We start from the raw sequence: 72,089 nt of genomic DNA, 5'->3' as shown, positions 1-72,089 counted from the left end.
TGTTATTCTGCAGGGGATGCTCATATATTAATTCATTAGATAAGTCTGAAAGATTGTTATGAATGTTTTGTTTTATAGGAGATTCTAGGACTAATTTAAATTTAATTTAATTTATATTCGAGCATAATATCATCTGAATTTTTATATCTACTAATATTATTGCAGAATTTTAGATTAATTTTGGATATCTGTGTCATAACATATTGTAAATTATAGTGACATGGGGCCTCTGATAATTTTCTATAGTTTTTTGGTTGTGTGTAATTAACAATAATAAAGATATAAATATACACATACATATGGTTTGTGTGAATTTATGAGTATGCATAAATTATATTACATATCTCAATTCATAAAAAGATCTACTCAATTACAAGTATTTAACTCTTCTAACATCCATGCTTCAGTGTTATCATTTTTAGTAACATTATTTTCTATTCAATTAAGTGCATAGGTAACCCAATGGCTATGGGAGAGGCAAATCACCAGATCTTATTCTATAGAATGGGGAATTCATGGACAAGCTGTTGCTACCCATGTTTTCTGGCCAACAGGCAAATCTAAGGACAGATCTTCCTCTCAGTCTTTGGGAAGGTGAAGTTAGAGATCATTGCTTTTTTGTCTGAAATGATGTTGATGACGAATTTAACCATGACACCAAGCAATCTCATGCTACTTCATCCTAGCAGAGCATTTCTTGGACGCTGAGCTTAATGTGTCCTGGGTGATTCCACATTCCAATTCCATGAGCACTCTCTGACCTTGACACAAAGGAGAACAAACAATTGTTTGAGTGTCCAAAGTTCACATTTGCCTTGCCATCAGGTATTAGAGACCTCCGGAGGCAAGAATCACTTACTGAGAAGAATGTTGGTTTTTGTTTTTCCTGTACTCACTCTGAGATGGGGGTTGGATGCCTGGAATGGGAGGAAGTGGAGCAAGAACACATGCATACATACAGTTATACACACACACACACACACACACACGCGCGTGCACGCATGCATGTACGAACACACACACACACTCACTCACACAGGTGCACATACACACAATCTGAGTGGCAAGAACCTTGCCAAGAACCATGCCAAGAGTAAATAATGGCTGCTAGAAAGGAGGTTAGAAGAGCCAAGTGGAAAAGTACCAGATATCTGTATCAGAAAATACAAGGCTAAATCAGGAGTCTGGAGAAAGAATAAGACTCAAACGTTAAAAGGAAACTATGTGTCTCAGGACTCCATTAAAGCCCAAGTACTGGGCAAATATCTGCAACTGTGTCCCAACTCTGCTCAACTGTAAGAGCCTGCCTGAAGCCTGGCACATAGAAGGTTCAATGTGGAATCTCAAATCCCAGTAGAGCGCGGACTTTCTGAAAAGTCTTGTTAAAAACCAAAACCTGATATGCTGGTTAAGAGCAAGAATTAGCAAATGTGCTGCAGTGTGAGACAATAGAAAATATATTATGGGCATGTGTATCATATGATGTCTGTCACAACTTCTTGTTTCTGTTTTACTAGCCCAAGACAAGCTATCCACAACATGTAAATAAGTGAATTTGGCCTTGTCCCAGTGGCAAATATTCATCGGATAGCTGTATTAATATTTGGCCTGAGGACAAGGCTTTATGATTTGGGGTTTAGATAAGTCATTGTCATCCTTTTCCCCAAAATGGCAGCCTAATCCATATTGAAAGTGAGAAAGGCATACTTCAAGGTAGAATATGTATGTTTTAGTCACCTACAGTTCCACTGATACTGTTATGATTAGTCTACAGTATCTTTGTTGAGAACAGTTATTGAGAATGGGTTCAGGAAGTCATAGTAGAAACTGCTTCGAAATGATCCTGTTTTTCCAGGGATCTTGCAAACATGTGTGCCCTCCCCTTAGAAATTTCACCTGTACAAGGTCATTTTCACCCATAACAAAAATATGTTTCTTCATACTAAATTCAAACAGATAACCTTCCTTTACAGATTAAGGCACACATGTTCTAGCAAACTTTAAATACTCCAGAGAATTTAATTTAAGCCTTCCTTGAGAATACAAATGGCAGAAGAAGAAGAAGAAGAAGAAGAAGAGGAGGAGGAGGAGGAGGAGGAGGAGGAGGAGGAGGAAGAAACAATAGGTAGATAATTCTAAATCAATATCTATGAATAACATCTAAGAATGATTGCAAAGTTCTTTACAGTGAAACACAAGGTTTTCTGGACTGTGAGGTGGAAGGAACAACATGTGTTTCATATAGTTCATGTTTACTCCGTGTAGGGGCTCTTTATAGTCTCAATTTATCCTCAATGGAATGATATGCCTTTCATGGGACTTGAGACTTGAGAACAGCTATTTGGTTAAACCAGTTGCATGGAGAACCCTTTCAGGTTATTTGCATTTTTCCATCATGATATTTGCTTTTTATTGAGGGTTTTATACCTTTTCCTCATAAGAATTGTCTAATTGAAAATTTAATTAGGAGATGATCTTACGCATTTGGAAATGGTGGGGAACAAAATGCTGTTGTTAACTAAAAGCCAGGAGACCTGGGCTTTGGTTCTGTCTCACATTTCTGACTTAGCTATAAAATATATTCCCATTATGATCTCAGCTTTCTCCTTCTATGAAATTATAGTTTGGAATTACATGATTACTACTTTACAATTCAAGATAAGCTAATTTACACCAAAGTATTAATAACTGACAGTTGCTTAATTTGTTAGTTATTCAAGTATAGTAGAAATTTGAAAGCCCTTACACTCCAAAGGTTTTTCAATATTTCACTGAGGTAATACTGAGAAATTCAGAAAGCTTACAGAATTTCCTTTAAATTACATCCTAGAGATTTCAGATCCAACTGAAATTGCCAAAAATACTGGCCAAAAAGTTTCTTTGATAATATATAGATAATTATAGATAATGCTTGCAGTAATATCACTGGAGAATTTTTGGGCAAAGAGGAAGTCTTTACATCCTGAGATGTGAAAGGAGGGTGGCATTTTTGGAGTATAAGCAGGCAAGTTTTTCCATTTTGAAAACACAAACTGAGTATTAGAGAAATTCTTTAGTCCCCTTTTTCCACAAACCCAATCCTCACCTCTAACTTAATGGCTTTTCTTCTTGGATAATCACACTTACCTGTAGTGTCTGATACTGAGAGAACACTGTGCAATTCCATCTTCAGTTTCTCTTTTCTGTAGTGTGCATCCCATTATGTTTCTCCTCTTTCCTTTGGTATAATTTGAGACTGAAAATATGTGCCTCATAAAGCGATGATCAAATAACTATAGTTTTTCTTAGTTTCTTTCTCAATGTGTTAATTTGGTAATCTTGCTACTTTCTTGACATTTTTTTTATCACCTACAGAAACTTTCTTGTAGAGTGTAAGGGCCGTTTATGTGTACAATCATATCTATCTATATATATGGGAATAGGGATAGTTTGATATCCCTCCCCCATTTAGTGTGATACTCTCTGTGGACTTATATTTCCACTTTTATTTTGGGATACTATCCTGGAGTCCCTTAGATTCTCCAGGATATCTGGAGCCAAATTTATTCTAATATCCTAACATATTTGCTTTTGATCTTGCCCTCAGTGTTGATTGCCTATACTCCTAAACTCTTACACTCATACTCACTCTTATTTTCCCTATTTCTCTTTGGGAAAGGGTCTCATGTAGCCCTGAACTCAAGCTCGATATGTGGCCAAAGGTGAGCTTGAATTTCTGATTCTCCTGCTGCCTCAGGTGTGGGGCAGCAAGCATACTTTATACCAAGATGGGGGTTGAAATCACAGCTTCATTCATGCTAGACAGGCACTCTACCAGCTCTTGTGCATTTCTTTCATATATCATTTTGGTCATTACCTGACTACTGAGTTTGCACCATGTGCAAATGAGGTTGAGATCTTTCTTGTAATGACCCTGAAATGTAAACATTTAGAAGCTCATTTTGCAAATGAAAACCTTGAAGCCTCAAGAGGCTGGTGATTTGTTCAGGGTCACCAGACAAATCAAGCCAGGGTGAAGCCTGTATTTACTTTTGTTTTGTCTAGATGTTAAGCTTGGACTTGGAAGTGGTCTGGGTGACTGATAGAAACTCAGGGAGCTAAACTGAGCGTTACACAAAGACGACAAAAGAAAGGAGGAAAAGTCAAGGGCAATTCATGTGTTGTGTTGGTTGGTAGCAAAGCTATTTTTCTTTCTGGAAGAAAGAGATGAAAGTTCTGATATTCAAATGCTCACCCACCAGGCACCCTTCAGAATTCCCATCCATCAGCTGGCAAATGGACACATTTTAACGAGCACAATCGCAACCAAGCAAGTTCTGGCAACAAAATATGCCTCCACTAATGATATTCAATTGTTCTAAGAAGACAAAATGGTCTGAAGTGTAATGAGATGCCAAATACACAGGCGCACAAAACAGGCTGCTCATATTTAAGTCCTTATGTTTCTTGAAGTGAAAACTCATTTTAAGAAGATTATGGTGCATATATTATAAAATGGGATGATATTCCACATTCATGCCCCACTGGGGCTTGACTGTATTGAAAAAAATGAAAACAAAACCAACAACAACATTTTGTTCCCACACAAGTACTTTGCTAATAGGACATGTGATGTGGTAGTCATTTGTTTGGGTTATTTTTATGGCAGGCTTTCTGGATGCGTTCACTCTTTTGATACACAGTATGTTAAGGGAATTTTTCAGTTGGGCTTTTAAGAGGTGTGAATATTCAGGAAACAAGGGGTAGACAGCCAGGGCCAGGGAATCAAGCCCCAGTTGATTAGGAGGGATTGGAATCAGGAAAAGAGGGAAATTTGGGTTCTGATGATATGTTTTCTCTACCTTTTGGTTAGAACAAAGGGATGTCTACTAAGACAAGAGACTGATTTTATTCTTTATAAAATCCTATTAAACATATTTACCAGTGTCAAAGATCCATGATTTTAAACATTTTCGTTATAACCAAAAGTCTTTGTTCTGATGAAATCCCTCTGAGAAATGCAAGCAAAACATACAGAGACGAAATGCATTTGAAGTAAGCAGAGTTATTCTTAAAACAACTCTGTTGCCTTTTCATCTCTTCCTTCCTTCTCTTAGCAGAGGTTTCAGGTAACTGTCAAGGCCCTGAGGACCTGTGTGAATACTGTTGATTCAGGCACTCAAATGTCTAGGAAAGACAGAATGAGTCAAGAAAAGATTTTACCAGCAGGTGAAGAAAACATTCTTCTTGACTGAAAAAGAAAGTGATGGTGAAGTGGGAAGCAAGTAATAACTTTCTCCATGGAAGGTCAAGCTGCTGGAAGGGAAAGGAGGATGGGCAAAATGTGCTGGGCAAAGGCCATATATGCAGAGCTGAAACAGCTCTGTCAAAACTTCCTCAGTTGCCACAGGAGATGGATGGAAAACAAAGAAATTCCTCTTTTCTTTGCTTCCACCCTTGACATCACCAGTCCCTCCTCCTCATTAGTACTACCAGGAAGCTAGATGGGAAGACCCATAATATCTCTGTCCTGAATGAGCTGAGTTGAGAAGGACAGGTGTGAAACTCGGAGGCAGAGGTCAATAATTGGTCCAGCCTGTTTATTCATGCTCACATATCCTGAACCAAAGCATGCAAATTCCATGCTTCTGCTTAATAAAATCCACTTTCCCTTGACACTCTTTGGATACAATCTCTTTTTACCTCAGCCATCTGGGTATTCTATAATTAAAACCCTATATTAGTTATCTTTTTCTCATCCCTGTGATAAAATACCTGGCAAAACAAAAAAGCAGTTTAATAAGAGCTTACTTTGGCTCATGGTTTAAAAGTGTAGGCCATCACGGTGGGAATGTAGGACAGGGAGAAGGCAAGCAGCTTGGCTACATTATGTCTGCAACTGGAGATGGAAGCTGTGCTCAGCTTACTTTCCGGTCTCCAGTTCAGGACTCTATTCGAAGAGGTAGGGCCACCCGCATTCAGAGTGGGTCTTGCATACTCAGTTCTTTGAATGTACCCAAAGATACACTGAGAAGTGTGGCTTCTAGTGACCCCAAATTAAATGAAACTTCCCCACCATTAAAAAAAGCAAAACAAAACAACAACAAAAAACAAAATTGCGGTAAAACTGTTCTATTAAAGTATAACATGCACATTTTATATAACATGATAGGTAGAAAGAAGAGGAAAATGTGTGTGCATTCCTCATGTTTGCGTATCTGTGTGTCTGTGTGTGAACAGAAGGGAGGAGGATGTCCCTGAGCCTTCTGTAGCTGTTAATGTTTTGTCTTACCACAAAGGTATTAGTAGTGCTTTGAACTTCTTTCTTCTGTACCAGATTTTCTTTACCTTCACCTACAATCTTCATTCATGGAAGCACTTTAACTTTTAAGGTAACGCAAATGTTTGCTCCTGAAGGGCATCCTCAGTGCTCAGTGCCACAGCTATATTGGAGTGCTATGGCCTTCAATGACACTTTTATTTGATTTTGAGCTTCTTGGAGGTACCAAGGGATTCCCCTGGGCTACAGGCACAGTATTTCCTGACTTCATCATGTAATGACCTTGTTTCACTTTGATAGTCTAATTGGACAGTCAGTAACCTCTTCTATGTCTCTTGAATTAATGACATGAGAAGCCCCATATGAACAAGTAGTGAGTTCACCTTCTAGCTCCAAGCAACTATTCTGGTGTTAGTAATTAAGAGTATTTTTCTATATACTAAGAATCTTAGATAACTACAGACCAAGTTTGTGGGATGAAAAGAGCAATCCTCTGGACAGTGTTTATCATGTTAGGTGTGGACTAGGGAGAAGCCATTCCATTTTTTGCCACTTCATTTCTAAACTCATGAATTTCAGCTATGAAATAAATAGTACCATATTGATTCTTCATTCAGAGTACATATTGCCTTCTGATGGCATTTTTATTGGTCATTTAATTATTTATATTATCCAAGTATATCTAGGATATCTATATCTATCTATATCTATAAACAAAATAATGTTATGGAATTAGTTCATCATCACTGTCACATTACAAAAGTCACTTTACTGGAACATTTGTTGTTCCTTTTTTATTAAATTTTTATTTTTATATTGATTATACTTTATTCACTTAGTATCCCAGCTGTAGCCCCTTCCCTCTTCCCGTCCAAATCCCACTCTCCCTTCCTCATTTCCTCCTATGCCCCTCTCCAAGTCCATGGATAGGAGAGGTCCTCCTCCCTTCCATCTGAACCTAGCTAATCCAGTCTCATCAGAACTGGCTGCATTGTCCTCCTCTATGGCCTGGCAAGGCTGCTTCTCCATCAGGGGGAGGTGGTCAAAGAGCTAGTCACTGAATTCATGTCAGAGTACCCATTGGATAATGAGCTGCCATGGGCTACATCTGAATAGAGGTTCTAGGTTATATCCATGAATGGTTCTTAGTTGGAGTATCTGATATTTTGGTTCTGTTGCTCTCCTTGTGGAGCTCCTGTCCTCCCCAGGTCTTACTGTTCTCCCCTTCTTTCATAAGATTCCCTGCACTGTGCCCAAAGTTTGGTTATGAGTCTCAGCATCTGCTTTCATACACTGCTGGGTAGAGTCTTTCAGAGGCCCTCTGTGGTAGGCTCCTGTTCTGTTTCCTGTTTTCTCCTTCTTCCAATTTCCATCCCTTTTGCCTTTCTGAGTGAGGATTGATCATCTTACCCAGGGTCCTCCTTGTACCTCAGCTTCTTTAGGTATACAGATTTTGGTAAGTTTTTCCTGTATTATATGTCTAGTATCTACGTATAAGTGAGTATATACCATGTGTGTCTTTTTGTTTCTGGAATGCCTCACTCAAGATCATCTTTTCTAGATCCCACCATTTGCCTGCAAATTTCATGATTTCCTTGCTTTTAATTGCAGAGTAGTATTCCATTGTGTACATGTACCACAATTTCTGTATCCATTCCTTCATTGAAGGACATCTGGGTTGTTTCCAGGTTGTGGCTATTATGAATAAAGCTGCTATGAATATGGTTGAACAATTGTCCTTGTTGTGTACTTGAGCATATTTTGGATATATACCTAGGATAGCTGGATCTTGAGGAAGCGCTATTCTTAATTGTTGAGAAAGTGCCAGACTGATTTCCAAAGTGGTTGTACAAGTTTACATTCCCACCAGCAATGGAGGATGGTTCTCCCTTCTCCATATCCTCTCCAGCATGTATTGTCATTTGAGTTTCTGATCTTAGCCATTCTGATGGGTATAAGATGAAATCTCAGGGTCATTTTGATTTGTATCTCCCTGATGACTAAGAACATTGAACATTTCTTTGTTTTCCTGCCATTCTATATTCCTCTACAGAGATTTCTGTTTAGTCCTGTACCCCACTTTTAATTAGATTATTTGATTTGTTGCTTTTTAAATTATTTAGTTCTTTACATATTCTGGATATTAGCCCTCTGACAAATGAAAAAGGGGACATAACAACTGACATTGAGGAAATCCAAACAATCACTAGGTCTTACTACAAAAGCCTATATGCCACAAAATTTGAAAATCTAAAAGAAACGGACAATTTTCTTGATAAATTTCATTTACCAAAAAGGAAATCAAGATGAGGTAAATAGACTACGTAGTTTTATGACCCCCAAGGAAATAGAAGCAGTCACTAAAAGTCTCCCTTCCAAAAAAAAAAAAAACCCAGGGCCAGATGATTTTAGCATAGAATTCTACAAGACCTTCAAAGAAGTGTTAACTCCAATTCTCTTCAAACTATTCCACAAAATAGAAACAGAAAGAATATTACCAAACTCATTCTATGAAGCCACAGTCACTTTGATACCTACACCAAACAAAGACCCAACCAAAAAAAAGAGAACTTCAGACCTATCTCTCTTATGAACATTAATGCAAAAATACTCAATAAAATACTGGCAAACCGAATCAAAGAACATATAGAAAGTATCATCCAACATGACCAAGCAGGCTTCATCCCAGGCATGCAGTGGTCGTTTAATATATAAAATCCCATCAATGTAATCCACCATATAAACAAACTGAAGGAGAAAAACCACATGATCATCTCTTTAGATGCTGAAAAAGCATTTGACAAATTCCAACACCCATTCATGTTCAAAGTCTTGGAGAGATCAGGGATACAAGGAATATAGGTAAACATAGTAATCCCACTGAAATCAGGAACAAGGCAAGGCTGCCCATTCTCTCCATATCTCTAACATAATACTTGAAGTCCTAGGTAGAGCAATAAGACATCTAAAAGAGATCAAGGGGATACAAATCAGAAAGGAAAAAGTCAAAGTTTCACTATTTGAAGATGATATGATAGTCTACATGAGCTACTCCAAAAATTAATCCATAGAACTCCTTCAGCTGATAAACACCTTCAACAAAGTGGCTGGCTACAAAATTAACTCAAAAAAAAAATCAGAAATCCTCCTGTATACCAAAGATAAAAGGGCCAAGAAAGAAATAAGGGAAACAACACCCTTCACGATAGCCACCAATAACATAAAGTACCTTTATGTGACTCTAACCAAGAAAGTAAAAGACCTGTTTGGAAACAAAACAAAACAAACAAAAAAAAACAAAATAAAACAAACTTTAAGTCTCTCAAGAAAGAAATTGAAGAAGATATCAGAAGATGGAAAGATCTCCCATGCTCATAGGATTAACATAGTGAAAATAGCCATCCTAGCAAAAACAATCTACAGATTCAATGCAATTTCCATCAAATTACCAACACAGTTTTTTACAGAATTTGAAAGAAAAATCCTCAATTTCAAACAGAAAAAACCAAAAAACCCAAAATTGCCAAAAAGATCCTGTACAACAACAGATCGTCTGAAGGTATCCCTGATCTCAAGCTGTATTACAGAGCAATAGTAATAAAAACTGCATGGTACTGGCATAAAAACATAATGGTGGCTCAAAATGGAATTGAATTGAAGACCCAGGAAGAAATTCACACAGCTATAGATACTTAATTTTGACAAAGAAGCCAAATCCATACAGTGGAAAAAGACAGCATCTTAAACAAATGGTGCTGGTCTAACTTGATGTATACATATAGAAAAAGGCAAATAGATCCATATTTATCTCCCTAAAGTCCAAGTGGATCAAAGAGCTCAATATAAAACCAGACAAACTAAATCATCTAGAAAAAAAAAAAAAGTGGGGAAGAGTCTAGAACTCATCGGTAGAGGAGACAACTTCCTGAATAGAATACCAACAGCACAGGCTCTAAGCTCTACAATTTTATGGACCTCATAAAACTGAAAAGCTTCTGTAAAGCAAAGGACACTGTCATCAGAACAGAACAACAGCCTACAGACTGGGAAAGTATCTTCACCAACCTTATATCTGACTAAGGGCTAATATCCATTTGTTGTTTCTAAGTCGTGGTGTGAAGACATTCATTAATATATATGTATACACACACATACACACACACATATATAAAGAAGCTTATTACTGTTCCAAACACTGTAGGAAAGTTACCGGGATGTTTCCCTTGAAAACCAATTAATGCTCCCTAAGGCTTAGGTGCTCAGTATTAAGAGATTCAGGTACTTGGTGAGGTAAGAGAGTATTATTTTTTTTCTCAAATCTATCTATCTATCTATCTATCTATCTATCTATCTATCTATCTATCTATCTATCTATCTATCTATCTATCTTTCTTTCTTTTTCTTTTTTTACAACTTATTCATTATATATTTCAGTTGCAGCTCCCTCGTTCAACTCCTCCCACTCCCATCCTCCCTCTCTCTTCCCCCCATCCCCTTCCCCTAGTCTACTGAAAGTGTGGGGGGGTTCTCCTTCTGCCATCTGCCCCAAACTTATCAGGTCTCATCAGGACTGCCTGGATCCTCTTTCTCTGCGGCCTGCCAAGGCCTCATTGCCAGGGGGAAGTGACCATAGAACAGGTGATAGAGTTCAAGACAGAGGCAGCCTCTGTTCCCCTTACTCAGGAAACAAATGGAGACTGAGCTGCCAATAGGCTACATCTGAATAGAGGGTCTAGGTCCTTCCCATGCATAGTCCCTGATTGGTGCATCAGTCTCTGCAGGCCCCTCTGGGCTCAGGGTTTTTAGCTTTGTTGGTTTGTTTTTGGAGCCCCTTTTCCCTTAAGTGTCCTTCTATCCACTCCCTTCTTCCCTAAGACTTCCTGCGCTCTGCCCAATATTTAGCTATGAGTCTCAGCATCTGCTTCAATCCCCTGTTGGGTGGAACCTTTCAGAGGATGCTCTATAGTAGGCTCCCATCCCATTTCTTCTCTTCCACTGCTTCTAGTGTCTTTCTTATTCGCCATTCTAAATGAGATTTAAGCACCCTTCCTATCATCCTCCTTGTTGTTTAGTTTCGTTACGTCTGCAGCTTTAAAGAGGATATTCTTGATTTATATATAATTTTCTTTCCTTCAGCTGTGTGTGCCTGCATTGGGTTCATTGAAAAAAGAGTAAGTGGGAGGGCAAAGGGGCTGGATTGCATTCACAGGAAGAGCCAGCCTGTCTACCCAACATATGGGAATACCTGAATCCCCCAATGGCAATCAACAACAGAATAAATATCTATTATGTTATAACCCTCCAACTGTGAGCAGAGTAACTTTCTTTCTGAACTCAATACAATTAATCCTTTAATTATTTTACTTCATATGTGTTGGAGTACCAAATCAAATACTTGTGAAAAATTTTTGAATGGGTATATATTTCTATCTCTGGTCATATTTCCATCCATGCAAACTGAGCCTTCATGAAAGACAGAAAGATTTCCCTTCACCACTGTCTTTCCTATAGAATTCTTTCTGTACGAAGTCTCAGTTTTGTTTTGTTTCATTGCAAGCCTGTCACTGAGACTGCTTTGCAGAGCCAAAGAAAGCAATTAAAAGGAGGCAAGAACCTGAAAAGTACCAGGATACCCGAGTATCTGCTCCTGCAATCCTTTTGAACTTGTAAAATCTCTTTTGGTATGTGGCTTCCATTTGATGATGGAGTGATATTGCATATCTTTAAATTATTGTTTAATAGATAAGAAAGCATCCATTTCAGGATGGAATTTAGTATCTCTAATCAAATATTAAGTCTCCCTCAGAACCCATTTATTAAGCTAAGATAGTTTTGGTACAAATGACATTCCCAGAAGGCTACATTCTCTTTTCCCATGGTCCTGATGTGTTGCACTGGGTGATGTGTCTACTGACTCCATACAGCATTTCTTCTTTCATATTTGCTTCATTTAAACATTTTTCATATGATTTATTTTAATAATGTTTTTCCTTTGCCAACTCTTTGTAGCTCCTTCTAGATCATTCCCACCTCCTTATCTACTCAACTTCAAGACAACCCTCCCCTCTTTTCTCTTTATCCCTGGACTCTAACTAGATACTCAAGAACATGTAGCATGACAGGATCATTGTAATCTGAATCAGCTTCCAATGCCCTCACTATGGAAAGCCTGTTATTTGACAGTTGAGCACAATGCCCTGAAGTACAGTCTTGTCTTTAAAATCCAAGAGGATAATATGTACATCTATTTCTTTCTATTATTCTAAATAAGCATAATTTTCATTGTATCTGTGTTTTAAAGATGTCATATGCCTTTATTTTAATGGGGTTTTCATCTAACTTTGTTACTTTTAATGCTTGAAAACCTTCTGATGTGCTTTCATTTTGATATTTATTAAAGTCAGTCCATTCAATGCCATCAAATTAGTGAGCCAGTGAGGTGGTGTGGGGTCTTCTAATATTTAAAGTTGTTTCCTGTAGACTAGAGTCAGAAAACCAAGGCAGATTAGATAAAAGGAAAAATTTGCTTCATTTAAGATTTTTTTTTCCCCCACAGAAACAATTTGTGCATGAAAAGATGTGTCGTTGAGACCAGGGATTACTTTTTTCTTATTTCTTTCTGGAAAGATACTCTATCAGGACAAAAGTTGCATTCTAAGCTACAGTCTGACTTATTTTGTGATAATCTATAGTTATTTCCCAAGATCAATTTTTTTTTTCTGGATAGTAAAAAGAGAGACAATGCAACCAGTCCTGATGAGACCTGAGAAGCTATGGACAGATGGAAGGGGAGGCAGGATTGGGAGGGAACAAGGGAGAGTGCTAGAGCTGGGATACAAAGTGAATTGTAATAAATAAAAATTTCAAAAGAGTACTTAGATGGTAGCATGATGGAACTCACTCTTTCTGCAAAGACCAACTTGTTTGGTACAAATGCTGCTATCAGTCAAGATCAAAGACTACCGTAGATACATGTGTACTTCCAAGGATGCTACCAGAATCATAGAGAAATCATGTGAGAAAAATTTCTTTTTCCATGGCTCTTTCCATCTTTAAGGCCTGAGGGCTGAAATCTAAGAGACAGTCATGATCAGGAAGCTGTAAGTGTGAGTGGACTTTTTCAGTTGCAGCGTTTCTTGGCATCTCTTCAGCCAACTCCAGTGGTGGTACACAGAGTTTCCCAATAACAGGTTTAGAAAGGGAGTAGTCAAATCTATTTCTTTTTGGAAAAGTAAATATAAAACTGATTGGCCTATGAAACTGGAAAATTTTCTTGATAGTCACAAAATCTGAGCCTTACAAAGAAAAAGGAAGCACCAACCTGAGGAAGAAAGACACTATGTCAGTAACTAGCAGTTACTCTCTGTATAATAAATTAGCAGTTGGAACAGTCCCTAACCAGAAAAGTGCATCATTTAGACAAGGAGGACAGTAAAAACAATGCCCTTGAAGATAGTGAAAATCCTACTGTGCAAGCCTTGAGAAGTTTCTTTCCTCCAATAAAGGGGGGGAGAACCATTCAATACTTAAATGAATTAGTATTAAATCATCAATAAATATTTTCAAAAAGAATCTAGTATCTTTAACCATCATAAAATGCAAAGAAAAGTACATGTAGCTACATTACACCTTTCATAAAGCAAGAAAAGAAGTGCAGCATATGCTGGTGAAGGTGTGGGGGAAGAAGAGCACATGTTCCTGGCTGGTTGGACTGAATAATGATTTAAGCACCATGGAAATCACTGCATGTTTCACTCATGTTGTTCTTGACTATGTAATGAAAATATTCTAAAACAGTACTGGAGAGATGGATGAGCAGTCATGAGCACTGACTACTCTTCCAAAGGACTCGGGTTCCATTCCCAGCACCAATATGGAAGCCCACAACATTCCATAACTCCAGTATTAGTTGATCTGACACCCTCTCACAGTCTCTACAGGCTCTAGGAATCCAATAACCTCGAGAGACATACATGTTGATGAAACTTATACACATAAAAGACTTTATATCAACATAATTCAGGGATATTTCACATCCATGTGTGTTGCTCTGCTACTCACTACAGTTAAGAGATGTAACCAGCTCAATGACCATCAACAGATGAATGGATAAAGAAAATGTAGTATATGCAAAATGAAATGTTATTCAGCTGTAAAGACAAATAAAATCACACTCTTCCCAGGAGAGAGTATGCAACCAAAACAAATCATTACTTTAAGCAAAAGAACCCGTAATCATAAAGAAAACTTAAAAATTTCTTTTAAGTTTAAAATTTCTTTTAAAAAATTCTTATTCCTTAAATTTCATATATGTGTATATGTGTAAAGTGATGAAACTGCAAAGGAGCTTGCAGAGATAAAGGTGAGAGTTGTCATTAAAGAAGATAATAGACTGTGTTCAATACAATGTAAGTTCACTCTACTTAGGAAAGAAAGAGGACCAATGTGAGGAAATTAAGGAAGTACAGTAAAGTGGGGAATAAATATTAACACAAACCATGTATAAAATTTTGAATGAATCCAATTACTTTTCATTTTTCAGTTTAAAAATAGAAGACTGATATTCATTACATTTAATCGCATAAGATGGTTAAGATGCAAACCCTATCAGTAAGGAGAGACTAAAGAAAGGGACTACAGTGTTTGGGATTTCAGGATAAGCATTACTGAATTTAAAAGGTTCAATTTATTAGCTGATCACCTACCTAACAGCAACTGTGAGAATGTCCTGGCTTAACACAGAACTCACTTATGCAGAAAGTGTTTGTAAAGTAGATATTCCATATCCCACATGCTAGTTAGATTTGCCATTGCTTGAACTTTATGCCTTCAGGGAAATGTTTATAGTTGTAGTTAAGCAATAGTTCTGAGAACCATGAAAAGCCTAGAAATCACTAAAAGTTCTACCTACATATCAGTTAATGAAAGTGAGAGGGTATTAGCTGAAGAAAGGGCAAGGCTGCTTTGTGTGAACACAGAGACTTTCCCCTTTCCACTAGCTTTTATGTGCTCCTGTTCTAGAAATTCATTGATACACAGGTTCATCCACAGTTCTTTCAGCATTTGTAGAATTTGAAATCATGTATTTAAAATTTTTCCATTCAAAGGACATTTTCATTGAGCTTAGAGTTTTAAGTTGCCGGTGTTTCCTTCTGGCACTTCAAGCACATCATAGTTTTTCTGCTCAGTTTCTGCACATTCCAAGTCAGCTTCTGATCATTTTACTGGTTTTCATTCATTTTTTTTTTCTATTTGTGTTGGTGGTCTTTGGTTTTAAGAAGCTGAACTATGACATATCCAGGTCATTGTAATTTCCTTTCCTAATAGTCTGTAGAGCTTCTAAGTACAGTTTTAATTTTTTTTTTGTGTGTGTGTGTGTGTGTTTAAAACTCTGAGCAATCTTTTTACTCTCCTCCTCCTCTTTCTCCTTATCTCCTTTTCTCTCCTTATCCCTTTCCCTCTCTCCATTTGCCCCTCTATCAGTATGTGCTCTTTTCCTTTTTTTATCACCTCTGTAGCTCCCTCTGTCTTCCCCTCACAATCCCACCCTCCCTCCCCTTTCTCCACCCATGCCCCTCCCCAAGGTCACTGATAGGGGAGGTCTTCCTCTCCTTCCTTCTGATCCTAGTCTATCAGGACAATGGGAGAGAGAGGACCATTAAAAAAGGAAACAGCCACTCCTGTTTTCCTTTTTTAATGGTCATCTCTCTCCCATTTATCTATGTTTAAGTTATTTTGTTATAAGCATTTTTTTCCGTTTTCTCCATTTCACCCCGAGCATTAGTAACCAAATACCTATTAACCTTATCTATGGAATTCTTAATTTTAGGTATTGGGACAATTCCAACGTGTCCTTTTTGCTCTCAGATGTTTGAGTTCTATACTGAAATTCTTCTATTTGTCATCTGTCTTTCTGAACTTATCAGTCAGTTGTCTTCATACACTTGACTGATGCCCACTGTATCTGCAGTAACTGCGGGACGATCACCGTGGTCTGATTTTCTTTACCTCAACTTCCATAGACTGCATAGTAACTTCTTGATGCAGTGTTTACCTTTTAAAAGTGAAAGTTTATTAATTGAGCTATCTTTTTTTTTTTTTTTCTTTTACAGAGGATGAGCTTTATGCTTGAGCAGGCAGTAAAAGATTACACATTGCTACAATTTGGTTATCAGTTGATCCTGCTGAAATATGTGTTTTAAGATTTTCTGAGTCTGGACCTGTCTCGGCTGCATTTTCAAACACAGTTGTAGCTACTCATGATGTGCTAATGAGATCCTGGGGTCATTGCTAGGATCCTGTTTCCATTAAGGTTGGGAACCCCACTTTTATTTCAGAGACTCACAATCTGCTCGATGCCCTGCTGAACTTTGTAGGTCTTCTCTGCTCTTCATTCCCAAATACAGAGTATCACCCTCATTCCATCCACCATACTTCTCAAGGACCCTAACTGTGTAAATGCAGTTCCTTTCAGAGCTCATGTTTAGTTTTAGCCTTTCAGTCTCTGTGCTGTGGCCTCATCCCTGGGCCTTCTGTGTCTGCTGAAGATAGACTGTAGCTTAATCTTCATGTTCTCACACAGAGCTAATCAAGATCTGGCAGGTTCCTGAGATCTGCTCCTACCTGAGATCTTTGCCTATCCTATCTTGAATGCCTCAGAACCTCTCAATATATTCAAATAAATATTATTTGTTTATATTTTATCCAGATTTTCCAGATGCTTTTAGGAAAAAATAATAATACATGTTAGCTTATTGCAGTCAGCTGTAGGAGAGAGTAAGGTCCTTATCTAAGATGTGTGGGGACAGTATTAACATCATAATAATCCTATTGGTGACCAGTTGTACTGCTGTGATGATGAAAGCAAAGGGACAGTTGGAGTCTATTCATTGCTATTCTGTCTTCTATTCTTTTGAGAAATACAACTTCTGATATGTTAGAGCTCTGATCTATAGTCATTATGAATGTGCAAAATCATGTGGGCATGGGAATTACAAATACTTTTTAATTTTACTGAGGGTTTATAGTTATAATTTTAAAGTTTTACAAATATTCCTTTAATATGCCAATAAAATATACTTTCAGAAAACTTTACATACTGCCAGATTTTGTAATTACATTGTAACTTGCAAAATCTTTTAATTATCGACCTTTTCCACTGATAATTTTATATCATGCTAAATGCTTCATGTTTTCTTATTGTCATTTCAATACATTTTTTTTTTTGTAAAGTGATATCTTCATTTCCAAGAATACGTATCTAGGTTCTTGTGAGTGTAGTTGCTTTCTTTGGTTTTGCTGCATCTACACCTCAGTCTCCAATACAAAAATAACAATCTCCAATTCAAAGACATTTGATGTATAACATAAAACACAGTGTCTGATGCATATATGATATGTATCTGCTTCTATACTGTATGACACAACTTTGCACGACAATATGAATCTTAGTGGGTACATGTATGTGTTTATATGTGTGCATGTGTACTTCTTGGAATACACTATGTTAATCTTTTATTATTTGAATTTCCTCTTCTCTGTCATACTCATCAGTTCTGTTTGCCTTTTCCCAATCTGACCTATTTCCTTGAAGTGGCAGTGCTGACAGAGCGCAGAGCAGAGATTTTGTTTGCAGAGGGTGAAGTGTTAGACCCTGTCCATCATGGTGGAAACCGGATCTGCCTTAAGAGCCACAGGCAGTAAGCAGATTTGAACAAATGACACACGTGGTTGTAGACATCACTGACACGCTAACTCGCAAATCCTAGCCCAAACTGCACCTTACCTTTCTCAACTGAGACCATCGCTCTTGAGTATTTGGGGGCAAAGTACAGTTCTTTAACGGCCCAAATTAAGTCTGACATATTCATCTTGTGTCCCTGTATCACCCTGTCTCCGTTAATCACCTCTATTTTTATTTTCATTTTCCCTCTTAGTTTTTACTATGAAATTTGCTAATCTAATGTTCATCTTCCTTTTAAAGAATTGACATCTTGTCTCATTTGATAAAGTATCTGTGATGCCATCACGAGGACCTGAGTTCTGGAATTTAGCACCCATGTTAAAAGCTGGATGTTGTGGCACACACCTTCAATTCATGTGCTGGAAAGAGCAGAGACAGGAGAATTCTTGATGCTTGCTGACAAGCCAGGCTAACCAAAGTGGTGAACTACAAATTTAATGAGATACTGTGTTTTTAAAAGTGAGATGAAAAGAAATTCAGGAAGATAGCTGCCTTTAATATCGGGCCTCCACACACATGTGCACACATGAACATACAAATTGAACACATACACACACACACACACTAATACAAACAAAAAGAATTATCAATGTGTGCATGTGAGTGCACATGTGTATGTTTGGTGTGTGTGGACAGACTGTCTGAGACACACAATCCATATCCCAGTTCCTTGTGCAGCCAGAGCAGTTTCCTTCACAGCTGTTGTGGTGCCACATTTTTGCAGTGTGAAACAGACCCCAAATCTGCCGGAAAGTGTTGCTGCCACATAGGCAAATATCCATTAATAAGTAGTAATATTTTGAATTGAAATTACCATAATTCACCCCGCATAAGTAGCCTAATGTTTGTTTAGTCTGTCTTTGCTGTCAAGTGAGTTTAAGTCCACATTAGCAGTTTTCATATGCCGAGCTTTGTTTAATTGCTCTGTGTCCTGCGTCATTTTCCAAGAAAGAATTCTTTATCACCTTTTCAGCCTGCAAGCTTCCATCTCTACTAATATGCATATATATATGTATATATATATTCATATGTGTATATATATACATATATATGTATGTATATATATGTGCATATATACATGTGACATATATATATATATACATATATGTCACACTTATAGTATATATACACATATACACCCATAATTTTTGTTCTTTTGGCTAGGATATTAAATATTGGCTTTTAAGATGGCATCTTCATGTTTATCTTTGTTCTTTTCTGTTTTTTTCTTTTTACTTGATCTTTAATTCCTCCTTAGCATTCTTGTTTTAGTTAACTACTACTAAACTGTCTTGGATTTTGATGTATGTGGGTATGTTTGGTTTTATTTGCGTGGGGGTGTATACGTGCATGCACACAATGCTTAACCTAAGTGTGGTTCTGATGCACTTGTATGCCATTTAATGAAAGGGATGTGATCTGAGAAATGCCTCGTTAGAGATTTCCATTCTGTGAACTGCAAGTTCACTTCACGGATGCTCACCCCATTACCTGAACTTCTCTACATTTTGGCTATCTACCATAGATATGTTCTCAGTCATTGTCAGGAACATATGGTATATAATTATATCTTAAAATTTGCCTTTTGTGAGTTCCATTGTGGGTTTTAGTAAAGGTGTACCATCCTAAAACTGATATATCTCTGAAGACATCAAACATTTCTTTCAAATCTCTCCTGTATTGATGTCATTAACCTTCATTTTTCTCTCAGCCTCAGCTCGGGAATAACGTGCGTCTTCCTCCTTTTCTTGTCTTAATATTTTTTGTTGTGGCCATATATTTGGCACATCTGTGTTCTTTTATTAATACTGAGTGACATTTTTGAGTGGGCAGCAATTAGTGGATAAATCTGCAGAACAGCCTAATGATGGAATAATTGAGAGCAATAAAAAGTTCTTGCACACTTCATCTGTACTCCAACTTTCCAGGCCAGGAATTTCTGTTCAACATTACGTGCCTCCTCAGCTTATATGTCCTTACAGTTCCCAGTGAAACCACTGTTAGGTTGTACAGCATATAAGGAATCTGAGGAAAACAGCTGACCTCACCCTGATTTCAGTTGTCACAGCTGTAACCTTAGCGATGCGTAGGGAGGGGTAGAGACACTTTGTTATGATGTTTAGGTCAGCCCCCTTATGTCTGGATCTCAGTGACTTTTCTATTGAGTCTGGGAAGAATTTTGTCTGCTATATGAAATTCTGATGAGTCCATATGTGGGGCAAGCAACCCTCAAAACCCGGGAGACCAACCATGAGCAAGAGGGAGGCCTAGAGGTATCCAAGTGGTGAAAATCTCATTTGGAGACTGGCAGGAGTAAGGATTGCCCCCTTCCTCTTCTGGGTCTGCATGCCTTGGTGGACATAGCCCTGTGACCCCCACCTCTGTTACCCCAGTGACATAGCTTGGTGTCCAGGCTTCAGGACATGTCCAGCTAGCACCTGGAATTCCTGTCCATGCAAATAAAGCATTCTCAGAACCTCAGTCCTAGCCAATGATGTACACTCGCACCAAAACTCTACCCACTCCCTCATGGTTTATATTGCCCTTATTTCCCCCAATAAATAAGAGCTGTTTCACTGAAAACTAGCTTGCAGTAGCCACCCTAATGCCCACACTCTCAGTCAAATCAAGATCCTGTTTACCCACCTGCCCAACTAAGCTAAGCTTCATTGCTGTAAGTCCAGTATCAATGCAATCAGGGTGGACACAGACTCTGTGGCTCAGAATGACAGCCATAGTGAGGCTAGAGCTAGATTGGGAAGCTGAGGTGAAATCTATTTCTCATTTAGGCAAACAGACACCCACATTCTACCATGTTTGACCCTACAGCGGCTGGTTATCTCCAAGAACAGAATTTGGAAAGTATATCTTTTTACATTGAAGTGATACAAACATCTGAAAGAGCTAGATATAGAATTGGAGATGACCAGGATTAACAATAAGTATTGTGGGAAGGTTCTATAAAAGTGTCTATCCCTGAAACTGACCTTAGTGGTGGGCCTGGGATGTGGTTTACTTGGTAGAGCACTTGCTTATATACATGAGACTCTGGGTCTCATCCCCAGTTCACAAAGCAAACAGAACCAAACTACAGAACCAACTGCATTAAATTGGTGGCAGGATGGGATGTCATTCTGTTTCAATACCAGCTCATGCTCAGTGACAAGATGTTCATATGAGACACCATTCATCACGTTGTGAAAATGTCCCCTTGGTAAGGCAAGACCTTAACAAGTTGCTTTCAGGGGATTTTATGGAGTTTCTGAGAAGAGACACAGTATTTATTTGTGTTTCACAGCTACAGCAAACTTGGGTTGGCGGGGGACAGGAAAGACAGGAAAGCCCTTGCTCTGAAACTGCAGCAGGCGTTTTGGGCTATTTACCTTGAGCTTTTTATTTGACATTTGGTTTCTATTTCATTTTCTTGCCCTGGAAGAAATATGCAAAATTTCTGCTTTTTATCAATTTTATTAATTAGTTTTATTGATCAGAAAGTAGAAATAGAAATTATTTTATTGTTATCATATAACATTGCTATGAACATAAAATTAATTCTCATACGTAATAATTTTGAATACAGGAGACAAAAGTGATGATGAGGTTGTCATCCTCAGAAGAGGCAGAGGAATACCTGAGGTTTGCAAGTGAAGGGGGCACAAGTTGTGAGCATCCCTTGGGAAAGTCCCAGCTCCTTGGGTATGAACATACAGTATGATATTGTACTTTCATGCACTCAAGGGCAGGACTTGGAATAGTCATTTAATGGATGCTAACAGAACACAGAGAGGAAAATTATTAGCTGTTGGAGTAGAATTCTTAGGTCCTCCATGGAAGCAGACATAGCACAGATTTATGCTTCTCTCCATGTTCTCTGTTTTTTTTTTGTTTTTTTTTTGTTTTTTTTTTTTTTGTTTTGTTTTGTTTTTCTCAAACAAGACTACTCCAGCATCCCAGCCAATCCTGAAAAGCACTTAAACCTCAAGAGGAGGGTAATCCCTCTGGTTCTAATGAGCACTCATCTCCAGATAACACAGGTGATCTTCGAATGTATTTCTCAGGTGGTTAAAACCCAGTAATTGGATTATCTAAGCCATTATCCACAGTTCCAACTGGACTGGCTGCTTGAGGGCTTTCTAGAGCTCTTCTGACCTAGAGAACTGAACTAACTTCAAATCTCAGAGCTTGGCAAGGCCAGTGACACCTGATTCCAGCACTCTACACAGCACACAAAACTTACCAATTCAGCAGCATCTTCAGGATAAACTAACAAAACCAGCTGTATTCTCTGGAAAGATGAGCTGTGTTCTGTGTGACTTTGAACTTGATAATGGACCCAGTTATTAATTCAATACTTCCTTGAGGTGTTATTGAAAATTTCTTCCTCTATTTTACACCACACATATTTGCATTGAGTTTATTTATTTATTTATTTATTTATTTATTTATTTATTTATTTATTTATTTATTTAGGGGGTAAGTGGGTAACAAGTATCTTTACCCAAAGCCCTTAGGTACCTGAAGCATTGTGTTGCCATCAAGTAGGATGGGTATTCTTACTATGGTTATATAGGCTGTCTTGTATATAGGTTTTCAGAAAAATAATTAGACGCAAATTTTCTACTCAGGAAAGAGGGACTTCTCATTTATGGAGAAAGGTAGGTACATGGTTCCTGATTTTAGACATGGTGTTCTCACATTAGTTAACAAAAGAATATGTCAAAAACCCATCAGGCCACTCCTCTATTTGTTGGCATGTAGTGACATAGGTTCTCATCTTGGAGGGAACTAGCATTTCTGCGTCAACATGGCCTTCAAACAAAACACCGAGTCAGAAGACATTGAGAAGTCCCATTGAGTGCTGCCCAGTGATTTACCTTCTACTTCATCAAAGTTCTGTTAAAGGCTTTGTTTGGACACCACTCAGGCTCCCACTTATTGAGGTAAGGCAATTGCTCCCTGTCCTGACATGATTGCTGATTATCAGAGAGAAATATTTGTGTTGACCTGCAGAATGTTCAGTCCTGTAGGAAATGAGACAAGCAGGAGAATTCAGTAACAGGTCTATGCTGACAGCAAAGGAACTACTAACATTCTCTATTAGAAAAAGAAAGAAATGAGAGCTGTGGACCAGAGTTCTAACCATAGTTTCTTTCTGCCTTCATCAGTTTCATGTGATCAAGGGATGCAGTAAGTTGCCTGAAGTGTGACTCTGTGATGCTCCCTTCCATGAGGTTTCCATCCATTACATGTTGGATACAGCTGTTTCCGAATCATCCATGTTCCTGTAAGGAAATTCATTGATTTAAACTGTCCTTGTAACTTTTCCATTGCTGTGTAGAGATAACATGACCAAAATAACTTATAGAAGGCAGTTTATTGGAAGTTTACTTGCAGTTTGAGAGGATTAGAGTTCATGAGTATGGTAGCAAGCATACAGACAGGCATGGTGCCAGAGTAGTAGCTAAGAGCTTAGATCTGTTTCACACACACCAAACATAGAGAGAGCTAGCTAAAAGTGAACACTTCCATTATATTTTTTTCCAGCAAGACCATACCTGCCAATCCTTCCCAAAGACTTCCTCCAACTAGAGAACATGCTGTCAAAGATATGGAGTTGCATTCTCATTCAGTCCATCACATTCAGCAAGTTGGAATTTTATGGAATGATTTCTTCTTTCTGTCATTAGTAAACAATATTGTGTAAACTGACATTCATTCATATCCTCCAAGGAAATGCTATGTAACATTACTCGCTTTTCTGTGTTCTAGAAATGTGAATAACCACTATGCCTCCTTAGAGGGTCAGAGGTGCTGGACCTTCTCTAGCTTTGAGAATGAGGCTGCTCTGATGATACCACTTTTATACATGAATTTCTACTTGGTCAGAATCAGCAACTCTTGTCTGTTTTGTCAGACTTTAATTTCTCTATTCTGGATGTTCCCCAGTTACCCACAAACAATTTTTATTAGGTCACAGTTGGAGTTTTGTCTGACATGGCCTGAGAAAGGCATAACAGGAGCTAGAATCCTTTTCCTGGCTCTCCTCTACATTCCATCTCCTTACACATAGAGGTATTTAGGGGAAATATATTTAGGTACCTGGAGCTCAGATAGTTGAGGATTCCCACATAGATCTCTGAGGGGAGTCTATCCATTACCTGGCAAAATGGAGGGAAATGAGAACAGAAGGAAGATAGGATAATTCTGTAGAGTGGATGAAGTGCTCTGTATGCAATGAACAGGAGGCCCCCTTATGCTCTGCCATCAGGAGTCCTGGCTATATACCCCTAACTAGGACTTATGGTATCTTGTTCTGGTTTCAGACGCTTGTATTTTAATTTCTACCCTTGATTTTTCATTTCACATAAGCATGACTTACATCATCAGAAATATACTGAAGTCTGATTTTTGCACAGTGTCCTGAGTTGCAAAAACTATAAGTGATATTTTGAGGAAAGCCTCATAGTCCTGTGAAAAACAAGTCTTATATTTAAGTAAAGATGCTACTTAATGGGCTGGTTTCATCTGCTGTTTAAAAGGCGATTGGAAAAAAAATAGCAATTATGAATATATCGGCAAAGGTACTAGAGACTTGTGGATTGAGCTTTAAGAATGGGTCATTTTCTATAGGAATAAAGATGGTAAAGGAAGGTACCCCAGGCAAAGTAAATGCATAGGACACCTTTGAGAGTTAGTATTATATGTCAATTTGACTGGGGTACAGTGTGCTCAGATATTTGGTGACATGTTAAGTTTTGTGTATCTATAATACTATTTATGGATGAAGTAACATTTGAGTCTGTAGCTGAGGAAAGCCAGTGGCCATCTTCTCTATGACTGGGCCTTATCCAATCTGTTAAGGGCCTGAACTTGTTCACTCTGTCCCACTGTTTACCTGGAACATCATTGTTTTCATGCTTTGACACTACAGCCTATAGTCTCTCTATCCTTCTCTCTCTCTCACTCTCTCTCTGTTTCTCTGATTTCCTAGAAAGTTTTCACTAATACATATAATGTCTTACTTTACTTGAGACATGGTAACAAAACACTTCAGATTCTTTTTCTTAAAGAATGGTTTTTGACTTATTAAAAATTTTTATTTATGTTATTTTATTTTCTCAAAGTACTGTAAGGCTGATAAGTCTAACATCAGTGCAAATCTTTTTTTCTGGAGAGGTTTTTCTCCAAAGTATGTAAATGGTGACCATTTTACTCTGTATTTCTGTAGGATTTCCTCAATGCAGGGCAGCAGGGGTTACAGTGGGAGAATAGGAGGCAAAGAGAGGAGAGAGAGAGAGAGAGGAAAGTCCGGTATTTATTATAAAGGTACTGGTTCTATTCAGAACCTTTGCTTTATGATTTCATTTGGGGATCAAATGAAGAGGGGGACATAGTTTAGCCCACAGTGTGGAATGAAGTTGGTAAAAGAATGAAGACTATTGGCTCAGAGCAGACTGAGCAGGATTTTATCTTATGCTAAGGATTTCCATGTTTGTCTTGTCAATGATGAATGGTTTTAATTGTGAAAGGGAGATGATACAACATGTCACAAAGCTTACTTTGATTTCTGGTTAAATACACATTGACTAACCAGTCTTCAACCATTCAGTGCACATTTTCCAGTGGTAATTTTATGACAAATTTAAAAAAAATGAGTACTCATAATCTCTGGGAGCACTGAGACAAAATGAAAACCATGCCATTGATGTAGTAACGTTATAACATCCTGTGCTCCATGTAGTCGTACAGAAAAAGTATTCTTCATGGCTTTTCTATGTAGCACACTAGGCTGTTTGGCAGTGAGGGCTATTTGTGCTACATAGAGTATCCTTGGTTTACAGTGTATAGCGACTATATTGGGTGCAACACTCAGAGATACCAGGAACACAGGCATAGCATTTACATCAATTTGGATCTTCTTTTTCTTTACATAACTGAATATGGAGGAGACCGTGTCTACAAATACAGGCTCATTTGTTTGAATGCTTGATTCTTAATTTAATGCTTAATTAGTTATGTTGTTTTGGGAGGTTGTGGAACTTTTAGGAGGTGAAATCGTTCTGGAGGAAGTATAGTACGTGGGCTGGTTCATTCTCTGCTTTGTGTATGTAGTTGAACTTGTAATCTCTCAGCTTGCTGCACAGGGCACATGCTGCCATACTTTCCTGTCATTATTAGACTCTCTCTCTCTCTCTCTCTCTCTCTCTCTCTCTCTCTCTCTGGTGTCTTAAGCCAAAATCAGCTTTCCTTTATTTTGGTCATAATATTTTATCATAGTAGTATGAAAGTAACTGACATACATTGTAAGCAATATTTTAAGCACTGAGAGACATAAGGAAATTCTTACTAGAGTACATATTTGAGAGTTTTATTATTTTGTGATTATTATTCAAATAATCATTTGCTTATTTTTATATGTGACATCAGTTTTAAAAATCTACTAAACAAGTGAGATTTAGAGGAGACATCTCAGCAGTGAAGAACACTGGCTGCTCTTGCAAAATACCTGGGTTCAGTTCTGAACATCCATGTTATGGCTCACAGCATCCATACCTCCCCCATGGCATCTGACGCCCTCTCTGGGTCTCTGAAGGCACTGCAAATAATAATGCACATACATAACATAGACAAGAATATGTGTCTCTCTCTGACACACACACACACAAACACACACACACACAAACATTTAAATGATCTCTAACCAGCAAATCAGCTTAGAATGAAGTATGAAATAACAATGGTAACATTTGAATGTTTTCATTTTTTTTTTCTGCAGGGAGGTATAGAAGCAAAGAAACATCCAAAAATGAAATAGCAAGTTATTTAGCATTTTTTTAAATGTCTCTTCTCTTATAAAACCTAGTTTTGAATATCATACAGTCAGTGAGACATGGTGATTTTCTTGCTGTTTCTGAGAGTTAGGCAATTACCTTGATATTTTTTTGCACCATTACATGTGAAAAAAACTCCTTATTTCTCTTTTGGGGGCTGGTTTTAGTGTCCTGAATATCAGCTTTCATTTTGACTGCTGCTTAACAGAATTTGATTTAAAAAAAAGATGGTAAACTAATTACAACGGAAATGCAGCCCTGCGAAGCTTTAAGAAAAACACATTATTTTGTTTTAGGGTTCAGTTACTATACATTCATTTATCATCTTTATAAGAGATGTACAGGCAATGATGAATAGACCCTGGCTTTGAATCAGGAAATGTAAATTATCCTTCTTTCTTTCCTGCCCTCCCTCCCACTTCAGACAAACAAGGAATACTAGTGAATTCGAATTAAGTGATGAGCTAAGGACTCCAGGATGATGTAATGACAGGAAGTAGCAAAGAGCTGACCATTGCATCAACAATGATGCCATGGTAGGAGGGCCATGAAAAGCCAATAGTCATGTTGGAGACAGAGAGAACTCATGGGACACAAGAAAGAGACAGAGTTTGACTCTGGTGGGCTCTCTGTCTTGGAAAACCAAGGAACACTTTGGAGGTGTAGTCACGTCTGCTCTTGCAGTGTATGGTTGTCTTCTGCCATGTCAAATCCCCTTTGCCTTGGGAAAAGGAGCAACTGTGTTTCCTAAGCTCTCTGCCATCAAGTTCTTTGTCAGATGTGATGCTTGGACCTTTTCCGTGCCAGCAATATTATTCCTCCAAAGGTCTCTTAGATGTTGGCTTCACTGGAAAGCCTCTTTAGTTGCCTCACATGACAACTTCACTTCAATTAATATGAGTATTTCCCTTTTATGTTTTAATTTTTAATTTCATTTTGACAACTTCATGCACTTATATGATCTATTTTGGACATGTTTACCCTCCCTTTGTTCTTTCTCTTCCTCCTCCCACTCCTTTCTTCCTCCCATGTAGATCTGTGCTTTCATGTCATTTTCTTTAAATGACATGACATTTCTTTAAATGACATGTCATTTTCTTTAAATGCATTTAATTAAGGTTGTTTGGGTATATATTAGGGGCTATAAGTATGTGTGTGTGTGTGTGTGTGTGTGTGTGTGTGTGTGTGTGTGTGTGTACGCTATGTTTATTTCTGGAGCACAGGCCACTTACCAGTAAAATCATAGAAGAAAATGAGTTCCCACTCCATAGCAACCATTAATTGCTCATGGAGTGCTACAGCCTCCTGACACTCGAAGAGGAGATGCTAAAAAGCTTAAGACAAAGAACTTCCCAGTGCAGACTGGGAAGAAAAAGAGAGAGTGTCAGGTACAAGATTGGACTATATGTGCACAGAAAAGAGGATTTCAAGAAAGTAGAACTAAGAGTGCTCATCACAAGAAAAATCTGGGTTAACATTGTACTTATCACTTGGCAGAGAAAAATAAACCTCTCTGTTGAGAGAAACAGGAATATGAATGTTACTTTTGTTGTGGCAGAGTTTGGCATGCTCATTTTGATTTTTAGGGGTTTTATGATAGTAACACTAACTTGCATATATGGTGTTTAAATTATTTACATGCACTCTATATATTGAATTTAAATCTGCAATTAATTTATGTTTGGGTGGCATTTATGGGTAAAGACATTACCCATAGACATTATTCACAGATAAAGTTATGTTTATACCATTGATTCCCATTTTTTAAAATAAATTATATCAATTTGATATTCATACAGTAATGTTATATCTATCCTATCTTCTTTTCTGGAAACAAAACTTTAGAACTGCTCACCAAAGCCTTGGAAAAATTAATAAGGCAAAAGATGATGGCCTGCCACTTTAAATGAAGTCCATTCCCACCAACATATTAAAAGTCTAAATATTTTATTGTCTGGGCACAATCTCATTTTTATTGCCCCAATCACAGCTCATTGGGTAGGATATGCTGGGCAGAAGAGTGAGATGGTCAGCTAATGGCTTCCCTGCTGTTAAAATTAACTAATTGTTAAAGTAATAACCAAGGACCCTCATGGCCCATTTTAATAGTCATTGGCAATCTGGGAAATTATTTTGCTCCTCTCATTTCAGTGAGTACTTCTATTGGCCATTTGTACCCCTCTCTGTGGTCTTAAATGTCCTCTTGATGAGAAATATTTCAATGAGAATCTGCAGGGTTCTCTGACCAGTCCCTCTGAGTTGCAAATGGAGCTCATTTTTTCCTCCTGTGAACGGGAAATCATCTTATGATGATATCGTCACTGATCTGTACATGGAGGTGAATGGGTGGACAAGCTTCCCTTCCACTCTCATTTGTTCTTTGTGCCGTGGGCCTCCCAAGTCAGTGAGATTCATGTCTTCCTCTTTTTTTTTTGTTTGTTTCTTTGTTTTATTTTTCTTTTCTTTTTTTTCTTTTTTTTATTATTATTTTTTTCTTTTTAGTTACATTTTGTTAACTCTGTGTCTTCCTCTTTTTATGCGTTGTTCATGGCTTCTACATTTAGCAAAATTCATGCACACATACTCATAAGGATGCCAGGCTTTATAACAATGGCTTAGTCAGTGGCTTGGCCACTAAGTATACTAAGACAGTACTGTTCCCAATATTGCCTCCTTCTTCTCCAATGGCTTAGTCTCTATGGTTACGACATACATCACTGCAGCTTTGAGTTTCTCTTTCTCCTTTATTTGATTACTTATTTTAAGAGTGCAAATTCTTTACTCTCAGATAAGTTTTATATTTACCTCCACCAAAAAGTGTTTCATTTTTTCCCTGTATTCCTTCAATACCAGCAATTGTGTTCAACACTTTCCAAACACGAATTAAATTAGATTTGGGGATTTCAAAGTTGTATTTGATATTACATAGATGGATAATGAGGATCTCTTATATCCTTCATGCCTTCAGAGTCAGAGGAAGTGCTGTGTATTCATTTACTGACACTAAATCTTAATAAATTTAATCATAAGTACATAATTAATATAAACCTCCTATATTGCAAATCCATTGATAGAGATATTTTAAATAACAGTAAATTTTTCAGTAAAGGAACATAATGCTTTTTTAAAAAAATTTATTTTTGAGGCTATAATATAATTACAGTATTTACCTCTTCTTTTTTTTCCCTTCAAACCCTCTCATGTACCTCCCTTCTCTTGCTTTCTTTCAAACTCGTGGCCTCTTATTTTGTAGATTGCTTTTGTTGTTGTGTATGCATGCGTACACAGGTGCATTCCTAGATTCATAAGCACAACATTCTCAAACTGTATTGTGTTACTTGTGTGTATATGTTTTTATGGTTGACCATTTGTTATTGTGTAAGCAATGAGTGTTCTCTTCCCTAGGGAAGAGCATTTCTTCACTCTCAGCATCCAGTAGTTGCCTGTTGTTTCTTGTAGAGGGTTGAGGTTCTGTGGCTGTCTGCCCTTCATGGTAGCATGTTTATTGTGGTTGAGCTTGTTTTGCTCATGCATGGACACTCACATTGCTGAGACTCTACAGATGTAGCTTCTGACATTTCAAGGTGACACAGTTTTATGTCAAACTCCTTATTCCCTGTCTGTTGCAATCTTCCTACTTCCTCTTCTGTAATATCTCCTGAGCCTTATGTGCAAGGGTTGAATTGCAGATATATCCACTGGTACTCTAATCTACAAATCTACAGGTTGACAGGTTGTGGTTTTCTGTAACGGTCTCTTGAAGATAGAAGCTTCCTTTATGAAAGACGAGAATTACACTTACTTTTTGGTATAAGGACATATATTTGGATTGTAATTAGGAATTATGTTGGTATAGTTGCAGAATTGTAAATGTAACTGTAATTCTTGAAGAAGGTTTGTGGGTGATGCATGCACTGCAAACATGTTTGAAAGAAGGCAGGGAGGGCTGTCTTTACTACAGAAGGTTATCCATAAGCTCTACATGAACCACACATTAACAATTATCACTGTGACAAATAAGAGGGCTTTTGCTACACAGATATGAGTGTGAATACTTGCAAAGCATTTTACCAAAGTTTTGGGTACAGACACTGTAATATATATATATAATCTTACTGTCTTTTTATGTCTTCTGACACATGATAATTGTCAATTTTCAATATACATTTACAATAATGTTGACCCTAACTCATAAGCTACCTAATTAGAAAAGACTATGAAGAGGGGGCTACAGCTGGGATACAAATTGAATAAAATATAATTAATGTAAAAATATAAAATTTTAATTAAAAGAGAGAGAATAATTATGACTATTGGTATTCAAATCTATGTGAGGACCTCTTATGACATCGTAAGAAAGTCCCCTGGAATTATTTACATTTTCTTTTTTTTTTTTTTACATTTATTTATTCTTTTATTTCTTTTTTTTCTTTATTAATTACACTTTATTCACTTTGTATCCCCACTGTGGTTCCTTCCCTCCTCCAGTCCCAATCTCTCCCTTCCTCCACCCTCTGCATGCATGTCCCGCCCCATGTTCACTGATAGGGGAGGACTTCTTTTCCTTCCTTCTGATCCGAAGTCAATTAGGTCTGATCAGGAGTGGCTGCATTGTCTTCTTCTGTGGCCTGGTAATGCTGCTTCCCCCTCAGGGGGAGATAATTATATACATTTTCATCATTTGAGTTGGCTAGTATCAGTTCATGGACTAGAACATGTAATGTCTCCACATGCCAGCACCATGTCTGGAAACATAGCTGTAATATCTACCAGCTTCATTTAGGGGTCAAGATTGGCAGTTGTTTCTAGCTGCTAATTATCTGAAAAAGAAGAATGGTAGATGATTTTCCTATGAGCCAAGCATATGCCCACTGCTTCAGGGAAACTTTTTCTGCAAACTATTTTGGTGGTTCACATATCTTTTCCTCTACCTTAACTCCATGTTTCGTCAGTGTTAAAAGCAACTGAGCTGGAAGAACACTTCTGCGTGTATTCCCTCTTGTCACTCCTTGTGTTCACACAGGGAGTTGGAGATTAAGAGTAGAAAGCTGGGAGTCAGCCAGAGATGCCTTCAACCTCAGCACAGACAAGTATTAGCTATATAATCTTGAAACTCTTAGCAACCTCTCTAAGCCTGAGGTTATTCATGTTAAACACAGGGATAACAGATATACCTTCTTCACCGGGATGCTATGGGGATCTAAGCATTTAGCATAGCACATTACAACAGTAACAATAGACATTTAATTAATACTAGATATGAATCCCATGTTATTTCAAAGAGGAATCCTCAAACAAATGACAGTTTGGCACACAGCAGGCACTCAGAAAGAATCTGGGCAGTGAGGTAGTGACTCCCTTAAAGACTTGCTTGGGGATCTACAATGCTCCTTATAGATTTGAGGGAAGAATGAAAAATGACCATAAAAAAGCTGCAACTTGCCAGCCTCTCTGAAGCCTTAGCAAGCACTTCCCAAGAAGAATTCTGACTGGCTTTCCTCCATGAGCCCAAGTTTGTAGAGTGAGCTTTGAAGGGGTTGATCATGGGCTCGAGATATATAGGAATGATATCCTGAACTGTTGAACAAACACATGGCGCATGGGTCAATCCTGAGATGTTTATCCCATGATCTGGGTAAACCACCAATCAGACTCCTCTCCTGCTTCTAGAACATTGGAAAAAGAAGGGAGAATGTTAAGAGCACTGGTCAGCAATTCTCGATCAGATGAGGTTTTATTAGAAATATACATGTATATATACATACACACACATACACACCTATGCTCCTGCACGCGCGCATGTGATTGTGTGGATGAATACACTTGGTTTATTTGCTTCTCTGTGAGTATACAGGGGGTTCTCCTAATCTCTGCCTCTCATAGTCCTATAATGGTTATGACCTTTGATTGGCTCCATCTGTAGCTCTTGTAGATCCTTATGCTCCCTCCCTCCTCCTCCCCTTTCTCTTTCCCCAAGGCCAATGTCTGATTTTCTGCAACAAGCTCTCACTTTGTAACGCAAGGTAGCTTTGAACTGTCCCTATGGTACAGTCAGCCCTCTCCTCCCTTAGTATTCTTTGAAAAATTATTTACTTATTTGTTCATTTAGTCACTTTACAGCCTGATCCCAGCCCCCTCCTCTGCTCCCAGTCCCACCCTCACACCCCCTCCCCACATTCTTCCTTCCCCTTCTTCCCAGAGAAGGGGAGGGCTCCAAGGAATACCAACCAACCCTGGCACCTCAAGTCTCAGTAGGACTAAGCACATCACATTTTCTCTCACTGAGACCTCACAAGGAAGCCCAGCTAGGGAAAAAGGGATCCAGTGGTCATGAAACAGAGTCAGAGACAGCCCCTACTCCCATGGTTAGGGGGCCCACATGCTGACCAAACCTCACATCTGCTACCTATGTTCTTTAGTGCCCTTCCCCCCCCATCTGCCCAATCACCGGGCACTCCACAGCAAGAGTTCTTAGTACATACTCATGTCCTCTTTTTAGCACAGGCAGAGACTGCTTTAAACAAGTAAACAAACTAAAAAAGGAAGCGTTGTGAAGAAAGTGTGGCTGGTGGTGTTTCCTCCTCCTGGAAGGTGAAGCTAACTTGGGGTGTTGCGGAGGAAGGTGGCCCATCTGCCTCTCTCTATATTTTTTTTCCTTCTGGAAATATCATCAAAATGGAAGTGAGAGAAGTGCTATGAACTGAACAGTCATGATCCCTTCTCACTTCTGAAAGGAAGAATTCTGGAGTAAGGAGCATAAATAAAGGCTCCACTTGTCCTGCTAGCCGAGGCAAAATAGGTTTTGCTTAAAGGAAAAACAAAACAAAAAACAAAACAAAAAAAAAAAACCTAAACAAAACAAAAGAAAAACATAAAACAAAGAAAGAAAACATCTGCCATTAGGGGATTTAAATCGAGTACTTCTGATTTTTAGCAAAAGAAGACAAAAAAAAAAAAAAAATCTTTTTTTCCTCACAGGATGTCAGTGTTGATCACTAATTGCCGGGGGGGGGGGAATCTTAGGAGTGCCTCAGATTGGCAGTGTGACTGGAGGGCTAGCATGGGTAGGTGAGAGAAAGGGTCGCTGATCCTTAGGATGATGAACTATTTTAAAATAAAAGGACAAGTCCCATAGGCTCTGGCTCCGATTCGTTCTGTGTGTGTGTGTGTGTGTGTGTGTTTCCGAAAGCATAGCCCAGCGACACTTCTTCTGCAGGTCAGCGCTTTTCAGGCCTCCCCTCTCCGGGCCAATGGCATTAATGTGCGTTTGTCAATAGTGAATTTCATTTGCTGCAGAACGGCTTAGAGAGGGCTGCGCATCGTGTTGCATTTTCCTTGCCTCTGGAACTAGAGTTCCTGCCTCTCCCCAGCTTTGTGCTGTCAGCAAAACATAACGCGTTTACAATCGGTCTCCTGATCTAAGGTAATTACCTTCAAGAGAAATGGCAGGGATAAGAACCTAACAAGAGGCGCTGGATGTCGTCTCGTGGTGGGCTGCTGTCCTGAAAGTATATCGGACTTGTCAAATTGGTTCAAATTAAATTGACACGGTGCTCTTCCAGGCACCAGCACGTTATTATACATCTCCGAGCCCTTTTGGGCAGTAAACATCTTCAGAGTTAAGATGGAATGTGCAGGAAAATGGACTCGGAGGAGCTACCAGGGAGGACAGCCAGGGTCCCCAGTAGGATGCGTTCAAACTGGATATGAATGTACCGAAAGGTCATTACTGCAGCTCCATTTTGGTCTGCTCTCAGCAGTTTCTGCTTCCTGCTTGTGACAGAGTTGTACCCAGGCCTCAGTAAGAAGGCCTTCGTACCGTCTTTCCTGCTGCCTCTGATTTCATGTATTTATTTACTATAACATTTACAAGCACTGTCTGGGGGCAGCTGCTGGTTCCAAGTGGCAACAGCATGGACTGAAGGGAGACAGGGGAATTCTCTCATCCCAGCCTTTCTCTGAATGGCCTGGTGACCTTGGCCAAGTCGCTTAACCTCCACACTCTGGGGTCTTCTCTTATAACCAAACAGGAATGTGAATGGGGCCTGCATCACCTCGCCAGGGTGTCAGGAGGAATAACTAATTAATGACTGTAAAGCACTTTGCAAACAGAAAGCGCTGTACAAAATGCTTAATATTAATAATAAAATGCACTCGCTGCAAGCCTCCAGGCGTGTGTACAGAAATAACGGCAGCAATTAAAGTAACATGCTAACAAAACTCATTAACCCCCAAACCCCTCTCTGATTGTAATTGGATGCTGGAGCTTCATGCTTTCTTGAACTGCCAGGTAGTAAGAGCAGGATGGCTGAACTCGGCGTTACCATGAAGGGGCTCTACTTCACCAGCCAGAGGAGCCATCACCTGCTCTTTGAACCAGTGGCCCCCAGAAGGCCCCTCCTTCAATTATTTTGTGACATTCTAGACCTCCCACCCCTCCTCTCTGTGGTTAAGCACCCACTGCTCAGACTATGATTCTTCCCTAAGTGACCCTTTTTAACCGCATGACAATCTGACCACGGCTGCAAACTTCATAGAGGAATGAATTAGAACACCATGGTGCAGGCCTATAAAGAGCATTCTCGATCTCCATTCTAGCATGTTAGGAGCCATAATTAATCTTAAGTAATATGATTAAATTTGGAATAACCTAAGAGGCACAACTCCAGAAGGATTTAACTGAGGAGGAAAGACACACCCTGGGTGGGGATGATAGCATTTCATGAGATCAAGTCTTAGAGTGAAAAGAATGAAATGGGGGAGGGGGGAGGAGGAAGAAGGAAAGAAAGAAAGGAAGGAAAACTGAATATAGCACTCTTCCCTTTCTACTTACTGACAGAAGGCTCACTGTCACCTGCCACCAGGCCTTCCCTGCCATTTACTGTATCCTGAACAATAAATTTAGAGCTCACAGAAGTACTTCCTCCCTAAAGTTTCTTTCTGCCATGCATGTGTGTCATCAAAACAATGGGGAAAGTAACCAGCCCAGCAGACAAGCGGGTAAGCAGGATGGACATACTCAGAAAAGTGCTTTCACAAGAAAGACAATGAAAGTTGAACTCACTCTATAACTGCAACGCTACTATGTCCCCAGAAGGCGCTGGCACCTTCTAAAGATGCTCATCACGTAATTAACATCACTAGCCCCACCTTCTAAACACCCGCCATCTCTCCATGTTGTTAGATTTAGCAGCTGCTTCTGGCACCGGCACCACAGGGAGGTGAATCAGGTCTAAACTACAGCGGTATCCCTTTTGCTCTGTGATAGTCTCTTTCTGTGAAACTGACCTTTCTTTGCCTGAACTGCAGACTCTCTGAGGTCTGAGCTTCCTTTGTTAGAATCCTCTCTAAAGACCACACACTTTAAGTTCCTTCTCCATTGTACTAATCCTTTGAAAATTTTGTAAAATATATTTCATTCATATTCACCCCATTTTCTCACTCTGTCCATACCCACCCCTTTCTCTTCCCACTCAACATTCATCCTCTGTTTCTTATTTTTCTTTCTAAAAGTATATCAAGTTGTTGCTCCCCATGTATTCTTGGGTATGTGGTGAACCCAACTTGGGTCCTTACATTTAAGAGAAACTACCCATTCTTCTCCCAGGGGAAATGAATTGCCAATAGCTCCTAGCTGATGTTGGGGCTTTCTGTTCATCTTTTCTCCATATTTGGATATTGTCTGGCTTGATCTTACATGGGTCTTGTGGATGCTGTCTCAACTGCCATGAATTCATACATGAAACTGCCTACTATGTGTCAAAAACTCTTTCCTTGTAGTCATTCATTGTCTCTGACTCTTTCCATTCCCTCCTTGTCTGCAATAATTCCTGAGGGCTGGGAGGTTGGCCCATTTAAGGCAGACCATTTAAGATTTTCTTATTATCTGTATCTTGGGCAGTTGTGGATCTCTGTGTTAATCTCCAACTACAGAAATATAAAAAATTTAAAAAGTGCCTGTCTGGTGAGGACAGACTCCAAGATGCACTAGTCTCTGTGTGTAGCAACAAGTCATTGGGACTGTGTTTAATACTGAGCCCTTCAGTACAGTAACAGAATTAGGTTTTAATGTGGGGACTATGAGCTATCTAGCCATATGTTCTTGGCTATGAGAACAGCACCAGGTATGGAGTTTAAGTTTGTATAGTAGGCCTGAAATCTAACGAAAAATTGTAGTGAGAATTTTTGGTTTCTTTAAAAACGTATAAATGTTATGTGAATATGTTTTCTTTCAATCCAAGGTATGGGATATATGGCTACTTCAGATTGTCCACAGCATCTGATTATGGTTTGCCTTGTGCTCTAATAGTGGCATGATTTTTACCAGCCGAATATATCTTACATTTAAAATTCTGGGGACCCTTCAGAGGGTGTCAGTGCTACAGACCTAAGAGGGCTCGGGCTGCTACTGCTCCTCTGCTCTTGCTGCCCTTGCTTGCTCCTGCTCCTGTTGTTGGCTGATTGCTAGATTTCTGGTTGCTGGTTGGAGACATCCTGATGATAAAGATCAAATTGGTCCCAGGAACTCAGCACTTCTAATCAGCAGGAAGCCTAACAGTATTGATATCCCCCTTTTTCCTCTAACCTTTCTCTCCTACCTAGTTTTGTGGGGTTGATAGGGATAGGGGTGGTATGGGCAAGTAGGAAAAAGAACCCAGTGAAGTAGCCAAAAGCCTGCCTACAAAAAGTAATTGGTTAATATTTGTAAATCTATTCACTATTTTATCAGTAGGCATGTCTTTGGTCATTATGATAGGCCACAGGGTTCATGGCTGAGTAAGACTGGTGATTTCTTTTCTTCTCTGGTAGCATTAATAACTACTTTTAGTACCATGAAAGGTAGCTAGTAGGGAGAAAGGTTCAAGGTGAGTACCAGCTTTATTTCTCCATGATCTATGATTCAAGTATGTAATGTCTCCAGCAAGAGGGGCCTATTGTCAAGTTCTGGACAGTAACCAAAATCATTGGCAATAGCTCATATTGCTTGAGAATCTGTGGGAATTCACAGGCAAACAACTTCAAAAGAAGTCTATTCCTGTCTATGATCTTTTTGTTTGCCAGCCTATGGTGTTTCGTAGGGGCGTTTTAGCCACATTATGGCAATAACTCTAGCTAAACACTGTTAAGTGTGGGATTTTAGGTGTGCATGAATGACAGTGCATGTGTGCCTGCGTGTGCGTGTGTGTGTGTGGTCAGAGAGGGAGAGAGAGAAAGAGAGAGAGAGAGAGAAAATGAGAGAGAGAATGAAATAGAAAGAGAGAGAGATAATATTTGAGGAAGCTTCTATAGGGTAGAATTCAGAAGAAAATATCCAGCTGGTGATCTCTAAGTGTTCAAGGAAATCACTAGACTGGATAGTAGGTAAGTGAGACTCACAAAAGAATATTATTTTGTCTTTTTCTTAGTAAATATGAGTGTTAATTTGAAAAAAAATCTATTTTTCTTAATTCTTTCTTTTTCCTATTTAAATGACATTTTGCCCTTTGTTTCTCTTTAACTTTTAAATTACATATCTCACCTTGCCTAGAGAGCTGTCTTCTGTCAGAATTTTTGTGCTGCAATAGCATATTTTACAGAGAAATAAAAGTGGAGTACAAACAGAATTCCTGAGGCATGAGGAGTCAAAATGTAATCTGATTTCTCCATGGGTGCAATATTGTAATACAGGGTTGTGTTATGAACCTCTGGCTTGATAATCCAAATAAATTTGATAAAAAACATGGCCTTATATAGTATAAAGAAAATTCTACAAATAATGTAAGATAGTAAGAATAGCACAGCTTTTACTAGCTGTCAAATAAAGCAAATAAGCAAGTCAAGAAAAGTTACATATTCTGCCTAACTTGATTATTCAGAACTGTGAAACAAAGCTTTTTAGGCAGTAAGAAGGGCAGAGTTTCCAAAGAACTAGTCCCCTACCTTCTAGAGCAGAGAGGACAGTTTTTTGAGGTGAAAGTTGGAGAGGAGTTTGTGCTGTATAGATGTGAAAGGTTGGGGGGGTGTGGTGTCTTAGAGGACTGTGTACTCTTACTGGGAGGACAGGGGTCAAAATGGAAAGAAACAGCTAGCTGTACACTGAACCAATGCTGAGTGACCCTCAGGTGTCCAAAGAAGCCTGTGATAAGAATTCCAAGGAAAGACAAAAACTGGGGACAGCTGTCCTAAGACCTGGCCCAGAGAAATCATGTGGTGAAGATCACCTGTGATTTGGGGCAGCTCTTCCACAGATGATTTCCTCCTGTGGAGAGTAGAGCAATTGTGGGGAAGCAGTTTGTGAGATTGTAGGTCTGGAGATGATTTCAGAAGAAAAAAATCTTAAAATTACAAGAAAAAATGATATTGAGGGACACAAGCCTTTATTTCACAGGCAAATAAAATCTCTCTGGCAAGAAAAATGATACTCTGACTCAGTGTTGCTGGAAGTCTGGCAGTACCTTATGGAAAAGATAGCAGGAGAGGGTATCATTGCGCATCCTTGGATCCAGCCACAAATGTGCAGTATCACCTCTGAGAATCTTCATATGGGTCAGGACTTTTTCATCAGCAAAGCAGACCTTTTCATTTAGGCTCTTGGTAAAATCATTCTGTTCCTCATAGATGATGAGTTTCATGATGTCAGGTGTCCAATCAGGGCTTCGACACCCAATGGCTGAGAAGTTGACTTAGTTGTCTTTTCACTGAAGCCAGTATCCCCTAAGGGTTTTATCCCACTGGTTTAAAGTGGTCTTTAGTGTCCATTTATGTTTTGCAAGTTCAGTCCTTTGATCAAAAGCTGACCCTGGTCCTGCTGTTGAGGAGCTCATGGTCAAATTGGGGGATCAAAGTGACACAGAACATAGGATATGTTACTAGATCCTTGTGTTAATTGTCAAATAAGAACTAGAGACTTATGTAAAGTATGTACTTCCCCAATCTACAGTAGCAAGCAATGTATCTCAGCAAGTACTTGAAGGGTAATTTTTTTTTCTATATTTTCATGTATGGTGGTGACACATATACACACAAGCAGAGGTCCAAGTCTGTCAGACATTAGGGACCTCATTGATATTCTTATTAAACACAGTGACAGGGCATGACAACCTAGAACTCAACTACAACAAATAAGCCATTTCTTTAAACTCAGAATTTGGAAAAAGTCTTTTTCATTAATTGAGCTTGATTTTATCTACAGGGATTTTTCACTATGTTCTAGTAGAGTATGATTATAATAGCAAGTTTGGAGGCCAAGTCTAAATCTGAAGAGCCTGAAAATACACTGTAATTCTCAAAGAGTTAACAAAAACAATATTTTTAAAAAGAAGTTACATAAAAAATAAATATGGCTTTGGAGATTTAACTCAGTTTTAGAGCACTTGCTTAGCAAGAGCAAGGCCCAGGGATCAGGTCTCAACTCCAGAAAAAAAAATAAATAAATAAAAATAAAAAAATCTTGAGTAATAGAGCTGGAACAGGAAAATATGTTTTCAGAAAGGGAAGCTTTTGAGGATTATTTGCAGAGAGTACTGATGCCATTCAAAATTTCACCTGGAGTTATCTTTTCTGATTTATTTTTCTATTTTGGCAGGAATCTTCCATAGCTCCTCTTTTTGCCATTATTATTATTATTGTTATTATTATTATTATTATTATTATTATTTGGCAAACATATCTCATTAGAAACTTACTGTATTGTGCTTAGGGAAGAACCAATAATAAAAAATATGTTACCTTAAGAACTTCAGGTATGCTTTCCCTGTACATAAAACATCACCCATTATTTCCACCCATTATGCATTCTTCTTTCCACATTAGGATGCTGTGTCCATCTAGCCTCCTCACCCAAATAGTGAAGATTTTATTTAAACAGAAACATAGCATGAGTAAAACAAGATGGTTGAAGGATGCTGAAGGCACCTGATGCCAAGCCTAGTGTCCTATGCTCAATTTTATCACCATTGTGGAAGCCAAGAACCGACTTCCACGGGATTTTCTCTCACCTTCACTCTCACTATCACACTGACATATGCTCATGCGCACGCGCACACACACACATACACACACACACACAGAAACACATGCACACACAAGTGCACAATAAATAAAATGTCTAAAAATATTTTTAAAAGAACTACATTTTAGGAAAAAAGAAACTCTAAGAAAATAAGCAAAATCTCAGTGTCAAAAAAGCAGAGCTTCAACCAATGCATAAGGGGGTTGAGAAACTGAGTAATACAGGTGTACATATACAAGGAGAGTTTGTGTTCTTGCGAAATAAATCTAAATTTGAGGGTTTAAAATTTGCTCATATGTATGTATACTCATGAAGGTGTGAATCTCTGTGATTTTTGAATTATGGGGCAAAAGAAGGGAGTAGAGGAAAGGTCTAGAGAAGGAGGATTAAAAAGAGTGCTTGCTGGACATCATGTACAAATTTAAAACAGGGAGAGGACAGCATTGTAAAGAGGCTTCTAGATAGCTCCAGCTCATCAATGGCTCCATTACAATGAACACTGGTTTTCTTTCTTCCTCCCCCACCCCCCTCGTGAACAACGTTGACAACAATGTGATATCTGTGCATTGCATAAAGAGGAAGGAAGTAAATTAAACAAACACAGCTAGAGTTATTTTAGGATCTTTGGAGCAGTAACTCACCATTGAAGACAGCAGCAAATATTATGAAATGCTTCAGTCTTTAAAATTAGTTATTGCACTTCAAGAAATACCAAACTAGCCTTTCTGTGTTTAAAGCATAAGCGTGGGACAGCACACAGGCAGGGAACGCTCCCCACAAGTTGGATGGGATGACAGGAGAACCTATGTTGCTGACACAGCACAGCTGTCAATGATCAGAGAACTGTGTTTCCATTTGGAAGTGATTAAGGTCTTATTGCTTCTGTCTTAGATATGAGAGACTTGAAATGCATCCATTCAATGTGACTAAGGTTGAATGACAACTCTATGCATGTAGTTAGCAAAGTTCATTGGGAAGGAAAAAAGAGGACCGCTTTTCAGGAAAGTTGAACTGTAAGAACTGAGTACCTTGATTGAATTTGATAGCTCTTAATGGGAAACTCTACTGAACTAGGAAAAAAAATACGCAATGGCATTTGGTCAAAAGAATAAAACTCAAATTTGGGTTTAAAAAACTCTCAGAATTAATATTGCCTATTTTATGCAGCTGATAGCCAAAATTATTTTACACGAAGAAAGGCAGTGTCAAAAAAATATTAGATAGTAGAGTGGGATTTTAGACATGGAATTAGAGAGAGGTGGTCAAGAAAGCACATTTTCTTTTCAGCTCCAAAATATCTCCAGGATTTGTGTCTTAGACACAATTGAATTTTGTCCATGAATGATGAAGCAAGGACGGTTTCTGGGGGATCCAGTGATCCATGTGGCCTGAGAGTCAAAGTGAAACTGTGCATGGCCTGGCAGGAGAGAAGGGAACATGGTCTCTGTCCCAAAAGGCCATTTGTAATAACAGGTGCTAAAATACTCGTGTGGAGGTGGTTTAAGGAAAGAGAAGGATTATAACAAGGAATGTAGGACTACACATGAATGTTGGTGGCCTTTTAGGGCTTCCAGGATTTGTTCTTGACAGGGTTTTGGGAAATAGGTGAACAGTTGTCTTGTTAGCGATGACTGCCTGCGTCACATCACTTTGTTGTCACTGTGTACAAATTCCAGGAGATAAATGAAAGGGAGGGAAGTGTTTGCTTTTACCTGTGCTTCTACAGGCTCAGGCCACATTCACTTAGTTCCATATGCTTGGCACAGCAGCAGCCTGGCAGAAAACTGTGCAGAAGGCTGCTGTTTATGATGGCAGGAAGAAAAGAGAGAGAGAGAGGTGTCAGGAACACAGTGTCTTTGATGTCTGGCTTCCAGTGATCTACTTTTCCCAGGTAACCCGTGTCTCCTCCAGAACTTTCCAAAAGAGCAGGAATAGCTGATATGCATGCATATAACACATGATTAAATTTCACAGTTAGATGAAAACAAGACCTGAGCCATACCGCTTGACCGGCAATACACATTCATATGAAGACAGCTAATGAGAAACTTCAAGGTTCTTCGGCCTAGTTGGGGCCTTCATCTTCTTACAGGTTTAATTACTTTTTAAAACAATAACTGAAAAGAAGGAGTGGTATTTTATTATCTAGTTTCAGTAGATATCATGACTTCCTGCAGGTGACCAGCACTGATGGGGTTCCAAATCCTGAGGACAGATGTGTGGTGTAGGCGAAAGTGAAGAAGCTGGCTACCTGTTGACAGTCAAGTAAATGGCCCTGAATAGTGGAGCCTTCTTTACCTATACAATCACAATCCTGCTCACCTGAGCAGTGACATACTTGGTTATTTTATTTAAAGAAATCAGCATTATAAAAGCTCCATCATTACAAAAACAACAACAACAACAAAAACAAAAAACAAAACAAAACAAAAAAACCCACAATAGTTTCTCTTCCTTCTTCCCACCTTCTGCTGGGTCAATCACCCCCAACCTTATTTTCCACTATAAAGCACAATTCCAGCAAGCCAAAAATAAATGTCTAGCCAGGCATGTCCTTGGACATGAGCTGGCAGCAAATGCAGTTATACAGTTATGCAAGGTGAGAGACAGATTAACCCATTGTAGGTGCAAGTCCATTCATAAAGTAGCACCCATCTATCAAAATACTTTTTTTTAATTGATGGCAGAGACATGCTCATTGCACCAAGCAACCTTTCCTGATATGCAGCTATCAATTTCTAATACCATCTTTTCAAGAACCATCTATTAGGTCTATTAAGCACAACTCCCAAAATTTTGTAAGCCTCTGTTGATCAGACACAGCTTCCTCAGAGCAGTTATTTGAGAAAGACCCATTGCTCTCCACAATTGCCACAGGCTTACTCAGTGTGGCTGCAGCTGTTTCTCTAGGGGCATGATTACATGTCCCCAAATACCCAGGACTAATGTTCATATCTGGAGAATCGATAGAGGTAGAGGGAGGAGAGTAGGATTTTATCCCTCAAAAGAATTTTGAGAAAAAACATAGAAACTATCCCCACAGCTTCTGGCCTGCATGATCCAAGCCTTGCCCCTGACTAACAAAGTGAAACTAAATATTGCTATGAGTACAAACATCACAGCAAAAACAAGGAAAACTTGTAGAACACGTGATGTAGGCAATATGCATAGAGGCCTTGAAAATTCAGCACAGGTCTTTGCCAAGCCAAAAGGTGTTTCCATGAGCCTTGCCACAGTACAGTCCCATCAGTGAAGCACCCATATGTCATTCCCTGCAGAAGCTGCGTGGCCACCACCAGCTTCCTATGGTAGGGCACATGATTGCTGAATTTAGATGTATGAGATTGTGAATTCCACGGCTTAGCTGCTTGAAATAACCTGTAAAACTTTTCTTTCTACTTCATCTGTGATGATTTCCTGGGAAGCAAGAAGGGCAAAGGCCCATTGTGGCTCACTGAAAGTGCATATGGTATTCCTCCTGCAGAGAACAAATATGGAACAGGAGAGAGGCGAGGCTACAGGCACTCCATTTGCATTTGGTATGTAAATTCTAGATATATATTGATTTACATGTATAATTTAGTAACTAAAAGAAAAAAAAAAGAAAGAAAGAAACCCAGATAGTTAAGTAAATATGAATTCCCCACCTCAAGCCGAAGGCTGGCTTGTGGCGGTGCTTGCAAATGGCACGAGATGGTAAGAAATCCCTGCATGTGAATGTCTACAAACTGGCAACTGCTGCTAGGTTAAATACCACCTTTCCCAGGAAACGCAACTGATGAAGCAGACTGAACAGTCTGCCTCGGTCTCCAGGGCAGAAGTCCCCTTTCCTCCATGATGCTTTTCTTAATGGAGTCTGGCTTCTTACTGACACACTTCAGCATTTACAAACACCTGTTCCTGTGTGCCTGTTGTTATGTCCATTCATGGAAGCCTTGTACATGTAATTCTTCACCACCTCTGGGAGAAATCTATTGACTTTCAGTAGTAGTTTTCTTATCCAAATTTACTTCTTATTCTCACTAATCTTCCTCTTCCTCTGTCCCCTAAAGCCATTGCACACTAGGAAAAAATTCCTCACTGCTCTCTGGAAACCCAAATTCCCTCCACTGTACTTTATGCTAATCCATTGTCATCTAAAGGAAGGCCTTTCCCCATCTATCAAATCCTGTTTATGCCTCAAGTTCAGCTTGGGTTTGGTTTCCTGTGGGAAGCTTTACTGAGAACTGAAGCTACCAGCCACTGTCTGCAGTCACAACCCTATACAAGTGAGGAGGCTCTGCAGTAATTTTCTACTTGTACTCATAGTTCCTCAAGGAGAATGTTTACTAAGAGGGAAAAAAAAAAACTTGTTCTTTTCTGTAACACACACCAGGCAGCTAAAGGAGCAGACATATAATGATGCTAGTAACTACTTCTGCATGGAACTAAAGAATAGAACACTTCCTAGATTTTATTCTGTGGCCACTGTCATGACTGGTAGTCTGTGAACTTAATAACAACCACAGTTGAGAACTAGAAGAGGAGTGCAGTGAGCACAAGATGAGGACCAGCGAGAACAAGGATACAGCATCCGGCTCAAACGTCTTCACTGGCAAAGCCCAACCTTTAGGATATTTTCTTTAAAATATCTTATAATATACATCACTTTTAATATTTTATACTTTTCTCAAATAGGCTAAATAGCTCTTGAGGGACAGGGTTTTGCCTTTTCCTCCAAGATAGGTGTACAAAAAGTATGTTGATCTTTTATCATTTTCTGCCATTGATCACATCCCTCTTTTCATGATAGGGACAAAGTCATGCTCTTCCCACTTCAGTGAAAGCTGAACCATATTCCAATATTCTTCACTAGGTAATTGGTAACTCCCACCAAAGGATATATAGTGTCTTAGAGGAGGTGAAGCTAAATCTCATACCCAGTTAGCACAGTGTTCTTCCTTCCATTGGGAAAAAGTAAAATTTACACATTTTGAAGATTTTCAGCCACAGATGGTAATATGCTTAAAATCTCAGTTTTAAGGTTGAGGCAAAAGGATTACTTTGAGTTCAAGACTAGCTTGGACTACATGGCAAGTACCAGGCAAGAGAAGGGATGGAGAGAAAGATCCTTTCTCAATAAATATGTAACAAATACGTAAATGATTACATACTTTCCCTGGTTTTGGAAAGCATTGTATTGGGTGACATCATAGAGATGTGTCTATGTGGTTAAGGTAGAAACTGACATATCTGGTAAGCTTATTATACAGAAATTCCATATGCAAGAAGAGAGCTATACATTTAAACCCAGCTCTACATTGGGATGTTTATTCTACTGGATGATAATGGTGGGGTCACTCATTGTCCATTTTCTTGATGTGTTCAGTGGGTGGTGTCCTTCTCGATTATAATGGGTACAGGCTTATACCCTGTACCCATTATATCCTGTTAGGGATATCATCTTTGTTGTATAAAATTCTGGTGGTTCATATAGTTAAAGGATTTACTTACAAAAATACAAAACTGCAACAAATTATTTTACTACTTCCTGTCCACCCCTTAAATCACTTTAATTTTAGAGGTTGCACAATGTAGATAGGAAAAACCATAAGTGCTATATACAATGGAATATATATCCTAGAAGACAATCAGTAATTCAAATGCTAAGGGGAAGGACTTTGCTTTAGGCCACAGAGAAAGAGGATCCAGACCATTTTGATGAGACCTGATAGACTTGGGTGAGATAGTAGGGGAGGAGGTCCTCTTCTATCAATGGATTAGGGGAGAGACATGGGGGGAAGTGAGAGGCAGCATGGTACCAGGAGGAGATGAAGGAGGGGACCACAGTTGGGATACAAAAAGAATAAATTGTAATAAATAATAATAATAAAGAAAAAAATTTAAACTCAATTTTTTTTCTGATTGTCTTCTCTGCTCTGATTTTAGCTTCTTTATAATTTAGCCTTCATTTTAAAAAAATTCTTCTCTCAGTTTGCTGCTTTTCAGCCTCTTTAGTTCTTTATATATACTGGATATTAGTCCTCTGTCAGATAAACAGTTGGTGAAGATTCTTTCCCAGTCTGTAGGCTATCATTTTGTTTTGATGACGGTGTCCTTTGCTTTACAGAAGCTTTTCAGTTTCATGAGGTCCCATTTATTGATTGTTGCTCTTAGAGCCTGTGCTGTTGGTGTTCTGTTCAGGAAGATGTCTCCTGTACCAATGAGTTCTAGGGTCTTCCCCACTTTTTTTTCTAGCCGATTTAATGTGTCTGGTTTTATGTTGAGGTCTTTAATCCACTTGGACTTCAGTTTTGTGCAGGGTGATAAGTATGGATCTATTTTCATTTTTCTACATGTAGACATCCAGTTGGATCAGCACCATTTGTTGAAGATGTTATCTTTTTTCCATTGTATGGTTTTGGCATCTTTGTCAAGATCAGGTCCATAAGTGTGTGGGTTTATTTCTGGGTCCACTGTTCGGTTACATTGATCCACCATTCTGTTTCTATGCCAGTACCATGCAGTTTTTATAACTGTTGCTCTATGGTACAGCTTAAGATCAGGGATGGAGATACCTCCAGAAGATCTTTTATTGTAGAAGATTGTTTTAGCAATTCTGGGTTTCTTGTTATTCCATATGAAGTTGAGAATTTTTCTTTCCAGGTCTGTAAATAATTTTGTTGGTAATTTGATGGTAATTGCATTGTATCTGTAGATTGCTTTTAGTAAGATGGCCATTTTTACTATGTTAATCCTGCCAAGCCATGAGCATGGGAGATTTTTCCATCTTCTGATATCTTCTTCTAATTTTTTCTTCAGAGACTTGAAATTTTTTTCATACAAGTCTTTGACTTGCTTGGTTAGGGTTACACCTAGGTACTTTATATCATTTGTGGCTATTGTGAGGAGTGTTGTTTCCCTAATTTCTTTCTCAGCCCTTTTGTCTTTTGTATACAGGAGGGCTAATGATAATCCAATTAAAAATTGGGGAACAGAGCTAAACAGAGAACTCTCTGTAGAGGAATATTGAATGGCAGAGAAACACTTAAAGAAATGCTCAATGTCATTAGCCATTAGGGAAATGCAAATCAAAATGAACCTGAGATTTCACCTTATACCCATCAGAATGGTTAAGATCAAAAACTCAAGTGAAAACACCTGCTGGAGATGTTATGGAGAAAGGGGAACCCTCCTCCACTGCTGGTGAAAATGTAAACTTGTACAACCACTCTGGAAAGCAATCTGGCGCTTTCTCAGACAACTAGGAATAGTGCTTCCTCGAGATCCAGCCATACCACTCCTAGGCATATATCCAAAAGAGGCACAAGAACACAATAATGCCATGTTTATAGCAGCTTTATTTGTAATAGTCAGAAGCTGGAAACAGCCCAGATGCCCCTCAACTGAAGAATGGATAGAGAAATTGTGGTACGTTTACACAATGGAGTATTATTCTGAATGAAAAATAAGGAAATCATGAAATTTGCAGGTAAATGGTGGGACCTGGAAAGGATCATCCTGAGTGAGTTGTCCTAGAAACAGAAAGACACACACGGTATATACTCACTCATATAGATATATAACATAGGATAAACCTCCTAAAATCAGTACATCTAAAGAAACTAATCAAGAGAGAGGACCCTGACTAAAATGCTCAATCCCCATCCTGAAAGGCAAAGAGGATGGACATCAGAAGAAGAAGAAAACAGGAAACAACCTAGGAACCTGCCACAGAGGGCCTCTGAAAGGCTTTGCCCTGTATACTATCAAAGCAGATGCTGAGACTTATGGCCAACTGTTGGGCAGTGTGCATGGAATCTTGTGTAAGAAGTAGGAAATCGTAAGATGTGGAGAGGATAGAAATTCCACAATGAGAGCACAGAACCAGAAAATTTGAACACAAGGGTCTTCCCAGAGACTAATACTCCAACCAAGTACCAGGCATGGAGATAACCTAGAACCCCTACACAGATGTAGCCCATGGCAGTTTAGTGTCCAAGTGGGTTACATAGTAATGGGAAGAGGGATGCCTCTGACATAATTTGATGGCCTGCTCTTTGATCACCTCCCCCTGAGGGGGGAGCAGCCTGACCAGGCCACAGAAGATGACAATGCAGCCACTCCTGATGTGATCTGATAGACTAAGATCAGAAGGAAGGAGAGGGGGACCTACCTTATCAGTGGACTTGGGGAGGGGCATGCGTGGAGAAGGGGGAAGATTGGGAGGGGAGGAGGGACAGGCTTATGTGGGGATACAAAGTGAATAAAGTGTAATTATTTAAATAAAATTTAATTTAAAAAAAAAGAGAGAAAAAAATTTGTCTCTCATAAAATACATCTTGCCCACAGTTTCCCCTCTTTCCACTCCTCCCAGTCCCCTCCCCACTTTCCCTCTCCCTCAGAAAACTCTTCCTCTATTTCCCTTAAAAAAAAAAAGAAAAGAAAAGAAAGAAAGAGCAGGCCTCCCTGGGATATTAACTGAACATGCATAATAATCTACCAAAAGAGGAGGCCCAAACCCTGGTATCAGGACTGGAAGAGGCAACCAGTTAGGAAGAAAACTATTCCAGGGGAAGGCAAAAGAGTCTGAGATATCCCACTCTCATTGTTAGGATTCCTACAAAACCAAAAAGCTAACAACCATAAGATATTTACAGAAGACCTAGTGTAGACCCATGCAGGCTCCATGATTGCCACTTTAGTCTCTGTGTGCCCCTTTAAGCCTTGCTTACTTGATTCTATGGCTGTGTTCTCCTAGTGTCCTTAAGCCCTTTAGCTCCTAGAATTTTTCTTCCCTTTCTTCCTCAGGGTTCCCAGAGCTCCAAGGGAGGGGACCTACTGGCACTCTCCAATTAGGACTCTCTCTGTCCATTGATTAATATTTGGCCATGTTCCTCTGAGTCTGCTCCCATCAGCTGCCAGAGGAAACTTCTCTGATGACGATTAAGCTACTCACAATCTTAGAGTACAGCAGCATATTATTATGAATTATTTTTAAATGGAAGAAAAATCTTTTAAATGGAGTAAACTATTCTTGTTTATCAATTAACTTAATTAACATATTTATTTATGTTTTTGTGTGTTTGTGTTTGTGTGTGTGTGTGTGTGTGTGTGTGTGTGTGTGTAGTTTCACACACCCTGATGCATATGTGGACAGAGGACACTGTTGAGGGGAGGTTCTCGCCCTCCACAATTTGGGTCCTGTAGATTGAACTCACTTTGTAGGACTTGACACCTGGTATCCTTAGTCTCCTCGCCTTCTCATTGACCTTAATTTAAAAAATATTGAAAACCAAGTGAGAATAATTTTTATATATTTAATGACCTTGTGTATTATGAGTTTTGACCAATTTTATCTCTCCCTGTTGTAGAATTCATGTATGAATTCTTTTGTATGACTTGCCCATTTACTGTTTCATCTTTTTTCAGCATCTTTCTGGAATATTCCAGTTTTTAAAAAATTATTTATTTTTTATAAATACAGTTTATTCACTTTGTATCCCAGGTGTAGCCCCCTCTCTCCTCCCCTCTCAATTGCACCCTCCTTCCCTCAACTCCTCCCATGTCCCTCCCCAAGTCCACTGATAGGGGACATCCTCCTCCTTTTCCATCTGATCCTAGTCTATGAGGTCTCATCAGAAGGGGCTGCATTCTCTTCCTCTGTGGCCTGGTAAGGCTCCCCCTTCAGGGGGAGGTGATCAAAGAGCCAGGTGATCAAAGTGTTCATTTCAGAGACAGTCCCTGTTCCCATTACTAGGGAACCCACTTGGAGACTGAACTGCCATGGGCTACATCTGTGCAGGGGTTCTACATTATCTCCATGCAGGGTCCTTGGTTGGAGTATAAGTCCCAGAAAAGACCCTTGTGCCCAGATATTTTGGTTCTGTTGCTCTCCTTGTGGAGCTTCTGTCGTCTCCAGCTCTCTATCTCCCCCTTCTTTCCTAAGATTCCCTGAACTCTGCCCAAAGTTTGGCTATGAGTCTCAGCATCTGCTTTGATACCCTACTGGGTAGAGTCTTTCACAGAACTTCTGTGGTATTCTCCAGTTCAGTTCCCTGTTTTCTCCTTTTTCTGATGCCTGTCCCATTTGCCTTTCTCCATGAGGATTGAGCATCTTTGCCCAGGGTCCTCCTTCTTGCTTAGCTTCTTTAGGTTTACAGATTTTAGTATGATTCCTATATTATATGTCTAATATCCACTTATAAGTGAGTATATACCATGTGTATCTTTCTGATTCTGGGATATCTGACTCGGGGTGATCTTCTCTAGGTCCCACCATTTGCCTGCAAATATCATGATTTCCTTGTTTTTAATTGCTGAGTGGTATTCTATTGTGTAAATATACCACGATTTCTGTATACATTCCTCAACTAAGGGACATGTGGGTTGTTTCCAGGTTCTGGCCATTACAAATAAAGCTGCTATAAGCATGGTTGAGCACATGTCCTTGTTGTATACTTGAGCATCTTTTGGATATATGCCTAGAAGTGTTACAGATGGATCTTGAGGTAGCACTATTGCTAATTGTCTGAGAAAGTGCCAGATTGATTTCCAAGGTGGTTGTAAAAGTTTACATTCCCAAAAGCAATTGAGGTGAGTTCCCCTTTCTCCACATCCTTTCCAGAATGTGTTCTCACTTGAGTTCTTGATCTTAGACGTTTTGGTGGGTGTAAGGTGAAATCTCAGGCTCGTTTTGATTCTCATTTCCCTGATAGCTAAGGAAGTTGAGCACTTCTTTAAGTGTTTCTCTGTCATTAAATATTCCTCTATTGAGAATTCTCTGCTTAGCTCTATATCCCATTTTTTATTTTGACTACTTGATTTGTTGCTGTTTAACTTTTTGAGTTATATATATATATATATATATATATATGTGTGTGTGTGTGTGTGTGTGTGTGTGTGTGTGTGTGTATGTGTGTATGTGTGTGTATACATATACATATATATGTAGCAAACATATATATATATATATATATATATATATATATGTATGTATTCTGAATATTAGCTCTCTATCAGATATAGGGTTGGTGAAGATATTTTCTTAATCTGTAGGCTGTCATTTTGTTTTGATTACAGTGTCATTTGCTTTACAGAAGCTTTTCTGTTTCATGAGTTCCCATTTATTGATTGTTCCTCTTAGAGCCTGTGCTGTTAGTGTTTTGTTCAGGAAGTTGTCTCCTGTGCCAATGAGTTCTAGGCTCTTCCCCACTTTTTCTTCTGACAGGTTTAGTGTGTCTGGTTTTATGTTGAGATCTTTGATCCACTTGGACTTTATTCCAGTTTTAATATTCTTGACAGAATTCTCTAGCTGTTTAATTATTTTTCATAGTCTTCAGTGACCGTTTAGTTAATAAAGAGTCCTAGTTAATGAGCTGTGACCCAGTCACATCAATGATTACACCATGCTTCTCACCATTTATTCACTTCACTGTGTCTTTCGGATGGTGCCCTAGGATTCCCGAATCTCAAAACCTTGTTTTTGGACAAACCCAGGAAAATGAATGAAGTCATGTCTTACTTAAGGGACCTCATTGAGTCCCACACCATTGTTGGGAAGTTGATTTTTTTATGTTAAGCTGCAAGACAGTACTTGGAGCTGCCAGAGCTGAGGACATTTCTTTTTTATTTTCAGAAAGATATCAATGTTCTTATGTGCTAGTACAGCAGCCATGGGAACCAGACACACTTTGATCATGTGGTCTTATAATTTTTTTTAAGAAAAGTTATATAAGAATAAATGTTCTAGAAACCTAAAGCTAAACAAGTATGGTTGTCTTTTGTTATGCTGGCAGAGCTTGGGTTCCATAAAGTGTATATCACACATTACAGCATTTTAGAATTTATTAGTCATGATCCTGAGGTCCTGACGGTTTAGAACAGTGGGTTGTAACTCTTTTATGGGGATGTTGAACATCAATTTTACAGGGGTTCACACATCAGATATTCTGAATATCAGATATTTATATTATCACATAAATTAATAACAATTCAATAACTTTATGGTTCTTGATCACCACAACATGAGACACTGTTTTAAAGGGTTGAAACATTAGGAAGGTAGAGAACCACTGGTTTAGAAGATGAGAATGGTGATGGACTCACACCTTCTTAAAGCTTTGCAGGATTGCACCTCACAGTCAAGCTGGCCACAAGAGCTGTTTCCTGAACTGAACTGGAGGGAATGTGATTGTCAAACGTTCATCTATTCCCCCAAGAACTTCTAAGGAGGTATGAAATAAAACTATGCCTGAGAAATAGAGATCAAGAGCTATCAATCCTAGTTCTAAAGAGACTTCTGACCACTGGGCTATGCCAAATAGTCAGAAACCATAATGTAATGTGAGGTAAAATTTAGAAGCTTCATTTCAGGTATTTGAATTTCTGCCAAAGATGGTTTAGAATGTTTGAGAAAATCAACAAATTATAACACAGATCCTTCCTTATTTTATTCCATGCTAATTATGTGACTATGTATCTATACTCATGAATAAGACAAAAGCATTTGACAAGGGGTCAGCATCTGAGAGCATGACATCATGGCATTTATAATGGTTTTGTTAAGTTTGTTTATACTCCCTGTCTTATCCAAACTCATCTCATGGATTGATCATATGAATATAACCAAAGGGAAAATGTAATTTTAGAAATATCTTTTTTTTTTTCAAGAAATGGCAAATGTTGCCACCATGTGTCATGTATGGGTCCATGGTGCAGCTGCAGTTGGAGTCGGAGTTGATTTCCAAGGCCTGAATTACTGCCAAAAGCCATGAGGATTTCCATGGTCTGTGCTGCTGCCTGAAGCCTTGTTAAAGTCTGTGCTGTGTACTACCATGTGAGACCATGCTGAGGTCCATGGAATGTGCTGACTCTGGAGGCAGGTAGATGCCCATGATACAAACGGTCGCCAGATACCATGTGGAAGCCCTTGATCTGTTCTTCGCTGACTGTAAAGGATGAGAAAGTGTCTTCTGCAGTGGTATTGATGACTCTTTCTCACGGGTGAGAAAGAAAGTCATAGGAGACATCTGTGATGAGCCCCATCCCCAACCACCCAAAAATAACAACTTAGAAAGAAAGCCATTGAAGACAACTCTAAAACATTGTGATAAAGATGGCAAAGTGTACCTGTCCACAATAGTGGGCTAATGACAGGATTAGAGGTGAAGGAGGACTCGCTTTTCTTTAGTGAGCTGGCCACTTGGAGTTTCACAATGTGGACAGTAACTATATAAACAACACAAACAAACTGAAGTTTTAATTTTTTTTCCGCGAAACTATAAGGATAGGAGGGAAGACTTGGGAGGACTGGGGAGTAAGGGTGATCAGGATGCATTTTATGAAATTCCAAAATTAGCAATAAAATTATTGGGTTTTAAAATAAGTGGCTAAAGGTACCTGTGCCATACATGATGAGAAAAACACAGTCGGTGATATTCAGAGCATTAGAGATATCAGAAAGGAGGAAATAAGCCAGGTGGTGGTGGTAGCCTTCTTACATCTCAGAACTCAGGAAGCAGAGGCAGGTGAATCCCTGTGAGCGCTACGACATCCTGGTCTACACAGTGAGTTCCAAGACAGCCAAGGCTACACAGAGAAACCATGAAAAAAGAAAGAAGCAAGGATACATACCATACACATGCTTATAAAATATTTCTTTGTCCTTTAGCCCACCTCTACAAGCTCGGCTTCATCCAAAGAAGAATAGCTATAAGTAAAGAGCGTAAATCTCTCTTTTTATGGTAAACATTGCAGGGGTGCAGACCCACAATGCCTCTGAAATTGCACTGAATGACATCAACAAGTATCCGCCAATGGAAAAGCAGAAACAGGTCAAAATGTTGTGTTCAGGTGCTTCAGATTTGATGAAGAAGTTGAGAGTGACAAAGTCTCAGGATCATTTATGAATGTTACAGCAATGCTGTGGCCAGAGGACTCATTCTTCTACCCTGTGCATATATTTATTTTTTCTTGCAGGTAACCACTCTACCTAACATAATCAAATTACACAGTAGACTTATCTATGCTTGCTTTTTTGTTCATTATTTATTTGTTTGTTTGTTAGTTACTGTATATTTGCTTCAACATGGATTTAACTAAATATCTTATATGTATAGAAGCCATGCAGAGAATATACAGATAGTTACAGTGTTTCTCCTTTAGGCAAATTTTAGGGAAAACAGGATAATATAATCATAAACATTGTGGGATCTGGAGTAATAACACTGAAGACAGCATATGAGTTCTAGTCCATGTTCAGGAAACACGTAGATGTAGTGGGAAAGGCATGACATAGAACATGTATGCTAACTGTGGGTACAGTATCATATTTACTCAGAAATCTGAGGTGTCACTGTTGCTCGGCACGGCAGAAAAGGCTCCATCAAGGAGGAGCCTTGGCAATCATGCAAGAAAGATGGATTGGATGCAAGAGAAGAGCCTTTCTGAGGAGGATTAGGGAGGCATGTTAAGGAATGTTTGATACTTGTCTAAGATAGGAGACAGGGCAGAGTAGAGAGGCTGCTCTGTGCACAATATCTAGGAAAATGAAACATATTTAATGCCCTTCAACTGATGAGCAGATGATAAAAATGTGTTACATATACATGATACAATTCTATTTAGCTGTAAAGAAAAATAAAGTAATGAAATTTGTAGGTAAATAGACATAACTGGAAAATACTATACTGAGTAAAGTAACCTAGACCCAGAGAGATGGTATAACAGTTTACACAAAAGGTACAGATTTCTGAGGTAAAATAGGGTATTTCAATATATTTATACATTTTGTAGTGTTCTGGTCAAGGTGAACATATCTATCTTCTTTTTTTCTTTTTTAAAAATATAATTAATATAATTTTTATTTATTACAATTTATTCATTTTGTATCCCACCTGTAGTCCAAACTTCATCTTCTCCCAGTACCACCCTCCTTTCTTCCTTCATCTCCTCCCATGTCCCTTAACCAGTCTACTAATAGTGGAGGACCTCCTCCCCTTCCATCTGACCCTACCCTATGAGGCCTCATCAGGACTGGCTGCATTGTCTTCCTCTGTGGCTGGCAAGGCCGTTCCCCTAACAGTGGAGGTGATCAAAGAGCCAGCCACTTATCAGAGACAGCCCCTGTTTCCTTTACTAAGAAACCCACATGGAGACTGAGCTGCCACAGGCTACCTCTTTGCTGGGGTTCTAAGTTATCTCCATGAATGGTCCTTGGTAAGACTCAGAGCCAAACTTTGGGCAGAGTGTAGGGAATCTTATGAAAGAAGGGGGAAATAGAAAGATCTGGAATGGTCTAGAGCTTCACAAGGAGAAAAACAAAACCAAATAATCTGGGCCTAAGGGTTTATTCTGAGACTGATACTCCATATCTACCTTCTTAAACAGTGATAAGGGTTTTACTTTGGTTGTTCTTGTAAAATTCAAACTCCTTACTAAGATTTTGTTAAAATGCAAAGTAGATTACTGTGTTATCATAATTTGCTTTTTTAGTTATTATTTTTTAAATTAATTTATTTTTTTATTAATCACAGATAATTCACTTTGTATCCTAGCTGTAGCCCACTTCCTTGTCCCCTCCCAATTCCACCCTTCCTCCCTCATCTCCTCCCATGCCCCTCCCCAAGTCCACTGATAAGGGAGGTCCTCCTCCCCTCCAATCTGACCCTAGCCTATCAGGTCTCATCAGGAGGGGGTTCATTGTCTTCTTCTGTGGCCTGGTTAAACTGCTTCCCTTACAAGGGGAGGTAATCAAAGAGCCAGCCACTGAGTTCATGTCAGAGACAGTCCCTTTTTCCATTACTAGAGAACCCACATGGAGACTGAGCTGCCATGGCCATATTTGTGCAGAGGTTCTAGGTTATCTCCATGCATGGTCCTTGGTTGGAATATCAATATCACAAAAGACCCCTGTGCCCAGATTTTTTGGTTCTGTTGCTCTTCTTGTGGAGCTCCTGTCCCATCTTAGTCTCTCTATCTCCCACTTTTTTCATAAAATTCCATGTACTCTGCCCAAAGTTTGGCTGTAAGAGTTTCACTTTTCTGTTCAAATGTAACTCAGTACCTGTTAATCAATCTTCATTCATCCTTTTCCACATCACTCAGTCTCTGGTGACTTCTACTATTGGGTTCTGTGAGATTCAGTGCTTTGATTCCACATAAGAAAAAGGTCCTGCAGTGCTTGTCTTTCTGAGCCTAGTTTATTACCTACCCATGTTGTTGCTAGAGTTATGATTTTATTCTGTAGTTCAGAGACAACTTAAAAAAAAAGATGAAGTTATTTATTAAACTATCCATGTGAGAAGGGGTTATTATCAATATGAAAGGAACAACTCAAGAACAAAATAACCAAATAACTTAACTGAAAAATGATCAATAGAAATAAATGCACAGTTCTCAGAAGACAGACAAGTGTCCAAAAGGTACATGAAAAATGTTCAGTATCAATTATCACTAGCGAAAGACAAGTTGACAGCACACTTGAAGTATTACCTTATTCCAATTAAAATGACTACTAGAAATACCCACAAGCACGCTTATTCAAAATGTAGAGAGATAGAGCCTTTATGTACTTTTGATGGGAATATAAATAAATATAGCCAGAAATGTTGGAAAATGTGAAATATCACTTTCATGTATTTAAGCTATTTCAGTATTAAATTAAATTAAATTAAATCACAGTATAACAAGCACATCCTTAACACATGTTTTCTATGGAACAATTCACAATGCACTCAAACATAGAAACATCACATACATCTATCAGCTGGACAGTGGACAAAGGAAATTCACTTTTTTTTGTTTTGTTTTGTTTTCATTTGCTTGTTTGTTTAGTGCTGAGACAGGACCTCATCGTGCAGCTCTGGATAGCCTGAAACCAATTATAAAGACTTTGAAATTGAATGGCTTTGTCTGTTGCATGCTAAGATGACAGGTGTGTGCCTTTTTTTACGTGGTATTGCTATTTACTCCATTCATTCTCTACCTCTTTCATATTCCTAGGACCCCTATGCACCTAGCGATTTTTATTTTATAATAAAATCATTAGTCACTCTAAAGTGAGTCCAGTGGTCAATCAGTTTAAAGAGATGCATATCATGAAACTTGTATTTTAAACCAAACCGAAGACTGTAAGGAAAGTTCCCTTGATAACACAGGATTTTGTTTCCTGGGGACCCTCTGAGTGTCTAGATGATTGGCAGGCATTATCTCTGAGCTGCATATAGGCAAACACTCTTGAAAGAGTCACTCTTTGAAAGAGGGTTTTGTTATCAGATTTGAAGAGCCTATCAGTCAGTCCATGTCAATCAGGATTTTGTGTTGGGTTCCAACTCAGCTATTTTAAATTTCTTTCTTTCTTGTGATACCTCTCAGTAGCCAATGTAGAACCACCAGTGATGTGTGTATTCCAACTATAGGCTGCCAAACTGTTAAAACCCTTTCCTGTTGGTTGCTTGAGACATTTTGTCTTTATCTTTAGATTCTGGTTAGTGTGTGTATACATTTTGTTTATTTTGTGTGTATGGTGTGTGCAAGCATCAAGTGTACATATAAGGTTGGAGGGCAAGCTGTGGGTAGTGGGTCTTTCCTTCCATCATGTTGGTCCCTAGGATAAACACAAGTCATCTTGCTTGGTGGCAAGTACTTTTATCCATTCAGTTACTTCTTTATCCCAGCACTAAGTATATTTTGTGTCATTTTTTATGTGTGGGTGTGCAGGTGTGAAAATGCACGTGTGCATAGATGAGGATGCAGCTGTGTGTATATGCACTTGAAGGCTAGAAGTCAACCCCAGATATTGTCTCTCAAACAACAATCCATCTTGTCTTCTGATAGGATTTTTCACTTGTTTGGAATTCATTAATTATGAAAGTGTGGCTGTCAGGCCAGCTCCAGGGATACCCAGCCTTTTCTTCCCAGTGTGGTGATTATGTGTGACACCATACCATGCCTGCTGTTTTTTGTTTGCTTGTTTGTTTTTAAGCCAAGTTTGGGGGATAGAATGTAGACCCACTTGCACGGATGCAATTTTTTAACCGCTCTGTCTCATTATTTCTCCTTAGTTATTATTTTAAAGTTCAAAATCAAAACATCTTTTTTTTTTTATTTTCGTAAACACGTTTCACTAACATTTTTTTAACAGAATCATCTGTATTCATCCTTAAGTACTTTCTTTAAAATGTTAACAGTGCCGGAAAACAGAACACAGAAGTCATAATGTCATTATTAACACGTCCACCGCAAAATAGGTTACTCCTTGGCACTGCAGAAGGCAAGCGAGTTGCGTGGATGCTTGCTTTCTGCTCTTTTTCCTAAACCTATTCTGGGACCTAATGGAAACACAGTCGTGAACTGGCATCCAGATGGGCTCTAATTCAAGAGTAACCATAGGGAGGCCTGAATACCCCCAAAGCCACAGGATTACACCTTGTCTTGAACAGATGGCGTAGCAGCAACCTGGGAATTCCTGAAAGGCAACCAAAAGGAACATGTTGTCTTGGTGCAAATGTGTTAAATATCAGCATTGTTATAGAGCTCTTCTCCAGAAGCATATTTCAATATTGACAAGATGCAGAATGATTAGAACCCCAGAGTTTCTCACGCTGAAGTGAAAATGCGCAGTGGTCCTTTGAGGGGGAAATACAAGCCTTGGACAAGTGCAGGGCACAGGAGTTAAGTAATACAAGCACAAAGGAAGCCCCAACTCCTCCAGGATCATAGGATAAAGGCTGTCTTATTCCTTCAGGAAGCTGGAGGCTTTTGTGGCTTAACCCCATTCATTTCTGATGTCCGACCTGAATTCTGCACCAGAAGATCAGATGACAGAAAGGCCGGGGGAACAAGGCATCATCTTCATTGATTTGTACAGAGTGCAACTGGGGTTTGAATCTGAGATAAGGAGCTGCTGAGGTACTACTGAGTAATCTGCAAGACGTGAGCATTCCCGTTCGCATCTCTGCAGTATTCTCAGGCTAATATGACTTCCTACTCTCCCCAACTTATCCATTCACCCTAACCCTTACCATCCTTCACATCTTCAAGACAACTTCACAAAGCATCTGAAATCATTCTCTTCACCATCAACTTGTCTTTTTTCATTTATGGAGCTTATTATGACTAGGAACATTTTCTTGGCCTCTGATATGAGGCTTACATCACATGTGTTAGTTATGTGGACACATTGCATTCTGGGTTCAAGAATCCAGATAAACTATTTTTTTTTTTTCATGATACTAATCTTGGTTGTCAACTTGACATGCTAGGAATGAGGGAGAATCAATTGAAGAATTGTCTCTGTCAGTTTTCCCCATGGGCACATCTGTGGGATATTTTTTTGATTACTAATTGATGTGAGAGGGCCAATTTCTCTGTGGGCAGTACCCCCTACAGGCACATATGTGGGCCAACGGTGTATAATAAAGGTAATTGAATATGAGCCTGAGGGCAAGGCAGTTATTGGTATTTCTCCAGGTTTCTGCCTCATATTCCAGCCTTGCCCTCTTTCCATGATAGACTGAATTGTATAAGATGAAATAAACACTTTTTTCCCCCAAGGAATTTAACTAACGTACCTACCTACATACCTACCTAGCCCCCCTATTTATCACATATATAAGCTGTTTATATGTGTATATACAATAAACTATATACAGGTATTATTTACCATTTATTTTAATAAATATTGCTACAAAACTTATTTTTGTTGATAACCAGTAGAGGTACATTATGTAAAATGTATGTTTAGGGGAAAAACATAAAAAAATAAAACATGGTTCACCTTCCCTGGCTTTTGTGCCCTTTGTTTACCTCCTATCAACCCCTACCACAATGTTTTTTCCCAGAGCTAGCATAATTTAATTGCCTAGCACAAATAAACCTCTTTTGTGTGTGTGTGTGTGTAGTTTACCTCTTACCCCAGTGAGTTATGTAAGAAACAAACAGTACGAATTCTGTTTCCTGTTCTATAAAGTCTAGAGTCCAGAGCAAGAGACAAACTGGTTGGATTTTGTTTCCTTTTCTCTGATTTCTTTCCACTGTTTTGATTAAATATCTTAATACATTTTGTATGTAATCATCTTACTGTTCTTTAGTGACATTTATTTGAAGCTTAGATCATTCTTAATCCTATAGGTCCTCAAACAGACAAACCTGAAAGCTATTGAAAATGTGTGTGCCACAGGTCTTATCATATCTAGTACCATTTCTGTAAGAAAGGAAGAGCTGATAAAAGCCTCTCTTATTATCCCACAAATTCTGATGTTTAATTATTTCATTTATATGTATGTGTGCAATCTGTGTGAGGGTGAAGTTGTCCACATGAGCATGTGTGAATGCCAGAGATGGGATATAGTCCTGTATTGTTTTTCCTCACTATTTATCGAGACAGTGTTTCATGGAACCTAGAGGCTAGAGTGGCTAGTCAGAGAGCCCCCAAGATCATCTTATCTCTTCCTCTCATGCTGAGATAACAGAACTTCATCTTTATGCCCAGTTATTTTCTGCTGGTCCTGGAGACCTAACTCGGGTTCAAATGTTCATGCCACCATCTCCACATACCTTCTCATCACTGTTTCTTATAAATGTTTTATCTCAGAAGTCCTTGTTCCTCCCTCAATGCTTAACTAGCTACACACAGAGAAGGATGGAGAATGACTACCTTGGATCAGCTTTTGCTCAGATCATGCAAGACTTTTACTATCTGTAAAGATTCTTCTTCTCACACACTGTCTTTTGGAATGATGAAGGCTTGGCCAACCAAAGAATTATGAAAAGAATAGGAATGATCTAGAATTAAGTTGACAACAAATTCATGGCACATACATGCACATACACACACACACACAGACACACACACACACACACACTGATGAAAGTATTCAAACTAAGGCCTATTCGTTCTTTGATTATTTTATCTTCTTTTGTCTTGCTTTTCTTTTTGTTTTTGTTGGAGGCTAAGGACATACATAAAGGAAAGAAGACTAGAGAAAATCCAGTGCCCGGAGAAGCTGTGCATGCAGCCATTCTGCTGTTCTGTGCCAAATATATCCGGGCACAGGGTCCTTTCTGAGACTTACACTCAACCAAAGACCACCTATGGATATAACCTAGAACTTCTGCTCAGATGTGGCCCGTGGTAGCTCAGTAACCAAGTAGTTTTCCAAAGTAAGGGGAACAAGGACTATTTCTAGCAGGATCTCAAGGGCAGGCTCTTTGACACCCCCACCCCCCTCAGGGGAGGAGCAGTCCTGTTAGGTCACAGAGGAGGACTTTGCAGCCAGCTCTGAAGATACCTGATAAAACAGGGTCAAATGAAAGGGGAGGAGGTCCTCCCCTGTCAGTGGACTTGGAAAGGGGCAGGGAGGAGACCAGGGAGGGAGTGTGGGGTTGGGGAGGGAATGAGGGAGTGGGATACAGCTAGGACACAGAGTTAACAAAATGTAACTAATAAGAAAAATAAAATTAAAAAAAAGAAAATTACTCACAGTGCCCCTTGCACACAACACACATGCTTTTTCTCAGGGAATTTTACTTAAATCTCTGCTTTGTGTGTCACCCTTGCTTAAGGGTGACATCGTAACTACATGAAACCATTTCACTAGACCTGATTGAGATAGCCACATGGAAATTTCAACCAAAAACACTTAGTATCTTCAATCTGGCTTTGTGAATTGTGACTAATTTTAAATCTCGAACTAGGTACTTTTGCTAATTAGACAACATATTGCAAATTTTTAATGAAGTTTGAAGCCTGATGCATGTACCTTCTAAGACTAATTCTCTGCTTTCAGAGGAGTGACTTGTGGGTACCATCTGACCTATTTCCTCATTCAGATTGAAATTAGTTGGAGGAATAGACAAGGAGTTCGTTTGTTGAATTGTGTCTCAGAAAATATTTAGTGAAAGTTCTTCTCTTGTTCCTTGCAACACTTGTTTCCAGCATGGGTTGCAGGTCTATTAGAAGGAATAAGAGTCAAGAAAAAAAATTTTTTTTCTCAGGGTTTCTGAAACTCCAAAAATAATGCTGTAGATAGTCTAGTTACAAAACTCATGTAGAGTTCAAATAATCCCATTCTAAAGGTTTCTGTGTTAATCATGAAAGAGGTTTGTCTCACACCAGCAAAGGATAGAATGTGGCATAACTGAATGAGAAATAAAGCTGCATTATGGTGTGGGCCTATAGCCACGGGACTGATGCTAGAAGGGTGAAGGCGCTCTGGTTCAGAAAAGACATTTTGTTCACCTGCTACTCTGGATATACAGAGGGATTGTCAGGGAACTAACCTCCATTCTACCTCACATGTTACTGATTTCTGGTTACAGCTGAGGAGTAGTTGGACTTACTTAAAAAGATTTATCTGGATATGTATTTTTTTGAAAAAAATCATCAATGCTAATTTCCATAAATTGGTTGCAATTTTCAGTAAGAAAATATTAGCTAATACAGTGACTGAGAATTGTGAGGACTTAGGGTTTTGGTGACTATCCTGGTAATAAGAGCAAAAATGTCACATTCAGGACATCAGGATTATCAATCATCCTCTGTAGCACCCGAAGTGAGAATTTTGTACTTTATCAGAGTAAACAAAGACAATATTCTTTACAATATATAAGTAGAATATGAGAGGGGGATTTATTTACCCCCCCTACTGAATTTTATTCTTTAAAATTTTCCTTCTCAATTTTCCATTGGCAAAAGACAATATGGTGTTGAGTCCACTTTTTCTCTCATGGTTTGTACTGTAGTTTGGATATCAGAAGTGTTATTCTGTGGCTCCCTCAGAAACCTCTATACTGGAATACAAGGGGTCATTTTACTTAGGATGCACATAATTTTTAATTAACTATAATTAAATATTTTATAGCTTTTATTAGGTAGGTAAAATTTACAAAGCGATTTCTCAAAAACATTTATTAATATTAAGCTGTTTCTGGCACACGGCAGTAAATCTAAGCACTTGCGTCACTCTGCGTGTGTAATTAGAGTGACTAAGTAATTATATTTTTCTTTACGTACCGTAGACACTCTCACATTTTTCTAAGTTTTGGTTCATTTTTGTTTCTATTAGTGAATGTTTCATAGAGGCCAATATAAGGGGCACGCATTAGTGAGGAAAGAAAGTTGCTTCTCCTTCTGAAATTTTGAGAAATACAAACAATCACCATGTGTCATTTTCACATACTCACGTGCCCTGTTTTTGTTGGTATTCTATTCTTCCTTCATCTATTGGTGTTGAACCATCCCTTTAATAAATTTGTTATTAGAACATTTAACAATTTATATATCTTGACTGAAATACTTCATTTTGTGCACTTAAACCTAATTTGAATTTAAGTCCACAGTGGTTGTATCCATTCACTATATTAGTGGTAACTCTGTCCTTGCAATATCCTTCTCTCTGCTTCTCAGATATAATCCACATTCTTTTTACTCCTCTTGATTATTAACAAACGCCCTTTAAGAATTCCCAGTGTACAAGCTTCATGCCATATGCAGGGACTTCTATGAATTTGGATTTACAATCCTCACCCACTGTGGAGTTCAGCATCAGATGGAGAGAAAGCTGTGTCAACATGATGATTTCCTCCAAAAATAAAGGGGAATGAAAGAGGAATGTGAAGCAACACACCTAGGGAACCTGTTATTCTTCCCATCACACAGATGAAGGGTTGCTCATGTGTGGTGATGGTAAGTCACTATGCATCATGCTGAGGGACCTTCCCTAGGGGCTGTCTCAGACAATGAAGGCAGGTGTCCAGTCTAAGTTTCCAGTCTGGTTTTGAAGCAACAAAACAAGAGTGAGCTCACCTGGTTGCTTGTAGAATCAAGAAAGTTGAAGCTAAACAAAGACTGACACCACAGCCCACATTTTTCTGGATCATATTTTTCATCCACATCAAATAACATCCTCACATATAAAAGTACGTTTTCACACACACACACACAAAAAGGTTGTTTTGGGGACATTAGACAACAGACAGCGGTCTTCGTAAGTGGGGAAATTATGAAGTAAGCCTCACATATTCTGGGGCTTACTGCTTTGAGAGACAGTCAGGCCATGGCTTGAAGAAGAGGGCTTTAGTGGACTACATCTATTCTGGACATGGGGATGAGGAAGTTTAAAGGGAGGATTACTTGAGAGCACAGTAACCCAGAGAGAGAAACTGCAGAGAGAAAGCCTTGAAAAAAAAAAAAAAACAAAAAAAACCAACAGCAGTGAGTATGCCTTTGAGAGGAATCCATTCAAGGCCAGATAAAAGAGCTAAGAAAAAGGTTCATAGGCTTGAGAGGCCTGGGCTGCACATCCTGAGGCTTCCTGTTACTACCAGCCTGGACAGAACCTTCAGGCTTCATGAATCTGTGGATGTATGTTCAGAAGAATCTTGCTTCAGTAGGCAAGGAACCAGGACCTCCTCAAAAATGGGGCTGTGTCCTTGCATAAAGTTTCTTGAGAGTAATGCTAAAACAGTTAAGATGTTTCAAGCACTTTAACCCAGAGTTCTAGAAAGCATGTCTCTGGCAAACTGAGGTAAAGCACTCAACATTGTGGAATGCCTAATGGGGATCTGGTTTCTGAGAAGCCATAATGACCAGGAATCAGTAGATTTCATATACTTTATGCTTTGTGTTTTAAACAGTCCTGTTGTTGTAACCAATGACCTGATGAGAAACAATAGAATAAAGAAAGTGAGAACACATCCTCTCCAGAAACTCTCTTCCATTGCTGGTGGGAATGTAAAGTTGTACAACCACTTTGGAAATCAATCTGGTGCTTTCTCAAACAATTGGGAATACTGGTTCCTCAAGATCCAGCTATACCACTCCTAGGCATATATTCAAAATATGCTCAAGTACACAACAAGGACATTTGCTCAACCATATTCATAGCAGCTTTATTCATAATTGCCACAACCTGGAAACAACCCAGGTGCCCCTCAACTGAGGAATGTATACAGAAACTGTGGTACATTTACACAATGGAATACTACTCAGCAATTAAAAACAAGAAAATCATGAAATTTGAAGGCAAATGGTAGGAACTAGAAAATATCACCCTGCGTAAGGTATCCCAGAAGCAGAAAGACACACATAGTATATACTCACTTATAAGTGGATATTAGACAAATAATATAGGATAAACATACAAAAATCTGTACATCTAAAGAAGCTAAGGAAGAAGGAGGACCCTGGGTAACATGATCAATCCTCATGCAGAAAGACAAAGGGGATGGACAATGTTGAAGAAGGAGAAAACAGGCAATAGGACAGGAGCTCACCACAGAGGCTTTCTGAAAGACTACCCAGCAGTGTATCAAAGGAGATGCTAAGACTCATAGCCAAACTTTGGGCAGCATGCAGGGAATTATATGAAAGAAGGGGTAGATAGGAAGACCTGGATAATACAGGAGCTCCACAAGGAGAGCAACAGATCAAAAAATTCTGGGCACAGGGGTCTTTTCTGAGACTGATACTCCAACCATGGTGATAACCTAGAACCTCTAGAACCCCTTCACAGATGTAGCCCATGGCAGTTCAGTGTCCAAGTGGGTGTCCTAGTAAGGAGAACAGGGTCTGTCTCTAACATGAACTCAGTGGCTGGCCCTTTGATCACCTCCTCCTGAGGAGGGTGTAGCCTTACCAGGCCACAGAGGAAGACAATGTAGCCATTCCTGATGAGACCTTATAGACTTGGATATGATGGAAAGGGAGGAGGATCTCCCCTATCAGTGGACTTGGGGAGGGGCATGGGAGGAGATGAGGGAAGGAGGATGAGATTGGGAGGGGATGAGGAAGGGGACTACAGTAGGGATACAAAACAAATAAACTGTAATTTATATAAATATAAATAAAATTTAAAAAGTGAAAAAAAAACAAAACAAAAAAAGGTTTTCTTTCAGATCAACTTTCAAAAGTACATTCTGTTGAGTGAGGCATAGAAGCAGGAGCTTGAGGTGTGTGGTCACACTAAGTCTCTGTCAGGGTGAAGGGGCCATGAAAGGTATTGCTCAGCTCAGTTTCCGTGTTTCTCCCTTTCTACGTAGTCAAATATGCCACTGAAGCAGGGTGGTCCACGTCATCACCAGCACCTGAGCTGGGGAAAACTATCGCATTTGAAGTCTAGCCTTGAAAAATAAAAACATATAGAATTATCTCCAATAATAATGGAGGGAAGTGTAAGCAGAGAAGGGAAAATGAGACATTATGAGGGAATGTGGTCAGAGAATGTGATCCACTGTGTCCTGAAAGAATATCAAATGGAAAGTAAGCTGTCTTTGATCAAAACACCAAATAAGCTAATTCAGAGGTATGTTAGGCCCTGTCCTTGAAGCATGAGAAGAGGAGAGATAACTAGAGGTCACACTATGGCACAGAACATAACAAGGAAAGGAAAAAAAACCCTCAAATGAAATCTGTACTTGAGCTCTAAGTAGTCGGGGCTGAGGTATAAAGAGCACATGTGTTCTGGCTATGATTGGTTGTCAACTGGACTGTATCTGAAACTAGCTAATCAACTGTAAGAGATATTTATTTATTTATTCATTTATTTATTTATCTATCTATTTATTTATTTATTTTTATTTAATTTATCTGAGCCAGGAAGACTTTAAATCCATATCATTTGAGGTTGGCAGACCCATGTTTCACCTGGATCACTTCTCCTCATGACCACCTATATAAAGAACAAATAAAAAAGAAGCTTTGTCTTCCTTTTGACTTTTGCAATGTCATTATTTCACTGGCATCAGAGCCTACTTCTTTGGGATTCCAGTATATGCCGAAGATCAGCTGAGATATCCATGTTTGTGGACTGAATAACTACTGGATTCCTGGACTTTCCATTGGTAGGCCATCATTTTTAGGCTCCCTGGACAGCCTCTTAAGCCACTCTAATATATAAACGTGTGTGTGTATGTGTGTGTGTGTGTGTGTGTGTGTGTGTGTGTGTATTATATACATATTCACTGATATATAAACATATATATTTCAGTTTTGTTCCTCTGGAGAACCCAGACTAATACAACTTGACAAGTACAAAAAAGAAATAGCTGTGAGGTATAGATGTTAGTATCATTGATATCAGTGAATAAGAGAAACTGGAAGGGAATCAGTTTGAAATGAATAAAAACTGTAGATGGAAAAGATGAAAAGATGGCTTTGAGTATAAAGCATGCATTGTCCCCAAATGGAAAGAAAGAAAACATTAAGCTAGAAATCTAAAGACTAAGAAGACTTTTCAAAAGCAAAAAATAATCTCCGTTCTGTTCACCAGTTCTGTTACTTTTAAGACACAACTGGAAACGGGACTCTTCTGAAAGCTGCTGACTCACTCCATGCTGAACTTGCTTCCTTCTTATGGCACAGATGGGTACGTGCTGGGACGCATCTCGCCTCTAATTGTTAGGCTGGCTTTTGCGGTTGTTGTTTTTAGTTGGATAGTTAAGCAGTTTTATGAGGACCGGGGCTGCATCTTTCTCGTTTATAGTCCCTTTTGTATTTTGCTGTGGACTCTACCCAGAGCCAGTACAGTGGAAATTATGGAACAAATGAATGAAACGCACATTTTCTTTGTGTCTTTTCAAAGCAGTGGCCTCTGGGTGCTGATTTGGCAGTGCCGTTCCGTTGCTGAGGTTGCCACTTAGCCCCGTGTTACTGACTTTCTGTTGCTCTCTTGAAGGTAAGTGAATAACTAGAGAAGAACAAATATTTGGTCAGGGCATTGGAAGTTAAGATTTACTTTTTGTTTCTGTGTCCCTATTGCCAAATATTCTAAGTCAATTAAAGACACAGGTACTGACTTAGAATTCCGGAGAAGGAATGGGGCATTCAAGTCCCAGTGTAGGTTTATGCTAGCTTACTCTGCACCTTCAAATACGTCCGATGATTTTTGCTTTTCTGTGCCTTGGAGCCAGCACAGTTCCTGTCTGATTATAGACACTTAATAATTATGTTTAGAATGAAAGAATAATTAAGCTCAGCTTCCTCTTAGGTAAAATGAGGAGATGGCACTCTCATGGTCCCTAAATGCTGTTGGCATCATAAAATGAGAAAATAGTTGCTTGCTCCTGATTGGTGAGCATGTGTGCTGTGTGTTTCAATAGCAGCCACTCTGCAGAGGCCTGTTGTTTTTATGGAAGTCGTGCGTCCCCACATGTGCTGTTTACACGTTCCGTGTAGATTTTAATGTCCATCCCAACTTGCACAACTTCTGAGAACAGCCAGACAAAAAGTCCAGAGGGCACACTGAAGGATTCTTACAGAAGCTTATAGCCTGTCTCCTTTGGCTAATTTGCAAAAGCATTTTTTGATTTAAAACAGAAGGAGGGAGAATCCCTGGGAGAAAACGCAGATCTACTGATGTTCCTTCTGGAGTGAGTTATGAGCTAGAGCCCCAGATGGATTACAGATGAAGGTTAAACTTGGAGACACTAATTTATTGAAAAGGTAATGATAGTAAAAGGACAGAAAGTGCCCCAAGTGCTGTGTCCGTGTGTCCTTTCTTGAACCATACTTTTCAATATTTTAAAGAAATTTTTCTGAAAGGGATTTGTTCATCTATAGAGTCAATGTCACACACAGGCAATGTCAACCAGCTTCGCAAGGAAAACCTACCCCCTTTGGAAACAATAGAAAATACATTTTAATTAGATTATGTAATTAGACAAAAAGTGGATAAAATATAAGGAACATATCTCATCCTAAAAAATGTCTAGGGTAATAGAACTGTTTTAGGAGAATGCAATTCAGCGCTATCACATTCTGGAAAAACATATTTTTGCATACAGTGAGTACATTGATGTTTGGTACTTTTATTTCATCAACTTGAATGTGCCCATTATGTTCACATTTTAACACTTCTGGAATCATATCATAAACATTAGAAGATGATAACTGCCATGGTTAGGAGAAGCACAGGTCTAACTGTCACCATAGACACACATAGCCACTTGGTTATATTTTTTTGTGGTGTCAGTTGGCAGCCAGAATGTCTCAGAGTTTGAATATTACATTACAAACTTCTGTGTGGGGAATGTAAGTGCTGATGCTTTTCTGAAAACTTTTCATTGACATGACCTCATAGGATCAATGCATTTATTTTTTTTTTAATTTTCATTCATGCTTGAAGACTGAGGTCATTGATGAGGGTAGTTCCCATAGCACTTTTTTTTAGAGGTGATTAGGGGAGAACACAGAGAGGCAGCATGTGCAAATACTTGTAGATTTTCCAGCGATTAGCACAATAGTGCTGACTTTTAATTCCCTTTTCAATTCTCCTCCAAAGTCTGCCAAGTAGGACGTTTATTCACAGAGATCTTGCTTGCTGCTACTGTCTGAGGATGTGGTGGAGAGGTTATGGCAGATGAGTATTGCAAAAGATCCTTGACATCACCCTTATGGGATGCCTGAAGCTGTTACTCAAAAAATAAAGTGTGGTGGGTGGGCAAATTAATCGACCTACATGACAGTTTTTCTTTGTCCAAACCCTATCTATTGTTACTTTAAACAGGACTTGAAATTGATTTATTCAGTCATTGGAGCTAGCATGCATTGTAACCATTGTAGCATCCACTCTAACCAAAGACACTGAGGTTCAGAGATGACATGCTAATTCTAGGACAGGGCTTTAAGAGGCTGTGTGCACATGTGTACCTCATGTAACTATGTAGGTAATTGTAGGATAGTCTGATCAAGATTGAGTGACTACATGGAGGGAAGCTAAATTGCCCTGAAGTGAGAGCCCTCAAGAGCTAAGTGCCCTCAACACTTATTCATGGGCAGAGAGGTTAATTTACTAGACAGTAACTGGCTGAGCCCACATAAAGACAACAGAGTTACCTACCCGAACTGTAGGCTGGTGATGAGCAAAAACCACCAAAAGCTTAATGTTTAAATCACTGAAATGGTGTGTGTGTGATTTGTTACACAGCAATAGCTAACTGATACATGAGGGCAACATATGCTTCTGACATAAAACAGGTCAACTTCAAGTTGACATTAGGATGTTTTTTTCTTAAGTGATCTAAATCTCAGTAATCCCAGATGTCATCTATTTCTGCATTTCCTTGGAGAAGGAGCACTGAAATTTTGTATGACAGGCTGCTCTTGAGATATTTTCAACTTTGTTGGAATCAAGATTTGCCAGAAATGTCGTGAGACAGCTTGTTTAAGTGAGATTTCCTGCTCAGTTTCTTTTTTTGAAAGAAAAGGAGAAAGCAAAAGTAAAAATTAATGATTTTTGGATGGAGTTTATCTGTGCTGAACTCATTTGGACAGTGCTGCTGCAGAACCAGTGTACGAAGGTCATGGAGTTCCTAGGAAACTTTAGCAAAATCCTAATAACCTGAGAGTTCTCTAGCTTGAATTTTGAAGTGTGATTCTAAGTTAACATCTCTGACATCACAGATCAATCTCGTTCTTCATAAATGTTCCTCTTAAAGATTGGTGCCTTTCTGTGGTTTTTAATTATTTGGAGACTGTATCCATGTCTTCGTAGGCTCCCAAAGGTACTTTAGTTTTATGCGCCCTAACCATTTGGTTAATATTTCAAATTTCAGTTTTTCTAACTCAAACCAAGAAGTCAGAGAAGGGTAAGAACAAAACTTAATCTATAGGTATACATTTAGAAAAAGAAGGAAAAGCAGACGATGAATATGCATGAGCCTCACTTAAAATGCCATTTTTATGAGGAGAAGAAAATACTGGAATCTTATTCTCCGTTTACATATTTTCAAAACACCACATGGACTGAATGAGACCAAGTGGAAAGTTTGAATGTGCTGGGTGTGGTGGATGTGTGAGTGAGTGTGTGTGTCAATGAGCAGATAAGTTGATGGTATGATTCTTCTAGGAATTAGCTTTTATTTTCTGGTCAAAGAAAGAACTCATTAAAAAAATAAATAGAGGCATGTTCATTCAATTTTACACGACATTTTCCCTTTGTGTTCTCTTCTCTATCTTAGCTTTTTTCTCCTTCCACTCGTAGGACTTTCTAAATTTCATCAATGCACGTATACTCTAAGGTGACCCTTTTACTCCTTGCCCTCTTTCTGGATGCATTAACTCATCCTCACAGAAGCACAGATGACCATTAGCTGAATTATCATTTCAAGTTCTACTTCATGCTTCATTTTCTGTCTTCAGAAAGACCTCTCTGCTTGTGTTTTCCACAGTTTTGAGTTCATTTTTTTTTCCAGACCAAAACTCATTTCCTTTTCTGCATTCAATGGAATGGGATGTTCTCCCTGGCTTGTGGTTTCATAGAGTTCTCCATTCTGCACTGTTGCTTG

Source organism: Psammomys obesus, unplaced genomic scaffold (assembly GCF_907164565.1).
Source record: "Psammomys obesus unplaced genomic scaffold, mPsaObe1.curated_primary_1811, whole genome shotgun sequence".
In the NCBI taxonomy this organism is placed as follows: domain Eukaryota; kingdom Metazoa; phylum Chordata; class Mammalia; order Rodentia; family Muridae; genus Psammomys; species Psammomys obesus.
Note: the sequence above shows the minus strand (reverse complement) of the source record.